Source organism: Sorex fumeus, unplaced genomic scaffold, assembly GCF_029834395.1.
Source record: "Sorex fumeus unplaced genomic scaffold, SorFum_2.1 ptg000034l, whole genome shotgun sequence".
Lineage (NCBI taxonomy): Eukaryota > Metazoa > Chordata > Mammalia > Eulipotyphla > Soricidae > Sorex > Sorex fumeus.
In genome coordinates this window covers 28,190,911-28,261,786 of record NW_026606091.1, presented here as the reverse complement: position 1 = coordinate 28,261,786, position 70,876 = coordinate 28,190,911, and the positions used below count along the sequence as shown (strand labels likewise).

At 54.4% G+C, this 70,876-nt stretch overlaps 1 protein-coding gene across 1 annotated transcript; it reads right to left on the bottom strand.

Annotated features, from left to right (window-relative positions):
- Window positions 1–32,492: 32,492 nt before the first annotated feature.
- On the bottom strand, window positions 32,493–66,574 carry LOC130026608 (polypeptide N-acetylgalactosaminyltransferase 12-like). Its single transcript, XM_056117447.1, has 12 exons — window positions 66,536–66,574; window positions 66,101–66,183; window positions 65,290–65,459; window positions 64,045–64,234; window positions 62,284–62,469; window positions 59,416–59,533; window positions 57,205–57,381; window positions 55,928–56,059; window positions 54,256–54,369; window positions 49,751–49,890; window positions 49,170–49,185; window positions 32,493–32,546 (listed from the first exon to the last, which is right to left on the bottom strand). Exons 1-12 carry the CDS (start codon window positions 66,572–66,574, stop codon window positions 32,493–32,495), a joined length of 1,419 nt encoding a protein of 472 aa, XP_055973422.1.
- Window positions 66,575–70,876: the final 4,302 nt, after the last annotated feature.

Below are 70,876 nucleotides of genomic sequence, written 5' to 3'. Positions count from 1 at the left end.
TTTCTGCCTCCAGATGCACAGTCTTCCCCACACCGCCAGCTTGTCCTTCTTGACTGTTACCACCTCTAGTTCCTCGGGCTTTATGATCTCCACTGTGTTCGCCTCCACTTCAGTGCCCTTAGATTGACTGAAAATGGATAGACTGAGGATCAGCCCCAGGCTCTCAGCCAACCAAGGGAGGTGGAGGGCTCGGGGGCAGAGTCCGCCTGGTTCTGCACCCCCCCCCCGGGTATCCTGCCTCCTGACCCCCATTGGGGGCTTCTCCCTCTTAAGGACGCTGACACTCACATTTTCAGGACACCTTTGTGTCAAAGCAGCAGCCAAGTCCTGGCCTGAGGCAGGCCACTGTGGACTGTCCAAGTGGACTGTCACTGCTCAGGCAGAGTCACCAGTGGAGGGCCAGTACTGTCACCCCCTTCCCCTCCCTCACCCCTCCACCTAACAGGGAAATCCCTCTTATGTCCACTAAGAACCTGAGCAATCTGTCCTTAGGGCACTAGGAAAAGGCTGGCCCTGTCTGCTTGCAGTACTTTTCTTTGGGTGTTGGCATCACAGCCAGACATGCTCAGGCTTTATTCCTGACTTAGCTCAGGGACCATACCTAGTGGAACTAGAGGGGTCCATTGATCCAACGTCAGCAGTGTGCAAGAAGATCACTTTATCTGCTGGACTAATGCCTGCTCAAAGCAGTACTTTTCTTTCAGCTGCTTCCAAACCTAACTCTCCTTCCTGTAGAGTTGGGCTCCCTTAAAGATGCCTCACTCCCCCTTCTGTACGGCACAGTGCCCAGGGAGACAGCCCCGTGGAACCCGAGGCTTCCACTCCCGAGCACTTTCAGACTTTTCAAGAATGGGCCCCAGGGATATTGCTGGGGTTAAAGTGCTTGCCACGATGTGGCCCAACCCTGTTCAAGTCCTGTTACTAGGATCTCCTGAGCCCTGCTGAAGAGGAGAGGGGACCTCTGCCCACATTTCCCGCAAGCTAACTTCAGACAGACTACCCTGGAGAGCAGGAGCTGCCATGAGGCACAGGGTCTGGGAGAGACGAGACAGCCACGGAAATCACCCGGGATGTCCCAGAGGTGGTCTGTAACACTGTTCAACTTAGAAAGCTTGGAAAATCCCCCAAATTTTCCTACGTTATTGATATGCTCCAGATCCTTCTTTGCACCAAGAAAGCTTGGTTATTTCTTGTTCCATACTTCCTGTCAGCTGCTTGCTAATACCCCGTCGCCCATCAGATCTGCTGTAAAACTGATCTCTTGCCTTGTGCGGTGTTCAGACTTTGGAGCTGTTCATTCCATTAGCACTGTTAACTCATCATGTTCTCCCTCATTCCAAAATGTGCCTTTTTTTCCTTTATGGGTCACACCCAGCGATGCCAAGGGGTTACTCCTGGCTCATGCACTCAGGAATTACTCCTGGTGGTGCTCAGGGAACCATATGGGATTCTGGGAATCAAATCCAGGTCAGCCGTGTGCAAGGCAAACACCCTACTCACTGTGCTATCACTCCCGTCCCTGCTGCTTGGTTTTTAGTTAGCTTTAGGCAGAAATTTTGGCAAAGTTCGTATGAGTTCATAGTCGTTGAAAACTCAAAGTTATATTAGTGCTGCAATTCTCATTTGTGAAACAACAAAACTCACTACCAAGCAGGGGAGAAAGCAAGACAAGACCAAAAGTAAAAAGAGCGACACTCAAGCAGTGGCACCTGGGGTACAGGAGGAGTTGGCAGAGAGCATGGCAGCTGGGTGGCACTGCCACTCGTTCAGTGGAGATAGCTCTACCCCAGTGGAGTGGTTAAGGCCAGACCCCAGTATCTCTAGTGTGCCCTTGGTCTAGAGGAGGCGAGAACAGGCAGGGAAGACAAGGGCCAGGGAGAAAGAAGGGAGCCAGAGCAGGAGCAGGGGTCAGGGTTGGAGGATGAGGAGGGGCAGAGGGCAGGCCCCAGATCATTGCCCCAGAGAGCCATGACATGCTGCAGGAGAGAACAAAGTGCCAATATGACACCAGGCCAGCTGTGACCCTCTGTGAATGGGAGTGGCAGACATTCAAAGTTGGGTAGCTTCCAGAAATGTCTACCGACACCAGGACCACTTGGACAGTCTGACAGAGTCACAGGGAGTCTCCAGGCAGGCAGGGAAGGCAGGGTATCTTTGTACCTACACTCCCAAGAAAAGCCTCGTGGAAACGGTCGCCCTATGACCCCCAAGACAGGGCAACATAGGAAGCAGATCTCGATGAAGGTATCGGAGGTGCAGCCCTTACCTGCTTTTGCTGGGCCCGAGAATCCATGGTCTCAGCAGATTCTGGGGGTTCCACATGGGAAACAAGGTTCTCCCTGTTCCCAACTTTAGTATCTTATTGGCATTAGATCTCCTGACAGAGCTAGAAGCGCAAATAAATGTCCACCTTGACACCGTGGATTCCCACTTTGGAAAATACCCTCTCCAGGCGCCCTCTAATGGCAGTATCATGACCCTCTCCTGGTAAACTCATGCTAGGAGTGAGCCTCCAAAGACAGCCGCAATATCTGGTAGCCCATGAGGTGTGGCTAGGGATAGGGAAAGATACTGCGCAGGTCTGGGAGGCAGGAATAGTGGTGGGATGCAGCTCAACTGGGAGCAACCCATTGGCCTCAGTTGAGAAGTCATGACCTGCGCCGAGTAAGTGTGGTCGCTCCTGCTGGTCACCTTGTGGTACCCAGCCCTTCCACTCTCTTGAGTCTGTTTTCCTCTAGTGCCCAATGATTGACCGGCCTGAAATTCAAAAGATGTGTTTCTCCCTTTGCAAATTGTTCCAGGAAGCACACCCCTGTTTGCCTTTGGGCCAAAGGATCCAGAGACAGGAGGAAACCTCAGTCACTGTGGACCCGTTGCCCAAGGATTCAAAAACTCGGCCACCTTCTTCAGGAAGACCCTGGCTCTGGACTTAAGAAAATCCTCCTTGGAGCCCTGGAATGGACCATCCTGCAGTCTGTAGATGATAAGGTCCTAGTGTCAGAAGCCTAAGAGGACTGAAAGAGAGCCTCAGAGGCTCTGCTCCAGCTCTTGGTTGAGGCTGGGCACCAGACCTCCTGGAAGAATGAGCATTTAGAAGTGAGAAAAAGAAAAACAAATAACCTAAAGAAATCAGCAGTAGGGCTCCAGAGGCTAAGAGGTTGATCCTCTTTGTGCATGTGAAAGGGCATCAGGTTCTAGGTGCCCTGACCCAGAGTAGGGCCATTGGCAGAGGTCTGGGCATACCTGTCTCTGAGACAGGGGGCTCAGATCTCTCACTGTGCCACAGAGGTAAACAAACTATCTACCTCCAGGTCCCCATTCAGGGGTGACACTGATGACTAACAAAGGGCCCCAGTGGCTACCAATTGCCCAGATGGCACAGTCCCTGGGATTATGATGTGATAACCCACATCTAACTTTTGCAACTCTAGATTTTGATGTGAAAACCCACTCTAACTTTCGCGACCCCAGCCTTTTTGCTAATCCGATGGGACCCCATCCTCTGAATTGCAAGAAGCAGTGGATGAAATCTCTTGCTCAGAACCACTGAACAGTTCAGGAGCAGTATCCAACTTGAGTGGCATCCAGGTAAAGACCATAAGAAAGAAGCCCTGAATCCCTCTGGAAAGGCTGGAGGGGGGTGCGCTCGCAGAGGGATACGGACAAGCGTGAAACATGGTTAGATCCCATGATCCCTTAATTTTCATATTGAAAATTGAAATTTATTTCTTTGGATATATTTTTTGATTGGGTTTTTATTTTATATTTTGAGTTTGTTCCTGCACATATGGATGTGTTGGAGGCTGTGTACCTTTTTTTTTTATCCAAGAATTTTCTTTTTATTTTTTTATTAGTGAAACACCATGAGGTGCAATTGTAGACTTATAAATTTTTGTGCCATGGTTTCAGTCACACAATGATCAAGTACCCATTCCTCTACCAGCAGCCATCCTCGACCACCACGGGTCCCAGCATCCCTCCCACCCCCCAACCCCCTTCCCACCCTGCCTCTTTGGCAGTGCATTCCCCCATTTTCTCTCTCTCTCTCTCTCCATTTGGGTGCTGTGGTTTGCAAGAGAGGCACTGAGTGGTAGTCATGTTTGGTCTATAGTCTACTTTCAGCATGCATCTCCCACCCTGGGAGGATCCACCCAACACCCTTTATTTGTTGCCCTCTTCTCTAGCTGAGTTTCCTTGGAGACTGTGTAACTTGTTTACATGCAGAGTGAGTCTCAATGTTGTTCTGTTTGGGTCAACTCGCCACTCCTAGTACGCAGCATCCCTGCCATGGGGGCACGTCTGCAATTGCTTTGTGTAGCCCCATAGCCTCATAGCCCCATAGCCCATTCCTCAATGGGAAGGGGCAGAGGAGGGGAGAAGGGAGGGGGCAGGAAGGAGGAGGCGGAGAGGAGAAGGGCGGGAAGGAAGAGGGAAGAAAGACAAGGTTGGGGTAGATGAATATGATTTTGACAGGGTAGGTAAATGACAGAATTACAGGTGAGTAAAAATTCTGTTGAACCATTTCTGACTCCTGGGGGGAACACATCACTTTCAGGCAGGTCACTTTGTGCCCTGGGCTGGGTGTCTGCAGCCTCCTTACCTCACAGGCATCACAGTCTGTCTGATCTTCTGCCAACACAATTTGTCTTTGACGGGTTGTTGGCTCAGGTCTGTCTTGGATCTGGGTGTGATTTCCACCTCTAGGTGAGAGGGAGGATGGGGTGTGCATGGGGTGTCTTTAGGAAGGACACTCCCTTCTGGTTCTCACAGAAAACTTGGGGTTCCAAGGCGGGTGTAGCCCGTAGGATGGCGGGGATCAAACCCAGATCAGCCAAGTGCAAAGCAACAACCTACCACTGTACTATCGCTCCAGCCCTTGAATTTCTTCTTGGAGTAAGTTTCTGTTCATTATTCCTCTCTGCATTTGTTTGATGGGGTTGGGAGATATTTTTTTTTGTAAAGTTCTACCAATGTGCTATATAACTTGGATATTAACATTTTATCAGCTAGGTATTGGGTAAATAATTTTTCCCATTCTGTGGGTTATCTTTATAGCTTAGACGCCACTGCTTTTTTTATTAAAAAAAAGTATTAGATTGGTGTATCTTTGATTTTTCTGTTCTCTTTTCATGCTTTAAATTTTGCTGACTTTTTGCAAATTTTTATTTTGTTTTTATAAAGTTGTTTAAAATAATTTATTACATTTAATATTCAAACACCAATTCCACCACCATCGTACCTTCCCACCACCATATTTTGAATGTTACCACTCCAAATCTTAGAGGTACTCTCCTGGGGTCATTAACATCGTACTCAGGGGCATGCAGGTGACAGGCTCTAGACATGGTGAATCTCATGGCAAGGGCCACCCACAATCTAGAAGCAACTGCCAACTGCTGGCAGGACACACCTCGCCCAAGACACATACCCGCATGGCCTGGGATGGATCCATTTATTGAAACAAGCTTGGAAATAGGACAGTGACTGTCAGAGAGTGACCCAGCATGCCTCCTTCCTCTCTCTTCTCCTCAATTCATTAGTGCCCAACCAGCCCCCAAAGAGTGTCTAGAACTGGTTGCTCTGATGTTTCCAGCCCCCATTAGCTTCAGGGCGGCCATATGGAGAAACGGGACTGTGTACTGGGGAGGGAGAGCTCCCAACTCAAGCCCTTGTTTGGCTTTTGGAGCTATCATAACTGAGGTTTGAGTGTGGCCCAGTTTAAATTTCTGCTCCCAACATCCCTGGTGCCTAGAGGTAGGAGACATTTTTGTCCCACTGATCCCTGCGGTCTAGTGTTGGGGGACCTTTCTGCCCCCTTGATCCCTAGGGTCTAGTGCTGAGGGAAAGTGGAAGAGTGGGGAGGAGGGAGGAAGGAGGAGGGTGGGAAGAACTGTATCAGGGCTAGATTAGTTGGAATTGAAGAACACAGGGTACATCATCAGGGTAGAAAATGTGGATTAATGGTGAACAAGCTTGCCAGCTGAAATCGATCGGAAGAGCTGGATTCTGGTTATTTGGGGACAGGTCATTACAGGATCCAGATCTGAGGTCTGCGGCCTCCTGTTCCTCACAGACAGGAACAGGAGGGTCTCTCTGGGTTCTTCACACAATCCATCATCCCGCTCCCCAGGTCTGGACACCAGACCTTAGTCTCAAACCTTAGTCATCCAGATACTTAGACTTCTCCCATGCCACCAGCCTGTCCTTCGTGACCATCACCTCGAGTTCCATAGAGGTCATGTTCTCACAAACCTCCACTATGTTCACCTCCAACTCCGTGTTCTTCGACACTGGATTGACTATGGGGCACTCCAGGGTCTCAGCCAAGCAAGGAAAGTGGAGGCATCTCAGGGGTCCCGCCTGACTACACCTCCCATATAGCCCCACCTCCAGATCCCCATCAGGCACTTCTCCCTCCTGGAGACCTACCCCACTACTCACCCTCTTCAGGGTACCCTTGGGATTCCAGTAAGGCCTGGGGCTCAGTTGCTCCTGATTTCAGGACTGAGGATCCCCTAAAGATGAAGACACCAGGTGAGTAGGCAGGTCTAGGGCCTGATGCGCCTTCCTGTCCCTGAGCCCCTGGCCACCCCCTCACCTGGGTTTCCCTCAGCTCCCTGAAGGTGGCCTCCAGTATGGCCTGCTGCTTTGTTAGCACCTGCTGCAGCGGTTCCATGAGCGAATTGTGCCTCAGCACCTGCTCGACCTTGGAGCCCACGTGAGTGGGGCATTCAGGTGTGGGGTTGCAGCTGTGTGCTACTTTTGGTACCAGCAGAAGCATTCTAGGCTGCAGGCACCCCTACCTCGACCCGGCAGCTTCCCCGCTACTAGGACCCTCTGTGTGTAGTGAGGGCCAGTCCACACACCCACAACCCCTCTAGCCTGTTTTAGATTTTGTTATATTATAGAGGGTGGCGTCCTGGCCTGTCCTTCCTCCCACCAACCCAGGCGGGCTCCTACCCTCACAGTGGGTCTCCCCCGGCACCTTCTGTCATTTCTCCATATCCACCTTGTCCTGATTCACTCCCCTTGCAGCCGATTCGGAGCTGACTCTGCAGTAGCACCTGCTCCTCCTCCTGCTCATTCTGAGAGACCGACACTGGTCAGAGGCCACGTCCTACAGCGGGAAGCCGAGATCCCAGTCCTGTTGCTGCCGCAGACACTCACCTGTTTGTCCTGCAGTCCCACCTGTGGGCACAAGGCTGGGAGTGAGGACAGGCAGCCAGGGCATCCTGCTCTGGGTCGAGGGATGTGGAGGTCAAGCACCGACTCCCAGGCCCAAGGCTGGCAGCGCCTGGGCAATCTGTCCCCTGCACAGGCCCCCATGGTCTTGCACCAGCGGCCTAAGAGATGAGACCTCCCTTGACTGGGGACCCTGTCTCCTGTCCTGTTCTCAGGGATCACCCCTAATGGTGCTCAAGGATCCATAGGAGGTGCCAGGAATCAATCCAGGATAGAATTATGCAAAGCAGACACCTTACCACCTGTTCTAGCTTTTGATATATTACATTTCCTTGTTTGTTTGCTTCTTTGGTTTTGGAACCACAGCAGGGATCAGTCCCAGCCATGCTCAAAGGACTCTATGGGATGCCACAGATTGAAGTCAGATAGCCCAAGTGCCCTTCCCGCTCTACTATCTCCCAACCTCTTTGATCTTTTTCAAAATACAAATTTTAACTTTCCATTGATTTTGCTATATTGCATCCCAAAAGGAATACCAGTTTACAATGGGGCGTGTGAAATTCCCAAATGCTCCAGTGAGTTCCACTGCAATCAGAACCGCCCGTCCCACTCTTCCCTCTCCTCTTTTTGCTGTACTTGGACATTTATGGAGGGACATACCCAGTGTTGCTCAGGCCTCACTCCTGGCTCTGTACTCAGGGACGACTCCTGCTGGGGCTTCGGGATCATATGCGGTGCCCGGGGTCACATCTGAATTGGCTGTCCACAAGGCAAATGCCCTACCCTCTGGACTACCTTTCCAATCCTGCAAGATAGTTTTCTTGAAAGAAACTTACACAGTAAGATGTGAAGGGAGGACGTGTTCAAAACAGAATGTGAGCTGAAAGAGCTGACCACTCCCCCTAAATTCTAATGGCCAGTAACTGCCTGTACCTTTCAATCACAAACTGCCACTAGGGAAGTTCCCTTGGACCTGTCCCCCACCCCCATCTCTGTACCCTGAGAGGCCTCTGCAGGTTCCCTGCAGCATTTTCCCACTTCCATATCTAATGCAAATGAAATTTGTTTGCCATTTCTAAATGCCCATACAGAGTTTCCCCTTAAAGTCAATGAAATAATCATTTTTAAAAAAGAAATTAAGTAATGGCATGTTGAATGGTGCTCAAAGCAGGACACATTTGAACCACTGATCTACCTGTCATGGACTCTTTCCAAACTCAAGTCTAGCATCACATCTCCCCAATTCTATAACGATCCCTGCGCCTCAGCTGAGCTCTGGACTTTACCTCAGAAAATGTACTACACATCTAATTCTATAAATCCAAATATAAGCCATTCTCCTAATAAACTTTTTTTTCATTGAATGGATCTGAGATAGACCCTTACAAAGCTGTTCATGATTAGGCTTCAGTCATCATTGTTCACCCATCCCCCCACCAGTGTACATTTCCCACCTCCAATGTTTCCAGTTTCCCTCCCAACACCCGCCCACCCACCTCTCCACCCAGGCCAGCCTTTTTTAAAAAATTTTTATTAGTGAAACACCATAAGGTACAGTTATAGACTTATAAATTTTTGTGTTTGGATTTCAGTTATACAATGATCGAGACCCATCCCTCCACTAGTGCCCATTCTCCACCACCACGGATCCCAGTATCCTTCCCAACCCCCATTCCCCCCATCCCACTCTGGCTCTGTGGCAGGACATTCCCTTTTGTTCTCTCTCTCCTTTTGGGTGCTGTGGTTTGCAAAAGAGGCATTGAGTGGCATTCATGTTTGGTCTATAATCTACTTTCAGCATGCTTCTCCCATCTAGGCAGGACCCTCCCAACACCCTTTACTTGGTGCTCCCTTCCCTATCTGAGCTGCCTTTTCTTCCAGCATGTGTGGCTGACCTCCAAGCCATGGAGCAAACCTCCTGGTACTTATCGAGACTATTCTTGGGTGTTAGTCTCCTATTTTGTTACTTTATATTCTACAGATGAATGCAGTCTTTCTATGTCTGTCCCTCTCTTTCCGACTCATTTCACTTAGCATGGTACTTTCCATGTAGTACCACTTGTATGTACATTTCATGAATTCATCCTTTCTAACAGCTGCTTAGTATTCCATTGTGTAGATATACCAAAGTTTCTTTAACTGTTGCCTACTGACCAAGTAAAAGAATGCTTGATTTTTCATTCCCCCTTTGTCCTGCTCAAAGCTGGGCAACTTCCCAGGTTTCCGGGCTTTCAGGGATTTCCCACAAAAACCCAAGCAAGGCTGCTATCAATGCGGACAGCCAGGCCATTTCAAAAAGGAATGTCCCAACAACCCCTTGCGGAAGAAGGGGGGATCACCCGGGCTATGTCCCAGATGCAAGAGAGGCAATCACTGGGCAGCCGAGTGTCGCTCCCGACCGAATAACTTAGGCAATACACTGCCGCAGGGAAACGGCGGGAGGGGCCTGCCTCGGGCCCTGCAAGCCTTCAGGCAGGAGGCCTATCAGACATCCAGTCAAAGTATCAGCCCGCTCCAGATACCTTCCCTCCCTCTGTCAGGGGCTCCTCAATTCCCAGCTCAGGTCTAGACCTTTATGCCTCTGTCCGGGCGGTACTAACACCATCTATGGGAATTGAAAGTTTGGAGACGGGGGTCTATGGCCCCCTACCGCCTGGAACCACTGGCCTCATTCTAGGGTCAGAAAAGGCTCTCCTGCAAGGATTGCAGATATACCCAGGATCTATCACAGAGAGCTACATAGGACAAATTCATGTCTTGGCAGATTCCCCCCGTGGCATTGTGACGATAGAAAAGGGACAGCTGATTGCACGCCTGCTCCTCCTCCCGACGTGGCAAGGCCCCACCTCGACGCTCTCGGTCCAGGGTCAGACAAACGAAGACTGCTCAGATAATCCAGCCCAAATATTTTGGATTGCCCATATGGCTTCCAGACCACGCTATGCGCTAAGAATCAACTCAAAGGAATTCTCTGGGCTATTAGATACCGGGGCGGATGTCTCAGTCATATCCAGTAAATATTGGCCTGCCAACTGGCCTGCCACAATGGCTACAGCCGTTTTGCAAGGACTTGGCCAAGTCCGACCCAGCCGTAGCGCCCAAGTATTGACCTGGGAGGACGCCGAGGGCCATAAGGGCCAGTTCCAGCCTTATATTGTCCCAGACCTCCCCACCAATCTTTGGGGACAAGATATACTCTCAGCTATGGGCACGGTTCTGGTTACATCACCCAGTCGCTCGCAGATATCGCCAGTCTCCTTTAAGACCATAGCCCATATCACTAGTGACTGCCCATCCTCCGGGCAGGAAAATCCCGTGACTTTAATGCCCATTGAGGAACTGGAAGAAACTAGCCCTTTTTAATCGGGGCCACTGTCGAGCGGCCTCCCACCCCATTTACCTGGAAATCAGATGATCCAGTCTGGGTGGAGCAGTGGCCCCTACCTAAAGAGAAATTACAGGCCGCACATGCCCTAGTGCCCGAGCAATTAGAAAAGGGGCACATTACCCCATCCACATCTCCCTGGAATACCCCAATCTTTGTTATAAGGAAAAGGACAGGCAGGCGAGTGGAGATTATTGCAAGATCTCAGAGCAGTCAATGCCACCATGCATCCAATGGGGGCCCTGCAGCCAGGGCTCCTCCATCCCTCCGCTATACCAAAGTCCTGGTAATTGTTAGTGATAGATCTTAAAGATTGTTTTTTCAATATTCCATTAGCTCCTAAAGATTGTCAAAGATTTGCCTTCTCTCTACCTTCCCCCAATTTTCAGGAGCCCTATCAGCGCTAGCAATGGGTAGTCCTTCCCCAGGGCATGACTAATAGTCCCACTATGTGTCAGATATATGTTTCAGCGGTTTTAGCGCCAGTCCGGGCTCGTTTCCCCAGTGCACTTTTGATTCATTATATGGATGGCATCTTAGCCGCCTGCCCCACCAAAGACCTGTTACTTCAACTCTATGATCATGTCCGGGTCGCCCTGGAATCAGCAGGCCTTGTAATCTCCCCGGACAAGGTACAGCTCTCCCACCCATACAGATATTTAGGATACACCATTAGCAAGGTGGGAATAGTGCCTCAAAAAATATAGTTTGCCACCTCTCATTTAAAGACTCTACACCAGTGGCAACAGTTTTTGGGAGAACTCCAATGGCTCCGACCATCCTTCTCCCTGCCCACGGGAGAGCTCAAACCTCTTTTTGAACTATTGAAGGGGGATTCTGACCCCTCCTCACCTTGTCAATTGACCCCAGAGGCACAATTGGCTCTTAGAAAAGCAGAACATGCCTTAGAAGAAATGCAAATACACCATATTGATTACAATCTACCACTACAATTTATAGTGCTTGCTTCAGAGTTTGCCCCAACTGGAGTTTTCTGGCAGATTGGTCCATTATACTGGGTCCACCTCTCAGCTTCCCCCATCTGAACGGTGATTCCCTATCCCACCTTAGTTTCTCAATTACTCTGGAAGGCTAGAACCATAGGGTGTGCACTCTTTGCTAAGGATATGGACATATTGGTCATTCCCTATTCCAAAGACATGATTAATAATCTGATGCAATATGATGATTCCTGGTGCCTTTTTGTCTGCTCCTTTAAAGGCCAAATTACACAGGCATATCCCAAACATAAACTCCTGCAAAGCTTCAGGATTTGCCCTATTATCTTCCCTCGAATCATAAAGACCACCCCCCTTCCGGGTGCACGGACCCTCTTTACTGATGGCTCTAAGAGCGGTCGAGCCTTAGTGGTTGATGGGCAGGATGTTCACGCCATACAGCTTGCTGAGACCTCGGCACAATTTGCAGAAGTATCTGCTGTATTATTGGCCTTGCAGACATTCCCTAATGAGCCCCTCAATATTTACACTGATAGTGTGTATGTTGCTAGTATCTTCCCCCGATTAGAAACAGCACCCCACATAGGTGAGGGCTCGAAAATTTTATCTCAATTACAAACATTGCAACTGTTGATTTGGGCCAGAAAGGACCCCCTCTTTGTGGGTCATATTAGAGGACACTCTGGCCTCCCGGGACCCCTTGCAGAAGGCAATGAACGAGCAGATAAAGCTACCCGCTTAATAATGACATCCCTAGAATGTGATAAGGCCATGCAGCTACATAAAAAATTCCATCTTAATGCCCAGTCTCTTCGTTTTCATACGGGTTGTTCCAAAGCTGAGGCTCTCTCCATAACCACTGTCTGTCCCGCTTGCGCTCCTTATATACATTCCCCATCCCTGGGAGTCAATCCTAGAGGACTGAGAGCAAATGATATTTGGCAAATGGATGTGACCCACACTAACTCATTGGGTAACCGGCATTATCTCCATGTCTCGATAGACACACACTCGGGCATGATTTTTGCCTCACTACATGCCGGGGAAAAAACGAAACATGTTATAGATCACCTTACTGCTGCTTTCTCATATATGGGAAATCCCAGGCAAATTAAAACTGACAATGGACTCGCCTATACAAGCCGCGCTTTTCATTCCTTTTGTGAAACCTGGGATATTACACATACAACAGGCATTCCCTATAACCCCCAAGGACAGGCTATCATAGAGCGAGCGCACTGACATCTCAAAACTTACATTTCTAAAACAAAAGAGGGTGAGATCTACCAAGGCTGTCAAGGGCCACAACCGCTCCTATCCGCAACCTTATTCATTTTAAATTTTTTGCTCCTCGATGATTCAGGCCGCAGTGCAGCCCAACGTCACTTTGCTACTCCGGCTCCCCTTAAAGCAATGGTGAAATGGAAGGATCTGTCCTCAGGAACCTGGCAACCAACGGCAGCAATCCTTGCCAGAGTCAGAGGCGCAGTCTGTGTATATCCAACTAATACAGAAAAACCCATTTGGGTGCCGGAATGCCTGGTCAGGCCAATACACGAGCCCCCCGATCATTTGTCCCCCACAGCTGGGAAAAAGAATGAAACTCACCTCCAGGGTACTTAGCCCTGAGACGAATTTCCTTCTCTTTTTTCCACAGGAACAAAATGACCACAACGACGCTTGTGGCCTGGACCCTCGCTATATTATTAATGAAGGACCCTACCGAAACTCATGCCAATCGACACCAACCATTCAAGCAGACCTGGGTCATAAGGAGTGGAGAGGACTATGAGGTTTGGAGTACCACAAGTGCCCCTCTTTTCTGAGCCATGCTCCATTCTGGTCAAGCCACACTGGGTCCTGCCTGGTTTGGCAGCACCCCTTAATCAGTGCTTCCCTGACTTATATTTTTCCCTGGAAGACGCCTACCCCTTTCAGGATGGTTTTGAAAGGCCCCCGGCCAGAGCCTAAATGAGACGCAATGGCTTTTTCACCTGCTCCGGGTTCCGGACAGGCCAATGGAGGAGAACCTGCGGTGGCCCTGAATCTTAATATTGTGCCAGCTGGTCTTGCATAGATTCTAATGATGGCTATTGGAAGTGGTCGGTTGACCACGACCTGGTTAATATTTCTTATGCTGTGCCACTGAGATATGGCTCATATTCTGTACAATACCACCCCCAAATGCTTCTGGTCAAAATCTCCTTCACTGATAAGGGAAGGTTTGAGACCCGATGGGTCAACCGCCTGAATTGGGGACTTATGTGGTATAGCAGGCCATGGCATGGGGTTATCCTGCAGATCCTCTTAAAAATCGAACCCGTGCAGCAGATTCCGCTAGGCCCTAACCAGGCACTTGAGGCTCCAAAACCCCCTCTTAAGCCCACCATTACTACCATGGCTGGCCCTAAGACGACACCACCTCCTGTTACAGCCGGCCTATCCATCCCAAAACCCAGTTTTGGCCCAATCATTAACCCCCTCAGGAGTCTTATCGAAGCCACATATCAGACTCTGAATGCTACTGCCCCAAACCTGACTGAAGCCCCACGCCACCGTTTTATGAGGCTATGGGTATTAACGCCTCATACAATGTTAATTACAGAGCCCCAGGAGAGTGGAAGGCCCACCCCCAGGGACTAACCATGACCCAAATTAGCGGTCAAGGGACATGTGTAGGTACAGTCCCTCAAAACAAGAAGGAGTTGTGTGCACAGAATGTGGAGTCCCCGGGATGGAGTAACTCCGCCTGGATCTCACCAAAAATGGGAGCTTGGTGGGCCTGTTCACGTTCAGGATTAACTCCCCACTTGGCAGGCTCAGTATTTAATGCCTCCCAAGAATTTTGTCTTATGGTTATTGTTGTCCCAAAAATTATATACCACCCTGCTGAGGTACTCCTTGACTATTGGTCCAATTACCCTGATGTCCTGCGTAGGAACCGCAGGGAACCCATATCCACACTAACCATCGCCACTCTGGCATAGGCCTGGCAGGTGCCGGCACTGGCATTGCTGCTCTGGTAACCCAACATTCTGGTCTATCTTCTCTAAGAGCAGCTATTGATGAGGACCTGGACCGAATAGAAAAATCTATTAGCCATCTTGAAAAGTCCTTGACCTCCCTGTCGGAAGTAGTCTTGCAAAGTAGGAGGGGGCTCGACTTGCTCTTCCTTAAAAATGGAGGGCTGTGTGCAGCGCTGGGAGAAGAGTGCTGCTTTTACACCGACCACACGGGGGTAGTCGAGATTCCATGGCTAAGCTGAGAGAAGACCTGGAACGGCGTAAGAAGGAGAGAGAGGCTCAGGAAGGGTGGTTTGAATCATGGTTTAATCAATCCCCCTGGTTCACCACCCTGATATCTACTATAGCAGGCCCTCTGATCATACTATTACTGATGCTTACATTTGGGCCCTGCATCCTGAGTCGACTTGTCTCATTTGTCAGAGACCAGATTGGCAGGGTTGATTGGCAAATCACTCAAATTCACTTTATGCAACTGAGAGAAACTAGCAAAGAGCAGCCCTATTCAGAAAGGTATTTCTAATGGGCCTGGGAAGCCTCTTCCTTTATCTGTTGCAGTGACCTGATCCCGTAGCCGGTACCGGAAAACGCAGGAGGAGAAGGAGTGCGGACCGGACCTGTACAGAACCCCCCCGATCACTGAACGAAGACATCCCCATCACCCCTCTACCCTACCCCTGCCCCTCTTTTCTGAGCCATGCTCCATTCTGGTCAAGCCACACTGGGTCCTGCCTGGTTTGGTAGAAATATCATCAATCCTCCCCTGTGCCTCCTCGTGGTTAAGGAAGTATGCCCTTGCCCAGGATACCCAATGACGGGCAACCTCTGTCACCGCCGCGCACACCTAAGACAGGGGCTAAAGCATTCTCCCCAATGACGGGTACCACGGCGGGACGACGGACGACCTAAGACAGGGGTCCGGGCGTGCCATAATTGGAAAAAGGGGTGAGATGTTGCCTACTGACCAAGTAAAAGAATGCTTGATTTTTCATTCCCCCTTTGTCCTGCTCAAAGCTGGGCAACTTCCCAGTATAGGAGGTTTCAGTTTGGGGGACAAAGCTGGGCAGCTTCCCAGTACATGACGTTTCAGTTTGGGGAAAATGCACCCTCGTAAATGATTTGTAAATGATGTACGAGGAACAGCAGTCTCTATGGATATGTCAAAACTGCAACAAAGCAGGCCGTTTCGACCGGTAGCGTTAGGTCGAAAGGGTCACCAGGTGGCTGACCAACGGTGCATGGCTCTGCCCACTGTGACTGATCAACGGTGCATGGCTCTATTCATCGTCCCATCCACTTTCCCACGTCCCATCCCCTTTCCTTTCTTTTGGGTGGGTTGTGGAAACATACTTAAGTCTGTACCTGTGCTCTGAATAAACGCACGCATTCATGCCATCTCCTGAAAGACGGAACCCTGTGTGACTCGAGTGCTGATTTCACCCTGACGGCCCACCTTGGCTCGGCCCCGCAGTGCCGGACGTGACATTTAACCAGTCATCCGTTCTCAGGCACTTGGGTTTTTTCCAGATATTCAGGTCAGCCTTTTTGGAAGATGTTTTTATTATCTCTCTTTCTCTCTGTTTGTTTCTGTCTCTGTCTGTCCCTGTCTCTGCCTTTTCTCTCTCTCTCTTTTTCTCTGTCTCTGTCTTTCTCTCTTTGTCTCCCTTTTTGTGGTTTACAATATAGATACTGAAAGGGTATCAGGAATATCCCTTTACCTACTTTTAACACTCAAGGATTTCAAATTTGGACAAAAAATAGAATTGTTGTTTCAGGACGTTGGCCAAAGGGAGAACTGGAAATGGTCTCTGCTATGGACAAGCAGGGATCTGCAGATCTGCAATGACTGACCACAGCCTGGCCCCTGCTCTCAGGGTCCAGACAAATCCTGAAGACCAGGAGGTCTCCCAACCCCAGATAGGGATGGGATGGACAACTGCCTGCCAGGACACTCCTACAGAAGATGAAGGTCCGAGGCCACCTGGGAACACTAAGCTGGTCTGGTTTCTCATCTTCAGAACGGCCAGGCCTGGGTAACCGTGACATGACATGACAGGTAAAATACTCATAGTATTATATGTGTGTCTCCTGGGTGGCTCACCACAGTCTTGGAAGAACAGAGTGGGGGTCTGGTGTTCTTTGGGAGGTGAGGAACTGCGCTCAAGGGCCACTACATTTCTAAGCTGCCGGAGGTCAGAGCTGGCACATGTCCAGCACGCCCCTCACCCTGCCACCTTTATGCCCTAAGAGGAGCCTTCCACTTACCCCGTGACTTTCAGGAAGTGCAAGATGACATATATTTCCTAGTCTCTGGGGAAGTACCTTGTGACGCTGTGGGCTCAGGCACCAAATTTCCAACTGTGGGCTAGTGTTGGGTAAGGACTGGAAGGAAGAAGCCCTCCAAGTGCCCCCTCCCCGCCCCAGGAACGGACCCTTTTGCAAGGTCCCTGAACCCCACGGCTCTCACAGCGGCAGGTATCATGCCCTAGACTCACCACACTCAGGAAGACACAGGGGTCCCAGAGAGGGTTGGCAGAAGAGGGGACCTGCTTGGTATCCCACTGAGCAGTCAGCCTTGCCCTGGCCGTGTCCCAGGAGCTGCCTGTAAATGCAGTGCGGAGTGTGAGGATCCCATGCGGGCCTCATCGGGTCTCTGCTGTTTCCTAGCCTGTGACTATTTCTCTCTTGCATCTACAATGTGGGGTCCCCGCCAAAATGACTCTGGAATTTTTATGTGGGGTTGAGGGCATTGATTGGTCTAGGATGTGGACTCCCAAGTTCCAGGTAAAGCCCATATGTTTCCTTTGGTATTTGGCATGTGGTTCAGTGAGGATGTTGGGAATTTTCTGGTGTGAAACTATGTAGGCAGAAGGGCGTCATTTCCCAGACCAGACTACCAGTGAAATGTTAGTTTTTCTCTCCTTGATGGCCTTGGTATTCTCTTGGGCTCCTGGCAAAGAGACCCCCACACAGACACTGCTTGATGCTTGATGCAGTCACAGGTGGGTCTTGATATCATCCTGGACATTCATCTTACTAAAGCTTCAGTTTCCCAGTGATTGTCCTTGATTCAAACATTCTCAAATGTGCATCACGTGGAGGGCCTTGGATGGACCTCGGTCGGGCGCCAGGTGACCCTGATTTGGACAAGGGAAGGCCTAAGTTCCCACATGTGATATGGTCCAGAGTACAGCATGGGACAGTCTCTGGCCAAAAGAATTGTCAAGGAACCCTTGAGTCTGGGATAGACAAAATAAAACTGGCCCCAGATTTGGAGTCTGGGGAGTAGGAGCAGATGACATGGGCCAGGAAAAGCCAACAGATCTGACCTTTCATGCCTGACTTTACATTGAACTAAATTTGAAGCAGCAGATTGAAGGAATCTGTAATTCTCTTACTGAGCTTATCCAAGATGACAGGCAACATTGATGAGAAGCAAATTTCACCATTGCTGTAAACGTTTAACTTAAAGAGGTGAGGAAACAGAAACATCTGCATCAGCAACTTGTTACCGTGTCCAAGTGTAGAACCGTGGGTCTTCTGGCAGGGAGAGCTGGAGGCATGCTGGGTGTGAGCAGGGCAAGAAACGCTCAGGCACTGAGGGTCTGCCCCAACGGCACTGCTGCCAGCACCTAGACTAGCCCTGGTCTCCTTGGTCACAAATACTAACAGTAATAGAAATGGGGAGTAGTGCTGAGCCCCCAGGGTCGACTCTCTGGTGCACTGAGCTAACACCATGGATTGCCTGAGGCTGCCAAAGCAGATGCAAACTCTGCAGGCACCTGTAGAGACCAGACAGGGGAAGGAGACAGAGTCTGGGTGGGGAGGCGGGGTGCGGGGCAGGAATCCTGACAAAGGTCACCAGCAAGTGCAGACCAGGGTGCTAGTTTCATCTTGATTGACAGTTGACCCTTGATGAGCATGGAGTCATTGAGAATATACCCTGGATGGTAGGATCATGACAGGGGTGAGGGGGCAGGGTGTGGGATGTGCCTGCTAACTGTGCTCTGCTCCTTTGCCTGAGCAGCCCAGAGGTGAAAAAACATCACCCCATCCCCAGGGCTGATTCTGGTCTCCTCACTGCTCTGTGTGCCCCAGAGGCCAGATGGGGGCTGTGGTGATTGGGAACAGGAAGAGGGTCTCTGACTCAACTGGCCACCCAGGTAGAAAAACACCTTACAGGTCCAGAATGCCATGGGCAGTAAGGGTCCAGAACCAAACAGACTCCCTGGCAGCAGTTGTCTCTTCAATCAATGGGCCCTGGGCCTGCTCAGTGCCTAGCAGGGAGGAAAAGGTGTTTTCTCCAATGAGGACTGAACGCTACTCTACTCAAACCAGTCAGGAGGGGGAGGGGGCTTTGAGCCAGTTGAAAGAATGAACTCGAGAAGGGCCAGGGAGCTGGAGGCTGGTCAGGCCCAGCTGTGGTCAGATTTGGCCACTCCTGAGGGCCTCACTGTAGAATGGACATCTCTCAGAGTCAGGCCAGAAATGAGAAACAATCCCAGAGAGTCACTCATCACTAAGCATCGCCAGAAGATCAACCTGCCGGTGCTAGTTTGTCAGGATCAGCCGCAGCGGGGTGAGCTAAGGGACTCGCAAATGACTCTGTCTGCCAAGCCTAAGGGAGGGAACCAAGCAGGAAGCAAGAGGCAGAAGCGAAAAACTAGGCAGGACCTCTGAGAGACCCACTCTAGGAGGTGGAGAAGATGGATGAGTCAGGAATCACCAAATTTGACAAGAATCAAATGTGAGGTTTGCTCTGACAAAATGGTGACCAGAACCAAATGGCAACCGGCTGAGTGGACAGCAACATTCCTGGAGTCAGGGATCACCTTGTCCCAGGTGAGGAAGACAAGACTTAATGCCCACTTGGTGACAGGAAGCCACCAGGCTTCATTCCAGGTTCCTTACCATTGACCCACGAACAGATGACTAGGACCAGACCAAGACAACTTAAAAGCCCCCTGAGTCTAACCCAGGGCGCAGGTGTACCATTGCCTCACCTGAGGTTCGGAGAGTCCGCCCGGGAGCCCCCCAGTAAGCTACTCCTATTTCCTTAACTTTATTTATATGTCTCTGTCCCTCTGTCTGACCCAGATGGGGTTCCCAAATCTGGCACGGAGCAAGAGACTAAGGGAGAGCAGGTTACCCGAGTAGGATGGAAGGGGCTCACGGGAACGCTCGAACATTGAGCGTAGAAACTGGAGTCACCACTGTGGGAGCACATGAGAGCACTAGGCACCACTGCATGTTAGATGAAAGTTGGTACCGCAGAATCAAGGTAGCCTGTAAACAACCTACATAATCATGCTGTGGCCTGCTACTGCCCCTTTGGGGGATAGCTGGGTAGAGCCTGCACACATGGAATACACTAGGATGCTTCCAGCAAATTCTTGGGTGCCACCTGTCTTGGTGAGACTCTGTATGATCCTAAAAGGAAAAACTCCAAAGACAGTCGTTCAATGGGAGAACAGCTCTCACCACCGGCAAGGGGTGAGAGGGCTCAAGCCGCTGATTCCCACAGTCTCCCAGCTCCCCAAACCTCAAGGAAAACCTGGACTTGGTGTTTCCAGAGCCCAGGGGCCCAGAGGCAGGACACAGAGAACTAAGCCCAGAGCCCCAGTAGAAGCTTCGAGAGGGTGTGCAGGATATGTGTGAGGTGTGAAGATCCATGAGAGTGAACGGGCGGCCCCAGGCCCATGGTGCAGTTAGAGGGGAAGGGCTATGAACTGGGCACCGAGGGGTAAACCGGGACCTGCCTGTGCCTGCCCTGAACAGCCCTACCAGGCTGATCCCTGGTGCCTCCCTGATCCCTGGTTCCCATCCAAGTAGGAATGTGACAGGCAGGAAGGGGCATGGCTGACCAAATTCCTGGAAATTACTGGAACAGGATGGCTCTGCCTTCTGAGGCTTTGCCATCTGGTCTGACACATGGATCTGGACACACTTCTTGTCACCAGTAGAGTGTCACTCAGCCAAGGCTGTCCCAACAGGTCCAGGTGTGCAGGAGCAAAGAGGAGTCGGGGCCTGGTTCTCTATTACATGGGGTCTGACCGTGCTGTGATGGTGGCAGTGGGACTTGTATTAGGGAATCTGATGGTCCACAAAGAAGTGTGGCGCTATTATCAGGGATCAGCTCCGTACAGACTCGGGGACACTAGAAACATGTTCCATCCACGGCCCCATCCTGCTCCACTGAAAAACACTGTCTTCCTGCTAGGGTGGGTGCCATCCAGGGGGAGCCTGGCTGAGGGGACAGCACCTTGGACCCACCTGCTGCAGGAGCACTTTCAAGTGCTCATCCTGAGAAACCTAATGTGGCCACTAGGGGGCAAAGTGGGGTCTGTCCCTGGTGCACTGCAGAGGGGAATGGGGAAACAGGCACCAGGGGCAGGGGAGGCCATGGAGGTGCTGCAGTGGAAGGCAGGGCTCTGGGTGCTGCATCCTGCCCTCCCTCCTGGGGACGCATCCGTGATTGAGACCTTCAACCCTTGGGGTGGACTCTCCTGCGGTCATTGACAGGCTTCACACAGGGGCAGGCAGGTGACGCGTCTTGGCATGGTGACATGGCCGAGGCTTCCCACAATCTAGAAGCAATTGTCAACTACTGGCCAGACCTGCCCCACCCAGTGACACACACACCCACACAGGCCTGGGATAGATCCATTTATTGCAACAATCGTGAAAATCAGACAGTGGCAGTCAGGGAGAAAGCCCGCCTTCCTCCTTCCCTCTTCTCAGCCAGCAATACAAAGTCCCCAAACAGCCCCAAAGAGTGTGTAGAATCCGGTGACTGGATGGTACCAGCGGCCAAGCTTCAGGGCTGTCATGCGCAGAAACAGGACCCCACAATGGGGAGGGGAGAGCTGAGTTGTAACTTCTGACCTCCAAATCATTGTTTGCTAGTGCTGGGGGGATATATCTGCCATCCTGATCCCTCGGACCTTGTGGAGGGGGACATCTCGGCCCCTCTGATCCCTCGGACCTTGAGGAGGGGGACATCTCGGCACCCCGATCCCTGGCGTCTAGTGGTGGGGAGGGCATCTCTGGCCTCCCCGATCAATCGCGTCAAGTGGTGGGGGGGGGCATTTCTGGCCCCCCCATCCCTGGCGTCTAGTAATTGGGGGGCATCTCTGGCCCCCCAATCCATGGCTTCTATTGGTGGGGGGGCATCTCTAGCCCCCCGATCCCTGGTGTCTCGTGGTGAGGGGGTATATATGGCCGCCCCAATAACTGGCGTCTAGAGGTTGGGGGGGCATCTCTGGCCCCCCCATCCCTGGCGTCTAGTGGGGGGGGCATATATGGCCCCCCCCATCCCTGGCGACTAGTGGTGGGGGGGCATCTCTGCCCCCCCGTTAATCCTTGCCATCTAGTGGGGGGGGAATCTCTGGCTCCCCCAATCCCTGGCGTCTAGTGGGGGGGCATCTCTGGCCCCCCCTTGATCCATGCCCTCTAGTGGGGGGGAATCTCTGGCCCCCCCTGATCCCTGGCGTGTAGTGGTGGGGGGGCATCTCTGCCCCCCCGTTAACCCTTGCCATCTAGAGGGGGGGAATCTCTGGCCCCCCCTTGATCCTTGCCCTCTAGTGAGGGGGGGAATCTCTGGCCCCCCGATCCCTGGCGTCTAGTGGTGGGGGGGCATCTCTGCCCCCCGTTAATCCTTGCCATCTAGTGGGGGGGGAATCTCTGGCCCCCCCTTGATCCTTGCCCTCTAGTGGGGGGGAATCTCTGCCCCCCCCTTGATCCTTCCCATCTAGTGGGGGGGGAATCTCTGGCCCCCCCTTGATCCCTGGCATCTAGTGGGGGGGGAAATCTCTGGCCCCCCCTGATCCCTGGCATCTAGTGGTGGGGGGGGCATCTCTCCCCCCCCTTAATCCTTGCCCTCTAGTGGGGGGGAATCTCTGCCCCCCCCTTGATCCTTCCCATCTAGTGGGGGGGGAATCTCTGGCCCCCCCTTGATCCCTGGCATCTAGTGGGGGGGGAAATCTCTGGCCCCCCTGATCCCTGGCGTGTAGTGGGGGGGCATCTCTGCCCCCCTGTTAATCCTTGCTATCTAGTGGGGGGGGAATCTCTGCCCCCCCAATCCCTGCCGTCTAGTGGGGGGGGCATCTCTGGCCCCCCCTTGATCCTTGCCCTCAAGTGGGGGGGAATCTCTGGCCCCCCCTGATCCCTGGCGTGTAGTGCTGGGGGGCATCTCTGCCCCCCCGTTAACCCTTGCCATCTAGAGGGGGGGAATCTCTGGCCCCCCTTGATCCTTGCCCTCTAGTGGGGGGGGAATCTCTGGCCCCCCCCGATCCCTGGCGTCTAGTGGTGGGGGGGCATCTCTGCCCCCCCGTTAATCCTTGCCATCTAGTGGGGGGGGAATCTCTGGCCCCCCCTTGATCCTTGCCCTCTAGTGGGGGGGGCATCTCTGCCCCCCCGTTAATCCTTCCCATCTAGTGGGGGGGGAATCTCTGGCCCCCCCTTGATCCCTGGCATCTAGTGGGGGGGGGAAATCTCTGGCCCCCCCGATCCCTGGCATCTAGTGGTGGGGGGGCATCTCTCCCCCCCCTTAATCCTTGCCCTCTAGTGGGCGGGGAATCTCTGGCCCCCCCCTTGATGCCTGGCGTCTAGTGGGGGGAGCATCTCTCCCCCCTTAATCCTTGCCATCTAGTGGGGGGGGAATCTCTGGCCCCCCCTTGATCCTTGCCCTGTAGTGGGGGGGGGAAATCTCTGGCCCCCCCCTTGATCCTTCCCATCTAGTGGGGGGGAATCTCTGGCCCCCCCTTTATCCTTCCCATCTAGTGGGGGGGGGGAATCTCTGGCCCCCCTGATCCCTGGCGTCTAGTGGGGGGAGCATCTCTGCCCACCCTTAATCCTTGCCCTCTAGTGGGGGGGGAATCTCTGCCCCCCCGATCCCTGGCGTCTAGTGGTGGGGAGGCATCTCTGCCCCCCCCGAATCCTGGCGTCTAGTGGCGGGGGTATGTCTGGCACCCCCATTTCCTGGGGTCTATTGGAGGGGGAAACTGTGCCCCCTGATCCCTGGGGTGTCTAGGGGTGGGGACATTTCTTACCCCACATCTCGGGGTCTAGTGGATGGAGACTTTACTGTCCCCCTGATCTCCCGTTTCTTGAGATGGAGAATAGTTGTGGCTTTGCCCTGATCCCTGGTCTTGCAGTGAGGGATATCCCTGGTTCTAGTGGAGGGAGAAGAGCAAAGGGCAGAGGAAGAAGGCAGAACTCAGGTGGCCTGGGGAGGACGGGGCTGGGCTAGATCAATTCGGTGAGAGCGGCAGGGTGCATAGTTACAGTAAAATCGAGGTGTCAGCTGGGTGTCAGGCTGCCAGTGGAGCTCTTGCTGACCAGCTGCGTTTTCTGGATTTTCGGCGGGTCATTACAGGACCTGGGTCCGATGACGGTGGACTCCTCTTCCTTAAGGACAGCAACAGGAGCGTCTCTGGATCTCACACAGGCCATGGTCCCTGCCCCCTGGGACTTGACTGACTCCTCCAGCTCCTGGACTCTGGCACTCCTCCTGCCTGGTCTCCTGTGCCTCCTCCTTGTCTGTGGCCTCCAGCTCCTCACGTTTTGTGTCCAGGAGCACCTGTGTGTTGTTCGTCTCCACGCCAATCCCTTTGGAGTGGATGGGATGTGGGGCAGCATAAGGGTCTCAACCAAGGAAGGGAGGTGGGGGGCTGGGGGTGGGGCCGCCTGGCTCCCCTCCCCAGTAGCCCCACCCTCTGACCCACAGGGGCTTCTCCCTGTCACTCACCCTTTTCCGGGACTCCTCTCCACTTTACCAGGTTCTGCAGCTGCTGTTTCTGCTGCTGAGTCCCACAGAAGAGCACCTGGGGTGAAGGCACTAGCTGAGGAGGCAGGTCTAGGGCCTTCCTGCCCCAGAGCCCGTGGCCCCTCTCTCACCTGGTCTCCCTCAGCTCCCTGATGGTGGCCTCCAGCAGGGCCTGCTGCCTTGGTGGCACCTGCAACAGCTGGTCTATGGGCTGCTTCTGCCGCAGCATCCGCTGGTTCAGCTGCTCCTCCTTGGAGCCCAGGTGACAGCGGGCAGCCAGGTGCTCTTGTCGGCAGCTATGTGCATTTACAGGTACCAGCAGAATCGGCCCCAGGGAGGCCACTGGCACTGCACCTTTTCGTCCTGCCCTGGCATCTGTGGGAGGTAGGACAGTGTCTGTGAGGACAGGCAGGAGGACCGACTACATCCCAGCCAGGAGATGCAGGGCTCAGACCCTCAGCCACAGGCCCCCATGGCGTCTTTGTCCCAGAGCCTAGGAGTTGGGTCTCCCTCTGCCTCGGACCCTGACTCCTACCTGGCAACTGTAGTGTGGGCCAGTCAGTGCCACCACAGCCCTCAGGGCATTCTGACCTGTCCTTCCTGCCATCACCCAAGGCAGGATCTTGGCCTCACAGGGGGTCTCACCAGCCCATTTCACAGACCAGGAAAGTCACAGCCCAGAAGACTGAATGGTTATGCCCCAAGAATACCCCAGGGTGGAGGGGAGCTGATGGCCAGCAAACCCCTGCCCCCTCTCTCAAAACTCTTCGAGTACGGCAACTTTTCGTGGGCTCGCAGTGAAGACATGTTGTAATGATAGGTGATAATTGGAGATGATAGGAGACTCGCTCAGCTCCAAGACTGGGGAATGTTACCCAGACCCCTTCCACTGTTACAGAGACACAACTCGAGCCTGGCCAGGCTCCCGGCCGGCCACCCCACAGCCCTCAGATCCCCGCTGCGCCCGCTTCTCTCACCCCAGCTCAGTCCCCTCGGCCCCCACTCTCATCCGCAGTTGTTCTCCGGGTTCACCCGTTGTTCCTGGAACCTCCTGCCTCCACCTGTCCTTCGAAATGTTTTCAACGATGTGGCTGTTTCGGGGGCACCCAGAGGCCGGTAAACCTGAGAGGAAGCAGACAGTCAAGGACCCCAGACCTTCAACCCCACCCAAACTTCATGGTCCACAGCCCCGACTCTTGGTTCCTCCTGCTCATCTCGGGGGCTGCTCATTTCTCACCGCCATCTGCTGCTCGGGGCCCCTTAAAAAGTGGATTCTTTCCTTCTTTGGACCCACTGGAGCCCTCCTGGCAGTGCTGGCAGGGACACGAGGGACAACGAGAAACAAGCGTTGTATGTCCCGGCCCTAGAGCTCTCTGCATTTTCAGGGTCGTAACATTCTGAGGAGTGGACAGCTGACCCCATTTCCTCTGGCTGCCCGCAGAGCAGGACACAGGTGTGGAGGGACAGGGAGACTCGCCCAGCTCCTGCTCCCAGCCGGTCTCCCGTGTCACAATGCCCCATTCACAGGACCCCTCCCTGGAAACTCGAAGTCAGTCCTCCCCGACTTGCCCTCCTCGGACATCACAGACTTCAAGCTCCTGGTGCTGTGCACCAGCCCAAATCACTCAACCCTTAAGGATGACGCTCTAAATTGCAAACTTCTGCCTTTATCAGATACACTTGATGTTTTAAAATTCTGTTCTTTCAGCTCTTTCTGTCCCAAACAAGAGGGGAAGCGTGTTTTTGCACAGTTAAACCCACTGCCAGGAGGGTCTGTGGTGAGGTTTCTGGGAGTCAGGGACCCTGCTTTGACTCCCCAGCTCCTCAGTGATGCCCTGAGCTCCCACCCCCATTGTTTCCTGAGCTGGGTGGGCCAGTGTCCAGCCACCCAGCTCTTTGGTCAGTGCGAGCCCAGGAGATCCTATTCTGGTGGCAGGAGGAAACAGGGCCTGGAGAGAGTGTCTCTGGGGTCTCCCATCCCAGAGTCCCGGGAGACCCTGGCGAGGACAGAAGTTGCTGGAGGACAAGACTGCCTGAAAACGTGGCTGTCAATGGCCAGAGACTTTATCCTGGGCCTCCTGGCCACACACTGACCAGTGCAGAACCAGCGCATGGCCCAGGGCTGGCGGGTTAGCACCGACCTAGCACTTTTTCTTCCCATCTTTTCATGCTCTGCCAATTTCCAATGATCCCCTAGGGAAAGGGTCAACATGCAGAAGGTGCATTGGGGCCACTTCTCCCTTAAGCCTCCTTGAGAGAGGGTGTCCCGAGGGGCGGGGCCACGAGCATTTCTATAGGCAGGGATGTGGCCGTGGCCTCAGGACACTCTGGGTGATTCCTCCCTGCCTTGCCCTCCTCAGACATCACAGGCGTCAAACTCCTGGTGCCAAGCACCAGCCCAAATCATTCACCCCTAACGGATGACGCGCTGCCATGTGACTCTCCGCCTTTACAAGATATATCTGATGTTTTAAAATTCTGTTCTTCCATCTCTTTCTGTCCTAAATTAGACGGGAAGGGTGTGGTCGCACGGTAAGAGGTTTTTGGCAGGAGGGTCTGTGGTGAGGGGTCTGCGCACCCGGGGACCCTGCTTTGACTCCCCAGCGCCACTGAGGCAGCTCCTCAGCATTTCCCTGAGCTCCCACCCCCATTGTTTCCTGAGCTGGGGAGCCAGTGTCCAGCCACCCAGGTCTTTGGACAGCAGGAGCCCAGGAGGTCCTATTCTGGGGACAGGAACGGACAGGTCCTGGAGAGGGGCTCTCTGGGGACTCCCATCCCAGAGTCCCGGGAGACCCTGACGAGGACAGAGGCTGCTGGGGACAAAACTGCCGGAAGTCTTGCTGGAAATGGGCCCGGGCTTGATCCTGTGGCCTCGGGGCCATACACTGACCAGTGCAGGGCCAACGCAGGGCCTTTTCTTACCGTCCGTTGCGCTCTGCGAATTTCCAACGATCTCCTAGAGATGACACCTAGAGGTGACCCGTAGATGACCCGTGGAAGGGTCACCATCTGGAGGTGACCCCTAGATGACCCCTCGAAGGGTCAACAGGGGGAAGGTGTGATGGGGCCACTTCTCCCTCAAGCATCCTTGAGAGAGGGTGCCCCGAGGGGCGGGGCCACGAGCTTTTTTTATAGGCAGGGAAGGGGGCGTGGCCTCGGGGCTGCAACCCCATTGGCCAGGGAGAAATCTAGAGCTCCCAGGGGCAACCTCACAATGAAGGCTGCACCAGCCTCTGCCCTGGTGGGCCTGACGGGCCTCCCCGCCCCCACCCGGACCCTCGGGCACTGCCCTCTACCGACGATGGTGGCTTGGAACTCTGTGGGCCCCATGGTGGGCCAGGAGCACTGACCCTTTCGGTCTCCCGTAGCTCAGTCCACGACGTTCTCATTCCCAGAGATCACGTCCCCCCATGCCCAGGCCGGGCTGCAGCTGCCAGGATTCGCCCCTGAGCACCCCTAGGTCTGGCCTGGCTGCTGCTGTGGGAGCCCAGCGAGCCTGGCAGAGGGGCTGTCCTGGTCGCTGTCCCAACTGCCCCTCACTCCAGCCCCTCTCCTTTATCTTCTTGGAGCCCCTGCCCCCTGCCCTGCCCCTCTCCTCTCCTGAAGCCCGCAGAGTTCTTTCTCCCACCTTATCCTGTGTCCACGTTCTCTCTGTCCTCTCACTGCTTCCTCCCAGACTGGCAGCAGCCAGTTTGTGGGGCCATGAGCCTCCAGACCCAGTCAGTCCCTGACCAATTCCCCCTGTTGCTCAGAGACTTCCCTTTCTGAGTCCTGGAGGGCTCTTAATGACCCCATAGAACCTCCCCACCCCAGCTCTGCCCCTTTCTCTGAGACTCAGTCTATGCTACTGGGAGCTGGACACCAGACTTGGCCTTGGGGAACCTTGATGCTTCTCTGGTGTTGATCCCGGCGTGCTCTGGAAATCCCTCTCAATACACACACTCCCAACTAGGGCCACTAAGCCTGGCAACGCTGCCCTCACGAGTCCTGCAGCCTGAAAGCAACCCCAACTCCCCCATATCGCCCGTGCCCACTATGGCATCCACGAATGCACCTGTCCTCCCTGCCCTGACCACATTCAGGCCCCAGTGGTCTCCGGCTGTCTCCTGTAGCTCTGACATCTCCCCCTCTCACTTTCGCTGGGCTGAAAATCAAATTTATCTCTGATGGTGGGGCACAGGGTCACTGTGGGCTTGTGCTGTCTGGGGAGCCTGTGGGCAGTGAAGGGTTCCACACTGGGGTGAGGCTCTGGGCAGAGAAATTCCATCCAGTCCTTGAGAAGTTTGGGAAATACCTGGAGGTTTGCAGGTCCTTTACCTGAGACATGATCTGGCCACTAGGGGGCCTGGCACCCACGAAGCATTGGGGGCAAGGTGGGGGCTCTTCCCGGTGGGCACTACAGAGGAGGTGTAGACGGAACAGGCACCATGGGCATGGGCATGTCATGTCAGGTTCTGATCCATGGGGAGACCCCCACAGGACAGCTCATGCTTCATCAAGAAGCATAGCCGTTCCCTGGCAGGACCCACCCACCCAATGCCACACACCCACACAGGCTGGGATGCATCCATTTGTAGAAACAATCTTGGAAACAGCACAGTGGCTGTCAGGGAGACTGATTCAGCCCTCTCCCCTCTCTCTCCTCTGCCACCAATTCATGATCCCCGAAACTGTCCCAGGTAGTGCCTAGAACTCAGTTGCTGACTGTTCCAGCCTCCATCCTTTTCAGGACTTCCTTTCCCAGAATAGAAACAGTGCACTGGAGGAGGGGGAGCTCTCGGCTCAGACTTTTGCTTGGTCTGTAGCCCATGAACCGAAGGTTTGAGTGTTGCCTCGTTTTCCGTGGGCCAGGACGGGTAGATGGTTGTAGCCAAGTGCCGTTTTGAAAATCAGATGCTCTGAATGAGTGTTTCCTCTAAGCACTGAGATCCTTCCAAGTACTGCTTCATTGACCCTCATGCCCTGTGTACATACCTGAGAGGTTTGGGGTTTGTGGGGATCTCTATTTGCTCCAGCCTTTGTGATCAGGAGACCCTGTGGTGCCAGGGAACGTTCTTGACCTCATGCATCCCAAGCCTGTACTGAGTCTCCTGAGACTTCTCTCTGGCCTTCTGGACAGAATTTTTACTCAAAAAGTGGAAAATGCCCTGGACCATGCAAGGACAACCCACAAACCGGAAATATCTCAACATTTAGGTGGGAAAGCAGGGGTGAGGAGTCATTCTCCACTCCTCTCTCCTGGGATATAGTCTAAGGTGGGGGGTGGGGAGGTGGTCATTTCTTATTGCTACTCTTTGAACTATTTCGATGGGGGTGAGTATTTCTGCTCCTGAGACTCCTTATTGTGTAGTGTTGGAGGACATGTCTCCTATCTGAGCTCTGTTCTCTGTTGTGGGATATTTCTTACCCCAGAGCTCTTGTGTCTAGTTTGGAAAACAATTTTCCCCAACATCCCTGGTGTGTTTTTTTTGGAGGAAATTTCAGCTCTGCTCATTCCTGGTGTCGAGTAATTGTGAACATTTCTGTCCTCGGAACCCTGCTGTCTATTGTTAGGGGAAACCTCTGCACCCCATGTCACTGGTGCCTACTGCTTGGGGCCTGTTTTTGCCTCCCAGACCACTAGTGTCTATTACTAGGGGACATTTCTGCCCCTCACATCCCCATTGCCCAGTGTTGGGGGACATTTCTGCCTCCAGATGCACGGTCTTCCCCACACTGCCAGCTTGTCCTTCTTGACTGTTACCACCTCCAGCTCCTCAGGCTTTATGATCTCCACTGTGTTCGCCTCCACTTCAGTGCCCTTAGATTGACTGAAACTGGATAGACTGCGGGGCAGCCCCAGGCTCTCAGCCAACCAAGGGAGGTGGAGGGCTCGGGAGCAGGGTCCGCCTGGTTCTGCACCCCCGGGTGTCCTGCCTCTTGACCCCCACTGTGGGCTTCTTCCTCCTGAGGACTCTGACACACATTTTCAGGACACTTTTCTGTCAAAGCAGCAGCCAAGTCCTGCCCTGAGTCAGGCCACTATGGACTGTCCAAGTGGACTGTCACTGCTCAGGCAGAGTCACGACTGGAGACCCAGTGCTGTCACCTCCTTCCCCTCCCTCACCCTTACCACCTAACAGGGAAATCCCTCTTATGGCCTCTAAGAATTTGAGCAGTCCTTCCTTAGGGCACTGGGAAAAGGCCGGCCCTGTCTGCTTGCAGCACTTTTCTTTGGGTGTTAGCACCACACCCAGACATGCTCAGGCTTTACCCCTGACTTAGCTCAGGGACCATACCTAGTGGAACTAGGGGGGCCCATTGATCCAACGTCAGCAGTGTGCAAGACGATCACTTTATCTGCTGGACTAATGCCCTGCTCCAAGAGGTATTTTTTTTTTCAGCTGCTTCCCACCTAAATCTCCTTCCTGTAGAGTTGGGCTCCCTTAAAGATGCCTCACTCCGCCTTCTGTACGGCACCGTGCCCAGGGAGACAGCCCCGTGGAACCCGAGGCTTCCACTCCCGAGCACTTTCAGACTTTTCAAGAATGGGCCCCAGGGATATTGCAGGGTTTAAGGTGCTTGCCTTGATGCGGCCCAGCCCTGTTCAAGTCCTGATACTAGGATCTCCTGAGCCCTGCTGTAGAGGAGAGTGCACCTCTACCCACATTTCTCGCAGGCTAATTTCAGACAGGCTACCCTGGGGAGCAGGATCTGCAATGAGGCACAGGGTCTGGGAGAGACGAGACAGGCACTGAAATCACCCGGGATGGCCCAGAGGTGGTCTGTCACACTGTTCAACGTAGAAACCTGGGAAAATCCCCCGAATTTTCCTACGTTATGGATATGCTCCAGATCCTTCTCTGCACCAAGAAAGCTTGGTCATTTCTTGTTCCATACTCTCCTGTCAGCTGCTTGCTAATACCCCGTCGCCCATCAGATCTGCTGTAAAACTGATCTCTCGCCTTGTGCGGTGTTCAGACATTGGAGCTGTTCATTCCATTAGCACTATTATCTCATCATGTTCTCCCACATTCCAAAATGTGCTTTTTTTTCCTTTACGGGTCACACCCAGCGATGCACAGGGGTTACTCCTGGCTCATGCACTCAGGAATTACTCCTGGTGGTACTCAGGGAACCATATAGGATTCTGGGAATCAAATCCAGGTCAGCCGTGTGCAAGGCAAACACCCTACTCACTGTGCTATCACTCCCGTCCCTGCTGCTTGGTTTTTAGTTAGCTTCAGGCAGAAATTTTGGCAAAGTTCGTATGAGTTCATAGTCGTTGAAAATTCAAAGTTATATTAGTGCTACAATTCTCATTTGTGAAACAACAAAAATTCACTACCAAGCAGGGGAGAAAGCAAGACAAGACCAAAAGGAAAAAGAGCAACACCCAAGCAGTGGCACCTGGTGCCCAGGAGGAGTTGGCAGAGATCAGGGCAGCTGGGTGGCACTTCCACTCGTCCAGTGGAGACAGCACTACCCCAGTGAAGTGGTTAAGGCCAGACCCCAGCACCTCCAGTGTGCCCTTGGTCTAGAGGAGGTGAGAACTGGCAGGGCAGACAAGGGGCAGGGAGAAAGAGGGGAGCCAGAGCAGGAGCAGGAGTCAGGGGTGGAGGATGCGGAGGGGCAGAAGGCAGGCCCCAGATCATTGCCCCAGAGGGCCATGACATGCTGCAGGAGAGAACAAAGTGCCAATATGACACCAGACCAGCTGTGACCCTCTGTGAAAGGGAGTGGCAGACATTCAAAGTTGGGTAGCTTCCAGAAAAGTCTACTGACACCAGGACCACTTGGACAGTCTGACAGAGTCACAGGGAGTCCCCAGGCAGGCAGGGAAGGCAGGATAACTTGGTACCTACTCTCCCAATAAAAGCCTCGTGGAAACGGTCGCCCCATGACCTCCAAACAGGGCAACATAGGAAGCAGAGCTCGATGAAGGTATCGGAGGTGCAGCCCTTCCCTGCTTTGGCTGGGCCCGAGAATCCATGGTCTCAGCAGATGCTGGGGGTTCCATATGGAAAACAAGGTTCTCCCTGTTCCCCCCTTTAGTATCTTATTGGCGTTCGATCTCCCGACAGAGCTAGATGAGCAAATAAATGTCCACCTTGACACTGTGGATTCCCCCTTTGGAAAATACCCTCTCCAGGCGCTCTCTAATGGCAGTATCATGCCCCTCTGCTGGTAAACTCATGCTAGGAGTGAGCCTCCAAAGACAGCCGCAATATCTGGTAGCCCATGAGGTGTGGCTAGGGATAGGGAAAGATACTGCGCAGGTCTGGGAGGCAGGAATAGTGGTGGGATGCAGCTCAACTGGGAGCAACCCATTGGCCTCAGTTGAGAAGTCATGACCAGCGCCGAGTCAGTGTGGTCGCTCCTGCTGGTCACCTTGTGGTACCCAGCCCTTCCACTCTCTTGAGTCTGTTTTCCTCTAGTTCCCAATGATTGACCGGCCTGAACCTCAAAAGATGTGTTTCCCCCTTTGCAAATTGTTCCAGGAAGCAGACCCCTGTTTGCGTTTGGGCCAAAGGATCCAGAGACAGGAGGAAACCTCAGTTACTGTGGACCCATTGCCCAAGGATTCAAAAACTCGACCACCTTCTTCAGGAAGACCCTGGATCTGGACTTAAGAAAATCCTCGTTGGGGCCCTGGAATGGACCATCCTGCAATCTGTAGATGATAAGGTCTTAGTGTCAGAAGCCCAAGAGGACTGAAAGAGAGCCTCAGAGGCACTGCTCCAGCTCTTGGTTGAGGCTGGGCACCAGACCTCCTGGAAGAATGAGCATTGAGAAGTGACAAAAAGAAAAACAACCCCAAAAAACCCTTTCTAATCAGCAGTAGGGCCCAGAGGCAAAGAGGTTGATCCTCTTAGTGCCTGAGAAAGGGCACCAGGTTCTAGGTGCCCTGACCCAGGGTAGGGCCATTGGCAGAGGTCTGGGCATACCTGTCTCTGAGGCAGGGGGCTCTGACCTCTCGCTGTGCCACAGAGGTAAACAAACTATCTACCTCCAGGTCCCCATTCAGGGGTGACACTCATGACTAACAAAGGGCCCCAGTGGCTACCAATTGCCCAGATGGCACAGTCCCTGGGATTATGATGTGAAAACCCACATCTAACTTTTGTAACTCTAGATTAATCCCCTAGCCTTTCTGCCTGTCGGATGGGACCCCATCCTCTGACTTGCAAGAAGCAGTGGATTACATCTCTTGCTCAGAACCACTGAACAGTTCAGGAACAGTTTCCAACCTGAGTGGCATCTGGGTAAAGACCATAATAAAGAAGCCCTGAATCCCTCTGGAAAGGCTGGGGGGGAGGGGTGCGCTCAGGGAGGGATAGGGACAAGCGCGAAACATGGTGAGACCCCATGATCTCTTAATTTTCATATTAAAAATTGAAATTTATTTCTTTGGATTTTTTACTGGTTCTTTATTTTATGTTTGAGTTTGTTCCTGCACATATGGATGTGTTGGAGGCTGTGTAACTATTTTTTTATTCAATAATTTTTTTATTATTTTTTTATTAGTGAAACACCATGAGGTACAGTTGTAGACATAAATTTTTTGCTTGGGTTTCAGTCACACAATGATCAAGTACCCATCCTCCACCACCACGGGTCCCAGCATCCCTCCCACCTCCCTTCCCCCTCCTTTCCCACCCTACCTCTGTGGCAGGGCATTCCCCCTTGTTCTCTCTCTCCTTTTGGGTGCTGTGGTTTGCAAGAGAGGAACTGAGTGGTAGTCATGTTTGGTCTATAGTCTACTTTCAGCATGCTTCTCCCACCCTGGGAGGATCCTCCCAGCACCCTTTATTTGGTGCCCTCTTCTCTAGCTGAGCTTCCTTGGAGACTGTGTAACTTCTTTACTTGCAGAGTACAAGTCTCAATGTTGTTCTGTTTGGGTCATCTCGCCACTCCTAGTACGCAGCATCCCTGCCATGGGGGCACGTCTGCAATTGCTTTGTGTAGCCGCATAGCCTCATAGTCCCATAGCCCCATTCCTCAATGGGAAGGGGCAGAGGAGGGGAGAAGGGAGGGGGCAGGAAGGAGGAGGGGGAGAGGAGAAGGGCGGGAAGGAAGAGGGAAGAAAGACAAGGTTGGGGTAAATGAATATGATTTTGACAGGGTAGGTAAAAGACGGAATTACAGGTGAGTAAGAATTCTGTTGAACCATTTCTGACTCTTGGGGGGAACACATCACGTTCAGGCAGGTCACTTTGTGCCCTGGGATGGGTGTCTGCAGCCTCCTTACCTCACGGGCATCACAGTCTGTCTGATCTTCTGCCAACACAATTTGTCTTTGACGGGTTGTTTGCTCAGGTCTGTCTTGGATCTGGGTGTGATTTCCACCTCTAGGTGAAAGGGAGGATGGGGTGTGCATGGGGTGTCTTTAGGAAGGACACTGCCTTCTGGTTCTCACAGAACACTTGGGGTTCCAAGGCGGGTGTAGCCCGTAGGATGGCGGGGATCAAACCCAGATCAGCCACGTGCAAAGCAACAACCTACCACTGTACTATCGCTCCAGCCCTTGAATTTCTTCTTGGAGGAAGTTTCTGTTCATTATTCCTCTCTGCATTTGTTTGATGGGGTTGGGAGATATTTTTTTGGTAAAGTTCTACCAATGTGCTATATAACTTGGATATTAGCCTTTCATCAGCTAGGTATTGGGTAAATAATTTTTCCCATTCTGTGGGCTATCTTAGTAGCTTAGACGCCATTGCTTTTTTTTTTAAATAAATGTTTTATATTGGTGTATCTTTGATTATTCTGTTCTCTTTTCATGCTTTATATTTTGCTGACTTTTTTGCAAATTTTTATTTTGTTTTTATAAAGTTGTTTACAATAATTTATTACATTTAATATGCAAACACCAATTCCACCACCATCGTACCTTCCCACCACAGTATTTTGAATGTTACCACTCCAAATCTTAGAGGTACTCTCCTGGGGTCATTGACATTGTACTCAGGGGCATGCAGATGACAGGCTCTAGACATGGTGAATCCCATGGCAAGGGCCACCCACAATCTAGAAGCAACTGCCAACTGCTGGCAGGACACACCTCGCCCGAGACACATACCCACACGGCCTGGGATGGATCCATTTCTTGAAACAAGCTTGGAAATAGGACAGTGACTGTCAGAGAGTGACCCAGCATGCCTCCTTCCTCTCTCTTCTCCTCAATTCATTAGTGCCCAAACAGCCCCCAAAGAGTGTCTAGAACTGGTTGCTCTGATGTTTCCAGCCCCCATTAGCTTCAGGGCTGCCATATGGAGAAACGGGACTGTGTACTGGGGAGGGAGAGCTCCCACCTCAAGCCCTTGTTTGGCTTTTGGAGCTATCATGACTGAAGTTTGAGTGTGGCCCAGTTTAAATTTCTGCTCCCAACATCCCTGGTGCCTAGAGGTAGGAGACATTTTTGTCCCACTGATCCCTGCGGTCTAGTGTTGGGGGACCTTTCTGCCCCCTTGATCCCTAGGGTCTAGTGCTGAGGGAAAGTGGAAGAGTGGGGAGGAGGGAGGAATGAGGAGAGTGGGAAGAACTGGATCAGGGCTAGATTAGTTGGAATTGAAGAACACAGAGTACATCATCAGGGTAGAAAAAGTGGATTAATGGTGAACAAGCTTGCCTGCTGAACTCAAGCGGACGAGCTGGATTCTGGTTATTTGGGGGCAGGTCATTACAGGATCCGGATCTGAGGTCTGCGGCCTCCTGTTCCTCACAGACAGGAACAGGAGGGTCTCTCTGGGTTCTTCACACAATCCATCATCCCGCTCCCCAGGTCTGGACACCAGACCTTAGTCTCAGACCTTAGTCATCCAGATCCTTAGTCTTCTCACACGCCACCAGCCTGTCCTTCATGACCATCACCTCGAGTTCCATAGAGGTCATGGTCTCACAAACCTCCACTATGTTCACCTCCAACTCCGTGTTCTTCGACACTGGATTGACTATGGGGCACTCCCGGGTCTCAGCCAAGCAAGGAAGGTGGAGGCATCTCAGGGGTCCCGCATGGCTCCACCTCCCATATAGCCCCACCTCCAGATCCCCATCAGGAACTTCTCCCTCCTGGAGACCCACCGCACCACTCACCCTCTTCAGGGTACCCTTGGAATTCCAGCAAGGCCTGGGGCTCATTTGCTCCTGATTTCAGGACTGAGGATCCCCTAAAGATGAAGGCACCAGGTGAGTAGGCAGGTCTAGGGCCTGATGCGCCTTCCTGTCCCTGAGCCCCTGCCCATCCCCTCACCTGGGTTTCCCTCAGCTCCCTGAAGGTGGCCTCCAGCAGGGCCTGCTGCCTTGTTAGCACCTGCTGCAGCTGGTCCATGAGCTCCTTGTGCCTCAGCACCTGCTCAACCTTGGAGCCCATGTGAGTGGGCCATTCAGGTGTGGGGTTGCAGCTGTGTGCTGCTTTTGGCACCAGCAGAAGCATTCCAGGCTGCAGGCACTGCACCTTCTGGTCTTGCATGCACATCTCTGTCATGAGACAGGGTCGAAGGCTGTCCAGATCCCACCACAACATTCAGGGCCCCCCAGACATTCACACACAGGCCCAAGGAAAACAGCACATGGGGTTACCTGTCCCCTGCACATTCCCCTGGGGGTCTTTCTCCCAAGAGCTAAGAGAGGGGGCCTCCCTGTACCTCGACCCCGCAGCCTCCCTGCTACTAGGACCCTCTCTGTTCAGTGAGGGCCAATCCACACCCCCACAACCCCTCTAGCCTTTTCTAGATTTTGATATATCATAGTGGGTGGCGTCCTGGCCTGTCCTTCCTCCCACCAACCCAGGCGGGCTCCTACCCTCACAGTGGGTCTCCCCCGGCACCTTCTGTCATTTCTCCATATGCACCTTGTCCTGATTCACTCCCCTTGCAGCTGATCCGGAGCTGACTCTGCAGTAGCACCTGCTCCTCCTCCTGCTTATTCTCAGAGACCGACACTGGTCAGAGGCCACGTCCTACTGCGGGAGGCCGAGATCCCAGTCTTGTTGCTGCCGCAGACACTCACCTGTTTGTCCTGCAGTCCCACCTGTGGGCACAAGGCTGGGAGTGAGGACAGGCAGCCAGGGCATCCTGCTCTTGGTCCAGGGATGTGGAGGTCAAGCACCGACTCCCAGGCCCAAGGCCGGCAGCGCCTGGGCAATCTGTGCCCTGCACAGGCCCCCATGGTCTTGCTCCAGGGGCCTAAGACCTGAGACCTCCCTTGACTGGGGACCCTGTCTCCTGTCCTGTGCTCAGGGATCACCCCTAATGGTGCTCAAGGATCCATACGAGGTGCCAGGAATCAGCCCAGGATAGCAGTATGCAAAGCAGACACCTCACCACCTGTTCTAGCTTTTGATATATTCCATTTCCTTGTTTGTTTGCTTCTTTGGTTTTGGGACCACAGCAGGGATCATTCCCAGCCATGCTCAAGGGCCTCTATGGGACGCCAGAGATTGAAGTCAGATAGACTGAAGTCCCACTTCCATATCTAATGCAAATATAATTTGTTTGCCATTTATAAGTGCCCATATAGAGTTTCCCCTTAAAGTAAATGAAATAATTATTTTTAAAAAAGAAATTAAGTAATGACATGTTGAATGGTGCTCAAAGCAGGACACATTTGAACCACTGATCTACTCATCATGGAATGTCTCTAAAGTCAAGTTCAGCATCACACTTCCCCAATTCTATAATGATCGCAGCGACTCAGCTGAGCTCTAGATTTTACCTCAGAAAATGTACTACACGTCTAATTCTATAAATCCAAATATAATCCATTCTCCTCTTAAAAATTTTTTATTGAATCGATGTAAGATAGACCCTTACAAAGCTGTTCATGATTAGGCTTCAGTCATCGTTGTTCACCCATCCCTCCACCAGTGTACATTTCCCACCTCCAATGTTTCCAGTTTCCCTCCCAACACCCTCCACCTCTCCACCTAGGCCAGCCTTTTTTTTAAAAAAAATTTATTAGTGAAACACCATAAGGTACAGTTATAGACTTACACCATGGATTGCCTGAGGCTGCCAAAGCAGATGCAAACTCTGCAGGTGCCCACAGAGACCAGGCAGGGGAAGGAGACAGAGTCTGGGTGGGTGGCAGGATGCAGGGCAGGAATCCTGACAAAGGTGATCAGGAAGTGCTGACCTGGGCGCTAGTTTCATCTTGATTGACAGTGACCCTTGATGAGTATGGTGTCATTGAGAATATACCCTGGATGGTGGGATCCTGATGAGGGTGGGGGGGGGCAGGGGGGATATACCTGCTAACTGTGCTTTGCTCATTTACCTGAGCAGCCCAGAGGTGAAAACACATCACCCCACCCCCACGGCTGATTCTGGTCTCCTCACTACTCTGTGTGCCCCAGAGGCCAGATGGGGGCTGTGGTGACTGGGAACAGGCAGAGGGTCTCTAACTCAAGTAGCAACCCAGGTGGAAAAACTCCTTAAGGTCCAGAATGCCATGGGCAGTAAGGGTCCAGAACCAAACTGACTCCCTGGCTGCAGTTGTCTTTTCAATCAATGGGCCCTGGGCCTGCTCAGTGTCCAGTAGGGAGGAAAAGGTGTTTTCTTCAATGACTGAACACTGCTCTACTCAAACCAGTCAGGAGGGGGAGGGGGCTTTGAGCCAGTTGAAAGAATGAACTCGAGAAGGGCCAGTGAGCTGGAGGCTGGTCAGGCCCAGCCGTGGTCAGGTTTGGCCACTCCTGAGGGCCTCACTGTCGAATGGACATCTCTCAGAGTCAGGAGAGAAATGGGAAACAATCCCAGACAAACTCATCACTGAGCATCGCCAGAAGATTAACCTGCAGGTGATAGTTTGTCAGGATCAGCCGCAGCGGGGTGAGCTAAGGGGGGCTCGCAAATGATTCTGTCTGCCAAGCCTCAGGGGAGGGAACCAAGGAGGCAACAAGAGGCAGAAGCGAAAAACTAGGCAGGACCTCTGAGAGACCCGCTCTAGGAGGTGGACAAGATGGATGGGTCAGGAATCACCAAATTTGACAAGAATCAAATGTGAGGTTTGCTCTGACAAAATGGTGACCAGAACCAAATGGCAACCGGCTGAGTGGACAGCAACATTCCTGGAGTCAGAGATCACCTTGTCCCAGGTGAGGAAGACAAGACTTAATGCCCACTTGGTGACAGGAAGCCACCAGGCTTCATTCCATGTTCCTTAACATTGGCCCACGAACAGATGACTAGGACCAGACCAAGACAACTTCATAGCCCCCTTAGTCTAACCCAGGGTGCGGGTGTACCGTTGCCTCACCTGAGGTTCGGAGAGTCCGCCCGGGAGCGCCCCCAGTAAGCTACTCCTATTTCCTTAACTTTATTTATATATCTCTGTCCTTCTGTCTGACCTGGATGGGGTTCCCAAATCTCTCACCGAGCAAGAGACTAAGGGAAAGCAGGTTACCCGAGCAGGGATGGAAGGGGCTCACAGGAACGCTCGAACACTGAGCGTAGAAACGGGAATCACCACTGTGGGAGCACCTGAGAGCACTAGGCACCACTGCATGTTAGATGAAAGTTGTTACCGCAGAATCAAGGTAGCCTGTAAACAACCTACATAATTATGCTGTGACCTGCTACTGCCCGTTTGGGGGATAGCTGGGTAGAGCCTGCACACATGGAATACACTAGGATGCTTCCAGCAAATTCTTGGGTGCCACCTGTCTTGGTGAGACTCTGTATGATCCTAAAAGGAAAAACTCCAAAGACAGTCGTTCAATGGGAGAACAGCTCTCACCACTGGCAAGGGGTGAGAGGGCTCAAGCCCCTGATCCCCACAGTCTCCCAGCTCCCCAAACCTCTAGGAAAACCTGGACTTGGTGTTTCCAGAGCCCAGGGGCACAGAGGCAGGACACAGAGAACTAAGCCCAGAGCCACAGTAGAAGCTTCGAGAGGGTGTGCAGGATATGTGTGAGGTGTGAAGATCCATGAGAGTGAACGGGCGGCCCCGGGCCCATGGTGTAGTTAGAGGGGAAGGGCTATGAACTGGGCACCGAGGGGTAAACCGGGACCTGCCTGTGCCTGCCCTGAACAGCCCTACCAGGCTGATCCCTGGTGCCTCCCCGATCCCTGGTTCCCATCCAAGTAGGAATGTGATAGGCAGGAAGGAGTATGGCTGACCAATTTCCTGGAAATTACTAGAACAGGATGGCTCTGCCTTCTGAGGCTTTGCCATCTGGTCTGATACATGAATCTGGACACACTTCTTGTCACCAGTAGAGTGTCACTCAGCCAAGGCTGTCCCAACAGGTCCAGGTGTGCAGGAGCAAAGAGGAGTCGGGGCCTGGTTCTCTATTACATGGGGTCTGACCGTGCTGTGATGTTGGCAGTGGGACTTGTATTAGGGAATCTGATGGTCCACAAAGAAGTGGGGCGCTATTATCAGGGATCAGCTCCGTACAGACTCGGGGACACTAGAAACATGTTCCATTCACGGCCCCATCCTGCTCCACTGATAACACACTGTCTTCCTGCTGGGGTGGGTGCCATTCCGGGGGAGACTGGCTGAGGGGACAGCACCTTGGACCCACCTGCTGCAGGAGCACTTTCAAGTCCTCATCCTGAGAGACCTGATGTGGCCAGTAGGGGGCTAAGTGGGGTCTGTCCCTGGTGCCAATGCAGAGGGGAATGGGGAAATAGGCACCAGGGGCAGGGGAGGCCAAGGAGGTGCTGCAGTGGAAGGCAGGGCTCTGGGTGCTGCATCCTGCCCTCCCTCCTGGGGACGCATCCGTGATTGAGACCTTCAACCCTTGGGGTGAACTCTCCTGGGGTCATTGACAGGCTTCACACAGGGGCAGGCAGGTGACGCGTCTTGGCATGGTGACATGGCCGAGGCTTCCCACAATCTAGAAGCAATTGTCAACTACTGGCTAGACCTGCCCCGCCCAGTGACACACACACCCACACAGGCCTGGGATATATCCATTTATTGCAACAATCGTGAAAATCAGACAGTGGCAGTCAGGGAGAAAGCCCGCCTTCCTCCTTCCCCTCTTCTCAGCCAGCAATTCAAAGTCCCCAAACAGCCCCAAAGAGTGTGTAGAATCTGGTCACTGGATGGTACCAGCGGCCAAGCTTCAGGGCTGTCATGCGCAGAAACAGGACCCCACAATGGGGAGGGGAGAGCTGAGTTGTGACTTCTGACCTCCAAATCATTGTTTGCTAGTGCTGGGGGGATATATCTGCCATCCTGATCCCTCGGATCTTGTGGAGGGGGACATTTCTTCCCCACTGTTTCCTGGGGCCTAGTGTGGAGGGGGACATCTCGGCCCTTCCGGTCCCTGGGGCCTAGTGGGGGGGACATCTCGGCCCCCCCGATCCCTGGCTTCCAGTGGTGGAGGGGCCTCTCTCTCTGGCCCCCACGATCCCTGGCGTCCACTCATGGGGGGGCCTCTCTCTGTTGCCCCCCCCGATCTCAGGCGTCCACTGGTGGGGGGGCCTCTCTCTCTGGCCCCTCTGATCCCTGGCGTCCAGTGGTGGGGGGGCCTCTCTCTCTGGCCCCCCGATCCCTGGCGTCCAGTGGGGGGTCCTCTCTCTCTGCCCCCCCATCCCTGGCGTCCAGTGGTCGTGGGGGGGAGTCTCTATCTGTCTCCTCCCAATCCCTGGCGTCCAGTGGTGGGGGGTCCTCTCTCTGGCGTCCCCCGATCTCTGGCGTCCAGTGGTGGGGGGGGCCTCTCTTAATGGCACCCCCCGATCCCTGGCGTCCAGTGGTGGGGGGGCCTCTCTCTCTGGCTCCCTCCGATCCCTTGCGTCCAGTGGTGGGGGGGCCTCTCTCTGCCCCCCCGATCCCTGGCGTCCATTGGGGGCGGAGTCTCTATCTGTATCCTCCCAATCCCTGGCGTCCAGTGGTGGGGGGGTCCTCTCTCTGGCGTCCCCCGATCCCTGGCGTCCAGTGGTGGGGGGCCTCTCTTAATGGCACCCCCCCGATCCCTGGCGTCCAGTGGTGGGGGGCCTCTCTCCTTGCCCCCCCCGATCCCTGGCGTCCAGTGGTGGGGGTGCCTCTCTCTCTGCCCCCCCGATCCCTGGCATCCAGTGGTGGGGGTGCCTCTCTCTCTGGCCCCCCAGATCCCTGGCATCCAGTGTGGGGGCCTCTCTCTCTGGCTCCCCCAGATCCCTGGCGTCCAGTCGGGGGGGTGCCTCTCTCTCTGCCCCCCCGATCCCTGGCATCTAGTGGGGGGGCCTCTCTCTCTGGCCCTCCCCAATCCCTGGCGTAGACTGGGGGGGTCTTTCTCTCTGGCCCCCCTGATCCCTGGCGTCCAGTTTGGTGGGGGCCTTTCTGGCCCCCACCCCGATCCCTGGCGTCCCGTGCTGGGGGTGCCTCTCTGCGCCCCCGATCCCTGGCGTCCAGTGGTGGGGGGACCTCTCTGGCCCCCCCGACCCCTGGCGTCCAGTGGTGGGGGGACATCTCTGGCCCCCCCGTTCCCTGGCGTCCAGTTTTGGGGGAGACATCTCTGGCCCCCCATCCCTGGTGTCTAGTGAGGGGGGGTCTCTGGCCCCCCTGATCCCTGGCGTCTAGTGGGGGGGACATCTCTAGCCCCCGATCCCTGGGGTCTAGGGGGTGAGACATTTCTGTCCCCCTGCTCCCGGGGTCTAGTGGAGGGGAAAATGTGCCCCCTGATCCCTGGGGGACCCAGGGGTGGGGACATTTTTTCCCCGACATCTCTGGGTCTAGTGGAAGGAGATTTTACTGTCCCCCTGATATCCTGTGTCTTGAGATGGAGAATAGTTGTGCCTTTGCCCTGATCCCTGGTCTTGCAGGGAGGGATATCCCTGGTTCTAGTGGAGGGAGAAGAGCAAAGGGCAGAGGAAGAAGGCAGAACTCGGGTGGCGTGGGGAGGACGGGGCTGGGCGAGATCAATTGGGTGAGAGAGTCAGGGTGCTTAGGTGCAGTAAAATCGAGGTGTCAGCGGGGTGTCAGGCTGCCAGTGGGGCTCTTGCTGACCAGCTACATTTTCTGGATTTTAGGCGGGTCATTACAGGACCTGGGTCCGATGTCGGTGGACTCCTCTTCCTTAAGGACAGCAACAGGAGCGTCTCTGGATCTCACACAGGTCATGGTCCCTGCCCCCTGGGACTGGACTGTCTCCTCCAGCTCCTGGACTCTGGCACTCCTCCTGCCTGGCCCCCTGCGCCTCCTCCTTCTCCGTGGCCTCCAGCTCCTCACGTTTTGTGTCCAGGAGCACCTGTGTGTTGTTTGTCTCCACGCCAATCCCTTTGGAGTGGATGGGATGTGGGGCAGCATTAGGGTCTCAGCCAAGCAAGGGAGGTGGGGGGCTGGGGGTGGGGCCGCCTGGCTCCCCTCTCCAGTAGCCCCGCCCTCTGACCCACAGGGGCTTCTCCCTGTCACTCACCCTTTTCCGGGTCTCCTTTCCCTTTCACCAGGTTCTGCAGCTGCTGTTTCTCCTGCTGAGTCCCACAGAAGAGCACCTGGGGTGAAGGCACTAGGTGAGGAGGCAGGTCTAGGGCCTTCCTGCCCCAGAGCCCGTGGCCCCTCTCTCACCTGGTCTCCCTCAGCTCCCTGATGGCGGCCTCCAGCAGGGCCTGCTGCCTTGGTGGCACCTGCAGCAGCTGGTCTATGGGCTGCTTCTGCCGCAGCATCCGCTGGTTCAACTGCTCCTCCTTGGAGCCCAGGTGACTGCGGGCATCTAGGTGCTCTTGTCGGCAGCTATGTGCATGTCCAGGTACCAGCAGATCGGCCCCAGGGAAGCCACTGGCACTGCACGTATTCGTCCTGCCCTGGCATCTGGGGGAGGTAGGACAGTGTCTGTGAGGACAGGCAGGAGGGCCGACTAGATCCCAGCCAGGAGATGCAGGGCTCAGACCCTCAGCCACAGGCCCCCATGGCATCTTTGTCCCAGAGCCTAGGAGTTGGGTCTCCCTATGCCTCGAACCCTGACTCCTACCTGGCAACTGCCAACTCCAGACCCCTCTGTGTAGTGTGGGCCAGTCAGTGCCACCACAGCCCTCATTTAGGGCATTCTCACCTGTCCTTCCTGCCATCAGCCAAGGCAGGCTCTTGGCCTCACAGGGGGTCTCACCAGCCCATTTCACAGACCAGGAAAGTCACAGCCCAGAAGGCTCAAGTGTTATGCCCCAAAAATACCCTAGGGTGGAGGGGAGCTGATGGCCAACAAATCCTGCACCCTCTCACAAAACTCTTGGTGTACAGCAACTTTTCGTCGGCTCGCAGTGAAGGCATGTTGGAATGATAGGTGATAATTGGAGATGATAGGAGACTCGCCCAGCTCCAAGACTGGGAAATGTTACCCAGACCCCTTCCACTGTTGCTGAGACACAACTCAATCCTGGCCGGGCTCCCGGCTGGCCACCCCTCAGCCCTCAGACTCCACGCGGCGCTGCGCCCGCTTCTCTCACCCTCGGCCCCCACTCGCATCCGCAGTTGTTCTCTGGGTTCACCCGTTGTTCCTGGAACCTCCTGCCTCCACCTGTCCTTGGAAATGTTGTCAACGATGTGACTGTTTCGGGGGCACCCAGAGGCCGGTAAACCTGAGAGGAAGCAGACAGTCAAGGACCCCAGACCTTCAACCGCACCCAAACTTCATGGTCCACAGCCCCGACTCTTGGTTCCTCCTGCTCATCTCGGGGGCTGCTCATTTCTCACCGCCATCTGTTGCTCTGGGCCCCTTACAAATTGGATTCTTTCCTGGTTTGGACCCACTGGAGCCCTCCTGGCAGTGCTGGCAGGGACACGAGGGACAACTAGAAACAAGCGTTCTATGTCCCGGCCCTAGAGCTCTCTGCATTTTCATGGTCGTAAAATTCTGGGGAGTGGACAGCTGACCCCATTTCCTCTGGCTGCCCGCAGAGCAGGACACAGGTGCGGAGGGACGGGGAGACTCGCCCAGCTCCTGCTCCCAGCCTGTCTCCCCTGTCACAGTGCCCCATTCACAGGGCCCCTCCCTCAACACTCGAAGTCACTCCTCCCCGCCTTGCCCTCCTCAGACATCACAGGCTTCAAGCTCCTGGTGCTGTGCACCAGCCCAAATCACTCTCCCCTAAAGGATGACGCTCTGCCAAGCAATCTTCCGTCTTTATAAGATACACTTGATGTTTTAAAATTCTGTTCTTTCAGCTCTTTCTGTCCCAAACAAGAGGGAAGGGGTGTTTTCGCACAGTTAGACCCACTGCTAGGAGGGACTGTGATGAGGGGTCTCGAGTCGGGGACCCTGCTTTGACTCCCCAGTTCCTCAGTGCTGCCCTGAGATCCCACCCCCATCATTTCCTGAGCTGGGTGGGCCAGTGTACAGCCACCCAGTTCTTTGATCAGTGGGAACCCAGGAGATCCTATTCTGGTGGCAGGAGGAAACTGGGCCTGGAGAGAGGGTCTCTGGGGACTCCCATCCCAGAGTCCCGAGAGACCCTGTCGAGGGCAGAAGTTACTGGAGGACAAGAATGCCTGAAAACTTGGCTGGAAATGGCCGGGGGCTTTATCCTGGGCCTCCTGGCCACACACTGACCAGTGCAGAACCAGCGCATGACCCAGTGTTGGCGGGTTAGCACCGACCTAGCACTTTTTCTTCCCATCTTTTCATGCTCTGCCGATTTCCAATGATCGCCTAGGGAAAGGGTCAACATGCGGAAGGTGCATTGGGGCCACTTCTCCCTTAAGCCTCCTTGAGAGAGGGTGTCCCGAGGGGCGGGGCCACGAGCATTTCTATAGGCAGGGATGTGGCCGTGGCCTCAGGACACTCTGGGTGATTCCTCCCTGCCTTGCCCTCCTCAGACATCACAGGCTTCAAACTCCTGGTGCCAAGCACCAGCCCAAATCATTCACCCCTAACAGATGACGCGGTGTCATGTGACTCTCCGCCTTTACAAGATATATCTGATGTTTTAAAATTCTGTTCTTCCATCTCTTTCAGTCCTAACTTAGGGGGAAGAGTGTGGTCGCACGCTAAGAGGTTTTTGGCAGGAGGGTCTGTGGTGAGGGGTCTGCGCACCCGGGGACCCTACTTTGACTCCCCAGCGCCACTGAGGCAGCTCCTCAGCATTGCCCTGAGCTCCCACCCCCATTGTTTCCTGAGCTGGGGAGCCAGTGTTCAGCCACCCAGGTCTTTGGACAGCAGAAGCCCAGGAGGTGCTATTCTGGGGACAGGAATGGACAGGTCCTGGAGAGGGGCTCTCTGGGGACTCCCATCCCAGAGTCCCGGGAGACCCTGACGAGGACAGAGGCTGCTGGGGACAAAACTGCCGGAAGACTTGCTGGAAATGGGCCCGGGCTTGATCCTGTGGCCTCGGGGCCATACACTGACCAGTGCAGGGCCAACGCAGGGCCTTTTCTTACCGTCCGCTGTGCTCTGCCAATTTCCAAAGATCCCCTAGAGATGACCCCTAGAGGTGACCCGTAGATGACCCGTAGAAGGGTCACCATCTGGAGGTTACCCCTAGATGACCCCTCGAACAGTCAACAGGGGGAAGGTGTGTTGGGGCCACTTCCCTCTCAAGCATCCTTGAGAGAGGGTTCCCCGAGGGGCGGGGCCACGAGCTTTTTTTATAGGCAGGGATGGGGACGTGGCCTCGGGGCTGCAAACCCATTGGCCAGGGAGAAATCTAGAGCTACCAGGGGTAACCTCACAATGAAGGCTGCACCAGCCTCTGCCCTGGTGGGCCTGACGGGCCTCCCCACCCCCACCCGGACCCTCGGGCACTGCCCCCTACCGACGATGGTGGCTTGGAACTCTGTGGGCCCCATGGTGGGCCAGGAGCACTGACCCTTTCGGTCTCCCATAGCTCAGTCCACGACTTTCTCATTCCCAGAGATCACGTCCCCCCGTGCCCAGGCTGAGCTGCAGCTGCCAGGATTAGCCCCTGAGCACCCCTAGGTCTGGCCTGGCTGCTGCTGTGGGAGCCCAGCGAGCCTGGCAGAGGGGCTGTCCTGGTTGCTGTCCTCACCGCCCCTCCCTCCCCAGGCCCCACTCCTTTCTGTCCTTGGTCCTTGGAGCCCCTGCCCTCCCTGCCCTTCCCCTCTCCTCTCCTCAGGCCCGCAGAGTTCTTGCTCCCGCCATATCCGTTGTCCGCGTTCGCTCTGTCCTTCTGTCTCTGCTTCCTCCCAGACTGGCAGCAACCAGTTTGTGGGGCCTTTGAGCCCCCAGACCCAGTCAATCCCTGACCAGTTCCCCGTGTTGCACAGAGACTTCCCTTTCTGAGCCCTGGAGGGCTCTTAATGACCCCACAGAATCTCCCCATCCCAGCTCTGCCCCTTTCTCTGAGACTCAGTCCATCCTATTGGGAGCTGGACACCAGACTTGGCCTTGGGGAAGCTGGACTCTTCTCTGGTGTTGCTCCCGGCCTGTTCTGGAAATCCCTCTCAATACACACACTCCCAACTAGGGCCACTCAGCCTGGCCACGCTGCCCTCACGAGTCCTGCAGCCTGAAAGGAACCCCAACTCCCCCATATCGCCCGTGCCCACTATGGCACCCCCGAGTGCCCCTGTCCTCCCTTCCCTGAGTACATTCAGGCCCCAGTGGTCTGCGGCTGTCCCCTGTAGCTCTGACATCTCCCCCTCTCACATTCGCTGGGCTGAGAATCAAATCCATCTCTGATGGTGGGGCACAGGGTCACTGTGGGCTTGTGCTGTCTGGGGAGCCTGTGGGCAGTGAAGGGTTCCACATTGGGGTGAGGCTCTGGGCAGAAAAGGTCCATCCAGTCCTTGAGAGGCTTAGAAAATACCTGGAGGTTTGTAGGTCCTTATCCTGAAACATCGACTGGCCACTAGGGGTGGGAACTCACATAGCATTGGGGCAAGGTGGGGGGCTCTTCCTGGGGGGCACTGCAGAGGGGGTATAGATGGGATAGGCACCATGGCAGTTACAGGCTCTGGACATGGTGAGACCCCATGGCACGGATTCCTCATCATCCAGAAGCACGAGCCATTCCTGGCAGGACCCGCCCCGCCCAATGGCACACACCCACACAGACTATGATGGATCCACTTATTGAAATAGTCGTGGTAACAGGATGGTGGTTGTCAGGGAGAGTGGCCCAGTCCTCCTCCTCTCTCTCCTCTGCCAGCAATTTATGATTTCCTAAACTTCCCCAAGACATGCCTACCACTCAGTTGCTCTGACTTCTACTGTCTGATGCTACAGTAACTTATTAGTCCTTGTTTCTGGCAATTTTTCAGGTTTTACTGTTCTTATTCAATCTCTATTATGTATAATAAAGTTTCTCTTTCTCCTCCTTCTTCCTCTCCCACTCTTTCTCTCTCTCTCTCTCTGTCTCTCTGTCTCTCTCTCTCTCTCTCTCTCTGTCTCTCTCTCTCTCTCTATGAGCTTCTTAATGTTTTCCATTAGCAACCTCTTTTTGTTAGGAAATTTTTTCCGTGGTCCCTGATTTTGAGGTATGTAAAATAAGGATACAAATATTTATTTGATAAATCATAAATAAATTTATTTGATTTTTTCTTTCTTTTTGGGTCACATCCAGCGATGCACAGGGGTTACTCCTGGCTCTGCACTTAGGAATTACTCCTGGCAATGCTCGAGGGACCATATGGGATGCTGGGAATTGAACCTGGGTTGGCCGCCTGAAAGGCAAACACCCTACCTGCTGTGCTATCGCTCCAGACCCCTACGTCATAAATAAATTTAAAGTAAAACAAGTATCTTTTAAGTTATGCAAACCCCGTGTGTAGTCTTGATCTACAGTTTAAGAAGCCAGGCCTGGTGCTCACACAAAGTGCTACCCTTATTTCTACACATATGTGAACAAAAGTGTGCACACATACATGCATACACATAGTCCATCTTCACTTTTACATACACATGCACACACATAAAAATGCACACTTTTACACATGCACATACAGTACAATCCACACATCTACACACATGCATACACACACCATGTACGTACAGTGCCATCCTCACGTCTACACACGAACATAAAAGTCAGACGTATGTTCTCACTGGTGCTGGGGGCCACCAGGGCCATCCCAGTGATGCTTGGGACCTCCAGGGCTGTAAATGGTGAAGTTCAGGAGGGGCCACGTGGGATAAATCCAGGGCTGGGTGTGTGCTTTGGTAACCCCTGTAACTATCTCCCCTTCCGCTCCCCCTGATTCCAGAGCTGGGGAAGATTGGGGTGAGATTTACAGAAGTAAAAGTTTCCCCACCACCCCAACTCTGCCCCCACAGGATCTGCCCTCACAGCTGCTCTAAGGAGACCCCATTCCAGCAGCAGCAGCAGCAGCAGCCCACAGGTCTGTCCCAAGCCCCGCCCAGCCCCCAGCAACTCCAAGTGAACAAGAGAAGACAGGCCAAGCATTAGGGATCCTGCAAGACAAAGGCGCCAACAGTTCCCCATCCCACCCCACCCCCATTCCCAGCGTGTCCCTTATCCCAGCATGCCTGGGGCCTGCTCCTCCCTGAGACTCCCGGGGTCTACTTCAGCCCCAAGATTGACAGCACAGATGACACTGCCCACTCACCTAGCGCAGGAGGAAGTAGTGGTTCTCGGGGACCGGGTTCTGGCAGAGCTCTATGACCAGGCTCTCCCCGCCCGCCTCCACCGCCACGCACCCCTCGGGCTGGTGGCTGTTGTAGCGGATCTCCTTCCGGGATGTATACTCGAAGAACTGCAAAGGAGCCGTCCGTGGGCAACGGTTACTGTCGGCCATGGAGGAATGGACGGACACCAGGCAGGATCAGAGCACAGAGGCCAGGCAGAGAGCCTGAGTGTCCAGTCTTGAGGGTCTGTGAGTGTCTGGCCAGAGTTCCCCAAGGCCCCCTTCTCATGCTCTGCTTCTTCCCTGAGTGTTTGAGACCCCACGCTGTCCCTACCCTTGAGCTGGCCAGAAAATGGACGGTCTCAGTAGCTGAGTGGGCAACTCTGAGGCCTGAGCTGCCCTTTCTCTTCTCTGGGCTTTTCTGCCTCTTCCCGGCAAACTTGAGGGAGTTTGATCCAAAGCAATGGCACTGTGGAATCACTAAAATGTCCTTTGCAGGCAGGAATTGCACTGCCAGGGAGAGGGCAGGCCTGGGTCACACAGGGAGACAGGGTGCTGGAATCCAGCTTCTCCGGCCAAGTAGGTGCCCTCCTGAGCCGACCCAGATCTGCAGGGTTTTCCTTTTTCTTCCTCTAACTGTAGGTATTGGTGCACAGTTAGTCATAACTGCACAAACGGGTTTCTCTGAGTCCTATCGGGCACTGCTTGCTTCATTTTCTATTTCCCAGATGTTCTACAATGTCTTGCCTGCACGGGAGAGCCTGGCAAGCTGCCCGTGATGTATTCCATATGCCAAACACAGTAACAATAAAGTCTCCAATGGAGACGTTACTGGGCCCGCTTGAGCAAATCGATGAACAACGGGAGGACCGTGACCGTGAGCTACAATGAGTCTGTATTATCTTTGCAGGCAGAGAATCAGTTCATCTCACCGCTCCAGAATTACATGGTGCAGGGCCAGAGGGATAATACAGTGGAGAGGGTGTTAGCCTTGCTGACCTGAATTCAATCCCTGGCATCCCATATGGTCCCCTGAGCACTGCCAGGAGTGATTCCTGAGTACAGAGCCAGGAGTAACCCCTGAGTAACCCCAGGTATGACTCAAAAACAAAAATAAAAACAAAAAAAAGAACTACATGATGTGAACCACCAGGAGGTCAAAAGGCACAATATTCCCAAAGAAGACATCTGAGCATGTATGGATCATGCAAGAGGAAACAATCAAATATAAACCATAAACATACAATGATGACAATTAGTTAAAACTAATTTTAACTTGTCAACACAAACTTGGCCAAGAGCATTGATTCATTCGAATGCCTAACAACCAGAATTGGACGTTTACATTTGAATGATGTGGCTCACTGCCTGCAGTTTCTATCTTTGTTGTCTATGCACCAACATCTCATTATGATGAAAGAGAAATCGAGAAGTTCTACATGGAGCTAGAGAAGTTCTATAAAGAAGACCACACCTTCTACAAGATCATTGTGGGTGATTTTAATGCCAAGATAGGACCGAGAAGATCAGCTGAAGAACTTCACATCGGGACCCATGGCCTAGAATGGAACGAACAGGGTGAGAGACTGTCTGAGTTCATCATGTCGACCAAGACCATTCATGGTAACTCACAGTTCCAGAAGGCAGAATCTAAACGATGGACATGGGAGTCTCCCGGTGGACGATTCCACAAGGAAATAGACCACATCATATTCAATCGACGGTTTTGCCTGACTGATGTCGCTGTTGTCCCAAAATTTCGAACGGGATTGGACCACCGTCTCCTTCGTGCAAAATTCTACTTCACAGAGCGGGGAGAAAGGGCTGCAAAGTTCAAAAAGAGAACTCCCAGAATGACCACCAACTGGGAACTCTTTGGTACTATTGCGGCAACATGGGAAGATGCCATTGTTGACAACATTGACGAGGAATACGATCGACTGGTTCAGCACCTCCATGAATGTGCGAGGAACGCCAAGAGAGAGATAGCCACAAAAAATCACCTATCTTCAAAAACTCTTGAGCTAATTCGCCAGCGTGGTTTGGCGCGTGCCTCAGGCAACCGCAAGCTAACGTCCAAGCTCCCAAAGCAGTGCAGAGATGCAATCAAGGAAGACCTCAAAGAGAAAGCAGAAGTACTGGGAGATGCGGCAGAAGCCGGGAAAAGTATTCATAACGCCCGCCTGTCCTTCGCCAACTACAAGACCAAGATGACTGCCCTCCAATGTCCTGATGGATCCATCACATCCTCCAAAACGGCAATGGAGAAGATTATCTATGACTTCTACTCAAATCTCTTCGACAGCCATGTCCACTTGCCAACATACCAAATTCTACAGGATGGATATGTCGTTCCCAATGTTCTCCCTTCCGAAATCCGACACACCATTTCGTCGGTAAAGAAACAAACAGCACCCGGCCCAGACAAGGTCAGACCTGAACACCTGAAAAACCTGCCGTCAGTACTCATCAATACACTGGCTCGGCTCTTCACTTGCTACCTGTCTGAATGCAAGGTTCCATCCCAATGGAAAACCAGCAGGACCGTACTACTGTTCAAGAAGGGAGACATCCATGACATTGGCAACTATCGCCCGATCTGCCTATTGTCTGTCATCTACAAGTTGTTCACTCGAGTCATCCTAAATAGGATTGGCAGAACACTAGATGAAGGACAACCATGCGAGCAAGCCGGGTTCCGCAAAGGATTCAGCACCATCGACCATATCCACACGATAACCAAGCTCATTGAGGTTTCTCGGGAGTTCAAGATGCCGCTTTGTTTAACGTTCATTGATTTAAAGAAGACCTTTGATTCTGTTGAGACGGAAGCAGTCATTGAAGCCCTAGCCAATCAGGGCATTCAAGCCCAATACATCAGGATCCTCCATGAGCTGTATTGCGGATTCACTACCAGGATCTCACCATTCTACAAAGAAGTGATCGTTGATGTCAAGAGAGGGGTGCGGCAGGGTGATACCATTTCACCGAAACTCTTCAGTGCCACCCTCGAGAACATCATGCGACGACTGGAATGGGAAGGAATGGGAGTGAAGATAGATGGTCGGCAACTACACCACCTCCGCTTTGCTGATGACATTGTTTTAGTAACACCAAACATCAGCCAAGCAGCACAAATGCTGGCTGACTTTGACCGTGAGTGTGGAAAGGTAGGACTACAGCTGAATCTTACGAAGACAATGTTTATGAGAAACAGCCTCGTACCTGATGCCCTCATCGCTCTCAATGGAACGACCATCTCCGAATGCAACAGCTATGTGTACCTAGGTCGAGAGATCAACATGACAAATGATCTGGCACCTGAGCTGCGCAGGAGGAAGAGAGCGGCTTGGAACGCCTTCAAGAACGTCGAAGAAATAGCTAAGAGGATGAAGAACCTCCACTCTGGGCACATCTCTTTGATTCCACTGTTCTTCCTGCATTAACATATGCCTCAGAGACCTGGGCCCTACGCAAACAGGATGAGAACTCTATTCAGGTCTCTCAAAGAAGAATAGAAAGAGCTATGCTTGGAATATCACGTTTCACTCAAATGAGAGAAAGAATCCGGAGTTCCGACATCCGTCGACGATCAAGAATCAGGGACACTGTCTCATTTGCCAAGGTGTCAAAAATCAGATGGGCTGGTCACGTAATGAGGTTTAAAGACGACCACTGGACTAGAGCTGTTACCGACTGGATTCCACAGGATGTCAAAAGACCGCGTGGCCGCCCACCTACCAGATGGTCAGACTTCTTCGTCAAGATCATGAACAATCGGTTTGAAGCCCTTCATGTTCCTGGAGCGAACAGATGCCATTGGGCTACACTAGCACGCGACAGGGACAAATGGAGACGTTACTGGCGCCTGCTCGAGCAAATCGACGACTAACGGGAAGTTAAGTGATTAAGTGATTAAGTTAAAACACAGAATCCAGAGTCTGTGCATAGAGGAAAGAGGGACAAGAAACTCACCTTCATCCTAAGGCGGTTTCTCCAGGTCCTCTCGGGCACACTTGCTTCACTTTCTAGTTCTCAAATATTTTACAATGAGTCTCTATTACCTTTACAAATTGAGGAGGTCAAATATTCACTTTTTAAAAAACACACATAGAGGTGCTGAAAGTAGATAAAGGACCAAACATAATGACCTCTCAGTATCTGTATTGCAAACCATAATGCCCAAAAGTAGAGAGAGAGTAAGAAAGAAATTGTCTGCCGTAGAGGCAGGGGATGGGGGTGGCAGGAGGGACACTGGGAACATTGGTGGTGGAAAATGAGCACTGGTGGAGGGATGGGTGTCTGATCATTGTATGACTGAAACTCAATCATGAAAGCCCTGTAACTGTATACCACAGTGATTCAACAAAAAAAAATTAAAATTAAAAAACAACAACACACATAGATCTTCCCCAATTTTCCTCTTTAAGAGGCTCCCAAGACCTTGAACCTAGGGGCCCCTGCTGCCTTTTTCCAGAGAGAAGCGTCACCTACCTGGTTCTGGCCCAGGCCATGACAGGTGTACAAAATGACCTGGTGCCCCACAATCTGGTTTTCATCAGGAGGATTATAGTCAAAGCAGAGTCCTTGCAATCCTTTATTGTGGAGCTACCAAGAAACATAACGGGAGTTTCCAGTTCAGGTTTACACACAACTGAGTCAACCCAGGATGCTGCGGGAGGAGAAACAGCGAGTGAGGAGGGCCCGGCACAAGAGCCAGGCCCAAAAGTAAGAGCTTCTGGGACCTGAGCGATAGTACAGAAGGTCAGATGGCTGGCCTTGCACATGGACAAACCCCAGCAACCCACAGAACCTCCTGAGCACCGCCAAGAGTGATCCCTGAGCACAGAGCCAGGAGTAAATCCCTGAGCACCGCCAGGCATGGACCCCACACCAAAAGTAAAAAAATAAATAAATAAGAGCTTCCTTAATTTATTCATTTTGGATTTTTTGGGGGGGATTGAAGGAGGGGAGTATCACATCTAGCAATGCTCAGGGCTTACTTCTGGCTCTGTGCTCAGAGATCACACCTGGTGGTGCTTGGTGGGGAATCCTATGGGGTGCTGGGGATAGTGCCCAGTTTGGTCACGTGCAAAGGCCTGAAGAGCATCATGCCCCATCATCCCCTCCAGGGCTGCACTTGGACAAAAGAGAAATGCAGTGGGACGGGATGGGGTGGGGATGCAGGAGACAGAGGCAGGGCGAGCAAGAGTGACACACTCCCTGGGGCAGGCAGCCCACGGCGGCCTCCTGATCCTCTCAGCACCTCGGGAGACCTGGACACTTCACAGTGGCCAAGGATTTGAACGTATTCAGAGCCCACTGGGCGCTGACAAAGGGCTTCCAGAATGGGGGAAGCAGCGTCGCCCAGCCGTGCAGCCCAGGAGAGGGGAGTCTCTACCTTGGCGTGATTTCTCTCCAGAGTGAATGGCACTGGGGCCGGAGAGGGTCTGGGGGGTGAGGGCACTTGCCAGGCAGGCAACCAAGCCCCAGTCTGATGCCAGCACCATCATGAGTCACCACTGAGCACCACCGGGTGAAGCCCAACCCCAACCCCCACAGCCCAAATACTTCCCATTTGTGTGCATGGGTTTGGGGGGGAGCGGAACGGGTGTTTAGGCCATACTTCGAGGTACTCAAGGGCCACTCCTGACGGTGTTCAGGGGACCACGTCTGGCACCGGGGATCAAACTAGGGTTGGCCACACAGAGGGCAAAGCTTAACCTTAACCCCGGGACTATCTCTCTGCCCCCCCCCAAAGAATTCTTTTCTCTTTCTTTTGGTGAACAACAGAAGTGACTCTCCTTTTCCTGCCCCATCCTCCTCTACCCCCCCCCCCGGTCCCCAAGGACCCCTGCGGTGGGAATGACTAACTGGCCCAGACACTGAGACTCGAGTGTGAAGTGATGTGATGGGTAGAGGTGGTGTGGAGAGTCCAGGCAAGCCTCAGTCTCCTCATGCACAAAATCACAGGCAGAACCTGACTCTCGTTCACATGCTCCCACGTGAGCGAACTGAGAGCCAAACCCAGCCGGGGGAGGGGAAGAGCCAGGGGATACAACAGGGGAGGGCCGGGGCTGGGGAGCCCAAGGGACCCCATCGAGGACCTGCCCCATGCAGGGGGTGGGGACCCTGCCGGCATCCCTGCCGGGCGCAGCCCTCTCACCATCCCAAAGCAGCCGGGCCGGTCCTCGGGCACGTGCAGCTCAGGATACACGTTCTCCAGGAACCACCTGAAGTCCTTACCCTTGAGCTTCTCACGGAGCTGCTGCCTCTCGGTCACGTCTCCAAAGGACTCCTGAGGGGGGTCCATGCGGTCAGCCTGACGGTCCTCCACAGTCCCCCACTCCACCCCACCCCAGTCCTGGGGCGTGACGATGCCCCCAAGCCCCAGCTGTGCAGGTGTGGGTGGGTGCCTAGGGAGAGAGCTGTGGCAGCCGGGGTACCACCCCCCCCCACACACACACACATGTGCGCGCACACACACACATACAGGGTTCCGCGTTGCCCAGCTCCAGCCTGGGGAAACCCAGTGCACCTCGATGGTCATGAAGCACCTAGGACATGACGGGAGCCCCAAACCCCCAGCCCTGTGGGCATCCCTGGACACAAAGCACTTCTTCAATGGGACAGATTGAGGAAGGCTGGCTGAGGTAGACAGCCATGCAAAGCCAAAAGACGGGGCTGGGATGAGATGAGTTAGCACACATATGCATGACCCATCCCCGGCACCACACACACACACACACACACACACACACACACACACATACATACTCTGTGTTGAAGAGATAGCTCAATGGTCAAGAGCATATACAGGAGGCCCAGGTCCGAGTCCCAGCACGGCAGGGAACCCCCAGCACTGAGTCAAGGGTAGACCCCAAGCACCTCCAGGTGGGGGTCAAAAGTAAAAGGGAACCAGAGAGCTCGTGCAAAGGGCAGGGCACTTGCCTGGCAGGTGGCCACCCTGCCCTGGTCCCTGCCACCTCATTTGGTTCCCAGAAAAAAATCACCAGGCATGATCCCTGAGTGCAGAGCCTGGAAGAGGCCCTGGCGACCATGGCATGGGGCCTGACCTCCCCTCCACGACAGAAATACCCACGATCTGAAGAACATGCAGTGGCTGGAGGTAGCCGAAACCCAGCCCTGATTTTCCTAGAAGCAACAAGCTCAGGGTCCCCCAACCTGGGGTGGGCAGCATGAGCTGCTGGGTGTGATTCTCAAGGCCGGGTGGGCATCAAGAGACATCAGCAGAGGGTCATCACAACCATGGAGGAATCAAGCAGTCCCCCACTGGCCTCACTAAGGCCCACCGCAGCTTCTGCCTCCGGAAGTGGATGTGCGGGCATGGAGGGTGGAGGGAGGAGGGTGGAGGAAGGGGGGGGTTGGTTCTGAGGAGGCCTGCAGGGGTGAAGGCAGACGGGGCGGGCGGGAGGAGCTCACCAGGCGTGCGTGGGGGTTGCGGTGGTAGAAGAGCTCCTTGAACTCATCCAGCCACACTTCGGCAGCGCGGACACTGTTGGCCAGAGCCTTTTTGCGTGAGTAGGGAGCTTGCTTGGGGAAGACGTGGCCGACGTGTGAGCAGGGGTGCGTCTCCAGGGTCCCACCGCACTGCCAGATCTGCAGGGCAGCGGAGTGGCTGGGTGAGGGGAGCGGGTCCATCGGCACGGCTGTCCCTTGAGGACAGAGGCCGGGCACCAAGCATCACCCAAAGAGACACTGCCGAGACCGCACCCTCCAGGGCATGAAACAGGCGACCCCCCCCACCCCACTCCTCACCCCACCGCCCATCCCCGCCTCACCCACCCCCATGCACACGCGGGCTCCAGAACGCAGCCAAAGAACAAGGGAGCGGCCCCAAGGTCTAGCCACCAGAACCAAGACCACAAGCCCATGCACTGCTTGCTCATGCGCGGGGCTCACAGGGCCCAGAGTGGGCCCGGCCAGGAGCCCGTGGGTGGGTGACAGTCCACATGGGCGGATTACCTGATCTCCTAGCCAGAGAAGAGAGGAAAGCAGCTAGGAAGGAGAGAAGTTGGGAAGGGGGAAAGAGGAACTGCCAGACACAGGAAGAGCAGCCTGGCACCTGGAGGAGAGGCAGAAAGACCATTAAAAGCGCACCTCAAAACCCAACGAGGTAGACTCATGCAAGGGCAGAGGGGTGTGAACCACCACACCCCACCACTGGCCCCCAGGATGAACCATCCAGAAAAGCAGCTGAAGCGCTGGAGACACAGTACAATGGGGTTGGGCACCTGCCTTGCATGTACCTGACCCAGGTTCAGATTCTGGCAGCTCCGACCGTCCCCTGAGCACCGCCAGGAGTGAGCCCTGAGTTTGGGTTTCAACCAAATTCAAAAAGAAAATTTTTTTTGAAAAAAAAAAAGACCCAAAAGGACAGTACCTTACGATGGGAGAAGGAAAGCCCTGCGTGGAAGATAAAATTTCTATTTGGTTCACTCTTTATGCAAAGCTGGGATGTTCTATTACTTAAAAAAAAAAATTTCAGGGGCCAGAACACTAGTACAGCGAGAAGAGCATACTGCCTGGCATGGGGCCAACCCAGGTTCAATCCACGGCATCCCACATGGTCCCCCGAGCACAGATAGGAGTCATCTCTGAGGGTAGAGCCCGGTATAACCCCTGAGCACCACTGTGTGTGGCCCCAAAACAAAACAAGCAAGCAGAAAAGATGAAAAAATTTCTCACAAAAATTAAACAGAGGGGCTGGAGCGATAGCACAGTGGGTAGGGCGTTTGCCTTGCACGCGGCTGACCCAAGTTTGATTCCCAGCATCCCATATGGTCCCCCAAGCACCGCCAGGAGTAATTTCTGAGCACAGAGCCAGGAGAAACTCCTGAGCATCGCAGGGTGTGACACAAAAAGCCGAAAAAAAAAAATTAAACAGAAATTTTTAACATCATCAAAAAGCATGACCAATGGCATATGGTCTTGAAATGTAATATGCCAGACACAAGTTCATTGGGAATCCCACGGAAATGGCGGGGGTTCTCACAGAACTGTCCCTCGGGGATTCTGAGGGCAGAGGGCGGCCTCAGGGGGTTCACTCGTTTAGAATGTGACTCTTGCTCCGGCCTGCACGTCCAGCCACTGAACCTGACCCCTTTAACAAACTCTCCCGAGAATCCTTCTCGGTGTCAGACTCTGAAAGTCACCCTGCTACATACATACAGAGGCGACTTCCTAAAGAGCTCAGCAAGCCTGGCGACCAAAGGTGGACCAGGAGGCAGGATGCTGTGTCTGGGGCCAACCTCGGCCCAGGGCAGCAGAGGGGAAGAAAAGAACCAGGGGACCTAGGAGGTTCCTTCCCTGCCTCCTGCTTTTCTAGTTAAAAGCACGTTCTGTGAGAAGGTCAGATGAGAGAAGCACATATATAGGCTGTCCACGTGTCCACTCTCAGGACACTGGACAAAAGGCCAAGGCGGGGTAAAGCCCAACAGGTTTTCATGAAATCCAGAGAGACAGAGGCATGGAGAGAGAGAGAGAGAGAGAGAGAGAGAGAGAGAGAGAGAGAGAGAGAGAGAGAGAGAGAGAGAAAGAGAGAGAGAGAGAGAGAGAGAGAGAGAGAGAGAGAGAGAGAGAGAGAGAGAGACAGACAGACAGACAAGCACGGCTACAGAAAGAGAGACAGACCCGAAAGGAGAATTCGAGGTTTTCTCCGCCCCAAACTTCCATTCCTGTATCATAAGACCCCAGATACTGAAAATATTTCTTACTCACAGCAAACAGCCCACCAGCCATTGTCGGGGAGCTGGAAGAGTTGCAACACATGCGTCTCAGTGCCGGCCGCAGGAACCCTTACCCAGGCCTGATCTGCCTTCATCAGTCTGGGAGCACTGGTGGTGGGGGGGCTCTGCTGGGAGTCCTAGCTCAGGAAGCTCCCAGACCCCTCCAAATAATCAGAGAACTGCGTGTGATGCGTGTGCTCTCGAGGGGTCAAGGGCAGGGACAGCTGTTTCCAGGGCAGAGAGGGTACAGGCCCGGGGCGTGTCCAGTACAGAGGAATGAACGGTGCTGGGAAGGCCTCAGCATGGGCAAAGTCTAAGCATGAGAGGACCCCGGCAGCTGCAGATGGACCCGGAGAGAGGGCGGAGAGAGCACATGGCTGGGAGGGTGGCGGGGTGGGCTGTGGTGGTGGTCTCACAGCAGAGCCCAGGCGCTCACAGATGCAGCTGGGGGCTGCTGGAGGCCATGAAAGATGATTCTAGCACATTTCCCTGAAGCCCTTGATTCTGGCGTCTTCCCCGGCCCCCAGAGGTGGCTCAGGTCGAAAGCTGGAAGGGAAGCACCCCAGAGTGCAGATGTGGGTGTGGGAAACTGGTGGCAGCCGGGTCCTTGCGGTGGCACTGGGGGACCCACCCAGCACTACAGGCTCAGAGTACAAGGGGAAAGGCCAGTGGGACTCCTTGGTGGGGGATGGAAGAAGAGGAGGGAGGGAAGACCAAGGAAGGGAGAGAAGAGAGAGAAAAGGGAGGGAGAGAAGGAGGGAAGAAGAGAAGGAGGGAGGCAGAGGGAGAGGGAGGGAGAGAGAGATGGAGGAAGGAAGGAAGGAAGGAAGGAAGGAAGGAAGGAAGGAAGGAAGGAAGGAAGGAGGGAAAACGGAGGGAGGGAGGGAGGGAGGGAGGGAAGGAGGAAGGGAGGAAGGGAAGGAAGGAAGGAGGGAAAGAATGAGGGAGGGAAGGAAGGAAGGAAGGAAGGAAGGAAGGAAGGAAGGAAGGAGTGGGGGAGGGAAGGAGGAAAAAGGGAGGGAGGGAGGGAGGGGTGCCAGCATGAGAGCACTTTCACATGGCTTTAGGGTATATGTCTAGGGAACAGGGTGACTGAAACATGCAAGAAAGCTGAGATGATGTGTGGAGTTCATGCACAATTCAATCAGCTAATCAGTGGCTGAATAAATAGCAGTACTCCTACATTAAAAAAAAAAAACAACCAAAAACTGAGATCTGGGAGGGGGCAGGCAACTGGCCATGAAGCTGCTGCATGTGTGCATGTGTGTGGGTGTGTGCACATGTCTTCATATGTGTGCACTGGGGGAGGGGTGGGGGGGGGGGAGGGAGTATGTCTCGACATCACAGGCTGCATCTGTGACCTGACACATGATCCCTCCTCCTCTGCCTCAGTCTCTAAATCTGCTGTGTGAGGGGCAATGCCAGCGGCCCCCCAGTGGCCACTCAGCAATCCGGGTGTCACCCTCAATCCGTCTTTTTTTCCCAGATGTCAATCAGCTTCTCCAAATCCCCCCACCGCCCCGGAGGTCCCCCCACCCCCCAGTCTCAGCCTCCGTCTTCTCCTGCGCCCGCATTTCTGACGGGGAAGTCTGCAGAGCCTCCTAACACATGCCTGGTCCCTGCACCCCATCCTGTGCCCACCAGCTCCCTCACCACGAGGCACCAGGAGTAATTCCTGAGTGCAGAGCCAGGAGTAACCCCGAGCCTCAGCAAGTGTGGCCCGAAAACTAAGCCAAACAAATGAAACAGAACGCGAGCAGCCGGGCTCAGACCCAGGCTCACCCACTGACCAACGCTGGCTCTCGGCTGCCCTCACCCTGCGCCCTCACCCATCCCCTAACTGGCTTCAGTCCCACAGAGGCCTGCCACTAAGTGCTCAGAGTCGTCACCATGGAGTCACCACCTGACCCAGAACCCCACGCCCACCTGGACAGCCGGAAGTGGCAGCCAGCCACCTCGGGCCCTGGAGACTGGCACCAGTCCAGGGGGCAGGGCACCTGTGATATCAGTCCTCCCCGGGGCATGGCACACAACTCCTGGACGGCGGACACACCCACCGGAGGTGAAGGGGCCAACAAAACCGGCCACGTTGACACAAGGCAGAATTATGGGTTCCCAAGGCAAACATCTCGGGACCGGCAAGAAGGCAAACGCGAAGGGACAAAGCGTGGTGGCCTCATTCGCGTGAGGCGTCTGGAAGGGGGAAAGTTTTTCTGGGGGTGTGTTAGAGGCCATGGAGCCGTTAGGGGCTGGGGTTGACACACACCGCCTGACGGTTGGAGAGATTCTGCGAGGTCGAGGGAAAAGCGCGCTTGAGTCTCCCAAGTTATATATTTAAGAACGGTCAGAGCAGTACATTTTAGGATACATACTTCACCCTATTTTTATTTATCTTGTTTTGGCTTTGGCTTTGGGACCACACCCGGCAATGCTCGGGGGCAACTTCTGGCTCTGCACTCAGGAATCACTCCTGGTGGTGCTCGGGAAACCATAACAGGGTGCCTGGGGGATCGAACCCAGGACAAACCCCTGCAAGGCAAGCGCCCCTACCCACTGAACTCTCTCTCCAGCCCCCTCACCTTTGTTTTTAAATAAACAAAATAGGCCAATGAATATGAACCCCACACTTAGAGCAGGGTGGGTGCAGAGTAAAAAAATAATCAGCAGATGCTTTAGAACAAAACCAGGTGGGGCCCCAGCGAAGCATCCCTGCCCTCCCCCGAGGCGTCTGCTGCAGTTGGGGCGGGGGGTTACGCTCCCAGCCAGTCCTGACCTGATGACATCGATGGGGGACCGCATCTGCTTCCGCTCCCGCTCAGGGACCACGTGCCACGTGAACACCAGCCGCCAGTCAAAGCCACCGATCTGAGGCTCTCCGGAGTTGCCCAGGTACTCAAAAGTGTTCCAGTCAATCACGTCCAACACGGGGCACACCACCGCCGTCTCCTCCTCCCCGATCCTGCAGTGACCACACACACACACACACACACACACACACACACACACACACACACACACACCCCAGATATGGCCAGAGACGGGGTGGCCAGGAACGCCCCCCCCTTCCAAGCCGTGCTCGCTCCCACTCCACTGAGGGCCAGTGTGTGCCCTCAGGTCTCCTGCTTCTGGACCCTGCATGGCATCGGTCCCCAATGCCACCCTCCAGCCTGGGATTCAGAAGGAGAGCGAGACACGATGATGGCTCTGCTCTCAGCCCCTGGCACTGGCCTGGGCCCCTGGGAGTCCAGCTGCCGGGACCCTCTTTGAAGCTGGGGAAGAGAAAGAAGCCATGAAGGGAGCCAGAGTGGGTGAGGACAGGGATGGGGAGGGCAGAGAGCAGCAGGGTGAGGCTGGGGGCCGGATGATGGACACCCACACCTGGGAGAGGAGACAGTGGGTGCGTGTGCTTCCAGAGGCCAGCTGCGCAGACCCTGAACTGCCCCGCATCCTTGTCCACGCCACATGGGGGCACAGCCCACCTGGAGAAGTCTGGGGGTGGCCGACAACAGTGATGCAGCATCAGGAGGGAGGAAGTGGAGGGAGTAAGGTGGGTCTGGGGGAAGGGCAGCCTGGAGTGGTTCCCCTCCCCCCTGCATTTAAAAACCTTTCAAACAATGATACTTAAAAGCCTAGTTTAAGACTACAGGGGTAAGAAGATAAAAATAACCCAGGCGAGGGCCATCTGCTTCCTGTCCATGATTCTGCTCATGGTTTCCTAGTGACGCTAAGGAAGGTGGACGCCAGAGACACAGGACCCCAGGGAAGGTGCCTGCCCGACAGGTGGCTACCCTGGTTCAATCCCCAGCACCCCATGTGGTCCCCTGAACACCACCAGGAGTGATCCCTAAGCAGAGCCAAGAGTAAGCCCTGAGCACTCACGGGTAAGCCCCTTCACACACACAGCTCCGCCCCCAAAAAGATACAGGGGCTGGAGCCATAACACAGTGGGTAGGGCTTTTGCCTTCCACGCGGCTGACCCGGGTTTGATTCCCAGCATCCCATAGAATCCCCTGAGCACCACCAGGAATAATTCCTGAGTGCATGAGCCAGGAGTGACCCCCTGTGCATTGCCGGGTGCGACCCAAAAAAGCAAAAAATAAATAATAAATAAATACATAAGAGAAATTACTGTGAATCACCATTTCTGTGGGTCCCATCAGACTTGACGAGCCCCAGGCAACACAGGTACTGGATGACCTGGGAAAGTCAGCCCAGCATGAAGGAAAGACGACCAAAATGTGCTGCCTAGAGCTGTGATCTGATAAGATCCACACCATCCTGTTCTTGGCCTCTCTGCCCACGGCAGCACTTTTCGACTCAGGCACCTGACCAGCGGCAGTAAAAGCAACTCCCCTGTACCAGCAAGCCGTGGGTACAGCAGCGCCTGATGCCCTCGAGGCTCCCAGCCCTGGGTCCCTGATCATGTGACCAGGGATGGAGCCGTGGCCTGAGACTGGGGGACGGGGCAGCCAGGCCGAACCCGAGGCCCACGGAGCTGGGTCTCCCGTGTTCCCACTGGGCACCGCCCAGGCACCTCTGCAGCAGCGGCTCCAGCCAGCCCTCGTGGCACTCGCAGTGGCAGTCCAGGAAGGTGAGGACGTCGCCCTTGGCCCCCGAAGCCCCGAGCAACCGGGCGCGCACCAGGCCCTCCCTCTTGGTGGCGCGGATGAGGCGCACCTTGGGCAGGTGGGCCAGCTCGGCTTCCAGGCGCTCCTTCAGGTGCTCTGGGGAGGAGAATGGGGCAGCCGGCTCACTCCCACCCTGCCCGGGCAAGGGAAGGCTGGGATGGAGAACTCTAGAACCACCAGCAACATTCCCACGTCCCCCCCTTGGACCCAGACGCCCAGGTATCAGGACTGTCAGGACTTGGTGCCCAACTGGGTCTATCAGCATCGCCTCACGCTCACCTGCCCTGCACTCTGTCATGGGCAACGCTGTCATGGGCAACGCTAAATGACCCCAAATACTCTTCCCACAATTTCCAGCCGAGCACATGGCCACCACCCCAAAGACATCAGTTCCCCAGGTTAAGATGTGTGATCCCCAACGCCCCACCTGGTCCTCTGAGCACACCAGGAGTGAGCCCTGAGCACAGGGCCAGGAGCAAGCCCGGAGAACCGCCCAGCGGGCCCCAGAACAAACAAGCGAGACTACAGTCCTGAGCATCCCCTGCAGCCAGGTGTGGCCAGGTGACTATTCTTCTGCAGGGTGGGAGGTGAGACCCCTACTAGGTGCTGCCCGAGTCCCCTGGACACCCTTCAGGACAGGTGGGAGTGAGAGAGAGAGGGGAGGGGCCAGGCTGGGGCAGCCCAGGGAGGACAGCACCCCAAAGAAGGCGAGTGTTCATCCCTGCACCCACCCCTGGCCCCCACACCTGGCCCCCACACCTTCCCTCACAGTTGGCCCCCAACACCTCTCCCCCACCTCTGTCCCCAAGACCTCTCTCGCACACCCACCCCCAACACCTGCCCTCTACACCTGTTACCCAATGCCAATAGCCCATATCTATCCCCAACACCTGTCCCCCACACCTGCTCCCACACCTGCCGTCTACAGCCATACCCCAACTGCGAGGGAGACGTTCCCTGTTATCTCCTTTAAATCACTGTTATCTAGAGCCTCACAGAGAACAGCCCAGCACAGCCTTCAATCAGAACCCGTCCACAGCGAGAACCAGACAGAGCTCAGAGGCAAGAGCAGGGGAGGGGAGGATGGGGGTCAAGGGAGGGCGGGGTGGGGGGAGGGGAGGTCAGGGCAGGGTAGAGGGGAGGCCGGGTACCTCTATCACTATAGTCATCCACCAGGATGACCTCCTCCAGCAGGATGTCTGGGGACGTCTCGAGGACACTGTAAACGGTGCGAAGGAGGGTTGACCAAGCTTCGTTATAAAACGCGATGATCACTGACGTCGTTGGCAGACCTTCATAATTGTACTTCTGCTCTCTGCACCTGCAGAAGCAACACAGCCTCAGGGACGGGGAACACCCTGCACCGGGGCATCCCAGGCCTGGCACGGTGCTTCGAAGGACCTCTGAAGGGAACATCAATCATGGTTGAGACCTGCCATAGAATTTGGTCGCATCTTCTAGAAATGCTTTGCCCTGGAGCCTCCTGGAAGCCTCGGTAGCTCCCAAGAAAGATTGTACAACGACACCCAAAAAGCCTGAAGTCACTCTGGTAAGGGCAGGCTGGGTCACCCACGAAGTCGTACTGTTGACATGGCCTCCAGGGCCAGATGGGCCAATGATGAACCTGGCTCAGATCCAATGCTACAGGGCCATCCCTGGGCCGGGATGGGATCCTCCAGAGCCAAACTTGATGGTGCCCAGGGGGCAGGCAGTGTCCAGGGAGGCACTTGGGTCTTTTCACACGGTCCCCTGACCCTGAGCTCTCTCCCTGGTCTGAGGTTGTGTATTTAAGCTGGGCAGCAACGTTCACAGTTGTGCCACCCAAAACCTAGGCTGGCTCCAAAGACAGGAAGACGGTGCCATCCTCAGGCTGAGCAGGTTTCCCCTCTGTCCACTCCCACTTCAACCCCACTGCCCAGCTTCTACTCAGCTCTCTCCCCCTCTGCCTGGCACCCTCCCTACCCTCCTTCCAGAACCACCTGGAAAAAGCCCTGTGTGGAGAACACCTGTCTGGGGTGGCCGCTCCCTTCGACCATCTCCCGTTCCTGCATACCAAAAACTCATGTCCGCTCCACTCATCCCCTCCTCCCACGCCCCAAGTCTCCTCACAGACACGTTTGACTCATGGAAGACTTGGGGCAGGGGCACAGGAATGCTAGGGACTCTGGTGGACACCACGGGGCAGCCTTGTGGGGAGAGGAGGTTCGGGAAAACGTATATCTGGCTGAGAATCAAATCCATCTCTGATGGTGCGGCACAGGGTCACTGTGTGCTTGTGCTGTCTGGGGAGCCTGTGGGCATTGAAGGGTTCCACACTGGGGTGAGGCTCTGGGCAGAGAAATTCCATCCAGTCCTTGAGAGGTTTGGGAAATACCTGGAGGTTTGCAGGTCCTTTACCTGAGGCATGATCTTGCCACTAGGGGGCCTGGCACCCATGACGCATTGGGGGCAAGGTGGGGGCTCTTCCCGGTGGGCACTGCAGCGGGGCTGTAGACGCAACAGGCACCATGGGCATGGGCATGTCATGTCAGGTTCTGATCCATGGGGAGACCCCCACAGGACAGCTCATGCTTCATCAAGAAGCATGAGCCGTTCCCTGGCAGGACCCGCCCCACCCAATGCCACACACCCACACAGGCTGGGATGCATCCATTTGTAGAAACAATCTTGGAAACAGGACAGTGGCTGTCAGGGAGACTGATTCAGCCCTCTCCCCTCTCTCTCCTCTGCCACCAATTCATGATCCCCTAAACTGTCCCAGGTAGTGCCTAGAACTCAGTTGCTGACTGCTCAGCCTCCATCCTTTTCAGGACTTCCTTTCCCAGAATAGAAAAAGTGCACTGGAGGAGGGGGAGCTGTCAGCTCAGAGTTTTGCTTGGTCTGTAGCCCATGATTCTGTCTGCCAAGCCTAAGGGGAGGGAACCAAGGAGGCAACAAGAGGCAGAAGCGAAAAACTAGGCAGGACCTCTGAGACACCCACTCTAGGAGGTGAACAAGATGGATGGGTCAGGAATCACCAGATTTGACAAGAATCAAATGTGAGGTTTGCTCTGACAAAATGGTGACCAAAACCAAATGGCAACCGGCTGAGTGGACAGCAACATTCCTGGAGTCAGAGATCACCTTGTTCCAGGTTAGGAAGACAAGACTTATGGCCCACCTGGTGAAAGGAAGCCACCAGGCTTCATTCGAGGTTCCTTACCATTGACCCACGAACAGATGACTAGGACCAGACCAAGACAACTTCAAAGCCCCCTTCATCTAACCCAGGCGCGGGTGTACCATTGCCTCACCTGAGGTTCGGAGAGTCCGCCCGGGAGCGCCCCCAGTAAGTTACTCCTATTTCCTTAACTTTATTTATATGTCTCTGTCCCTCTGTACGACCCAGATGGGGTTCCCAAATCTCTCACCGAGGAAGAGAGTGAGAGCAGTTTGCCCGAGCAGTCAGGGAGAAAGCCCGCCTTCCTCCTTCTTCTCTTCTCAGCCAGCAATACAAAGTCCCCAAACAGCCCCAAAGAGTGTGTAGAATCCAGTCACTGTATGGTACCAGCGGCCAAGCTTCAGGGCTGTCATGCGAAGAAACAGGACACCACAATGGGGAGGGGAGAGCTGAGTTGTAACTTCTGACCTCCAAATCATTGTTTGCTAGTGCTGGCGGGATATATCTGCCATCCTGATCCCTCTGACCTTGTGGAGGGGGACATTTCTTCCCCAATGTTTCCTTGGATCTAGTGGGGGGGCACATCTCGGCCCCCCGATCCCTGGCGTCCAGTGGTAGGAGGGACCTCTCTGGCCCCCCGATCCCTGGCGTCCTCTGGTGGGGGGGACATCTCTGTCCCCCATCCCTGGCGTCTAGTTGGGGGGCATCTCTGGCCCCCCTGATCCCTGGCGTCTAGTGGCGGTGGACATCTCTGGCACCCCGATCCTTCGGGTCTAGGGGGGGAGACATTTCTGCAGTTTGCCTGAGCAGGGATGGAAGAGGCTCACGGGAACGCTCAAACAATGGAGCTTAGAAACTGGAGTCACCACTGTGGTAGCACCTGAGAGCAGTAGGCACCAATGTATATTAGATGAAAGTTGTTTCCGCAGAATCGAGGTAGCCTGAAAACAACCTACATAATTAGGCTGTCACCTGCTAATGCCCATTTCGGGATAGCTGGGTAGAGCCTGCACACATGGAATACACTGGGATGCTTCCGGCAAACTCTTGGGTGCCACCTGTGTCTGGGTGAGACTCTGTAAGATTCTCAGAGGAAAAACTCCCAAGACAGTCGTTCAATGGGAGAACAGCTCTCCGCACTTCAAGGGGTGAGAGGGGTCAAGCTGCTGATCCCCACAGTCTCCCAGCTCCCCAAACCTCAAGGCAAACCTGGACTTGGTGTTTCCAGAGCCCAGGGACCCAGAGGCCGGACACGGGGAGCTAAGCCCAGAGCCCCAGTAGAGGCTGCGAGAGGGTGTGCAGGACATGTGTGAGGTGTGCAGAACCGTGAGAGTGAATGGGCGACCCCAGGCCCATGGTGCACGTAGAGGGGCAGTGCTATGAACTGGGCACCGAGGGGTAAACCAGGAGCTGCCTGTGCCTGCCCTGGCCAGCCTTACCAGGAGTGTGACTCCCAGAAGAAATGTGACTGGCAGGAAGGGGCGTGGCTGACCAAATTCCTGGAAATGACTGGAACAGGATGACTCTTCCTTCTGAGGCTTTGCCATCTGGTCTGACACATGGATCTGGACACACTTCTTGTTCAGCAGTAGAGTGTCACTCAGCCAAGGCTGTCCCACCAGGTCCAGGCGTGCAGGAACAAAGAGGAGTCAGGGCCTGGTTCTCTACTTCATGGGGTTTGACCGTGCTGTGATGGTGGCAATGGGACTTGTATTAGGTAACCTGATGGTCCACACAGAAGTGGGACGCTATTATCAGGGATCAGCTCTGTACAGCTCGGGGACACTAGAAACATGTTTCATCCACAGCCCGATCCTGCTCCACTGATAACACACTGTCTTCCTGCCAGGGCAGGTGCCATGGAGAGGGACCCTGAGTGAGGGGTCAGCACCTTGGACCCACCTGCTGCAGGAGCACTTTCAAGTCCTCATCCTGAGAAACCTGATGTGGCCACTAGGGGACAAAGTGGGGTCTGTCCCTGGTGCCACTGCAGAGGGGAATGGGGAAACAGGCACCAGGGGCAGGGGAGGCCACGGAGGTGCTGCAGTGGAAGGCAGGGCTCTGGGTGCTGCATCCTGCCCTCCCTCCTGGGGACGCATCCGTGATTGAGACCTTCAACCCTTGGGGTGGACTCTCCTGGGGTCATTGACAGGCTTCACACAGGGGCAGGCAGGTGAAGCGTCTTGGCATGGTGACATGGCCAAGGCTTCCCACAATCTAGAAGCAATTGTCAACTACTGGCCAGACCTGCCCCGCCCAGTGACACACACACCCACACAGGCCTGGGATAGATCCATTTATTGCAACAATCGTGAAAATCAGACAGTGACAGTCAGGGAGAAAGCCCGCCTTCCTCCTTCCTCTCTTCTCAGCCAGCAATACAAAGTCCCCAAACAGCCCCAAAGAGTGTGTAGAATCCAGTCACTGTATGGTACCAGCGGCCAAGCTTCAGGGCTGTCATGCGCAGAAACAGGACCCCACAATGGGGAGGGGAGAGCTGAGTTGTGACTTCTGACCTCCAAATCATTGTTTGCTAGTGCTGGGGGTATATATCTGCCATCCTTATACCTTGGATCTTGTGGAGGGGGACATTACTTCCCCACTGTTTCCTGGGGCCTAGTGGGGGGGGGGGGGAATATCTCGGCCCTTCTGATCCCTGGGGCCTAGTGCGGGGGACATCTCAACCCCCCCGATCCCTGGCGTCCAGTTGGGGGGAGCCTCTATCTGGCCCCCCCGATCCCTGTCGTCCAGTGGTGGCGGGGGCCTCTCTCTCTCTCTGCCCCCACCCCCCGATCCCTTGCGTCCAGTGGTGGGGGGGGGGCTCTCTCTCTCTCTGGCCCCCCCGATCCCTGGCATCCAGTGGTGGGGGGGGCCTCTCTCTCTGGCCCCCCGATCCCTGGCGTCCAGTGGTGGGGGGCCTCTCTCTCTGCCCCACCCGATCCCTGGTGTCCTGTGGTGGGGGTGCCTCTCTCTCTGGCCCCCCCCGATTCCTGGCGTCCAGTGGTGGGGGGGCCTCTCTCTCTGGCCCCCCCGATCCCTGGCGTCCCGTGGTTGGGGGGTCTCTCTGGCTCCCCCGGATCCCTGGCGTCTAGTTGGGGGGAGGCATCTCAGGCCCCCCCGATCCCTGGCGTCTAGTGTTGGGGGGAGGCATCTCTGCCCCCCCCGATCTCTGGCGTCTAGTGGGGGAGCTTCTCTGGCCGCCCCCGATCCCTGGCCTCTAGTGGTGGGGGCAGGCATCTCTGGCCCCCCCTATACCTGGGTTCTAGTGGGGGGGCATCTCTGGCCCCCCCGACCCCTGGGGTCCAGTGGTGGGGAGGCCTCTCTCTGGCCCCACCCGATATCTGGCATCCAGTGGGGGGGCTGGGGGGATATATCTGCCATCCTGATCCCTCGGATCTTGTGGAGGGGGACATTTCTTCCCCACTGTTTCCTGGGGCCTAGTGGGGGGGTGGACATCTCCACCCTTGTGATCCCTGGGGTCTAGTGGGGGGGGATATCTCGGCCCCCCCGATCCCTGGGGTCCAGTGGTGGGGGGGCCTCTCTCTGGTCCCACCCGATACCTGGCATCCAGTGGGGGG

What these genes read in the sequence shown, in the direction of transcription:
- LOC130026608 (XM_056117447.1), bottom strand. Translation starts at nt 66,574, where the DNA reads ATGGGTGCCAGGCCCCCTAGTGGCAAGATCATGCCTCAG. An exon ending in GTGGCAAGATCATGCCTCAG is followed by an intron (nt 66,184 to 66,535) that starts GTAAAGGACCTG and finishes TTTGGTATGCAG; the next exon opens with GAACGGGAGATGGTCGAAGG. An exon ending in ATGGCCTGGGCCAGAACCAG is followed by an intron (nt 49,891 to 54,255) that starts GTAGGTGACGCT and finishes GCTCCTTTGCAG; the next exon opens with TTCTTCGAGTATACATCCCG.